The following is a 60,948-nucleotide window of genomic DNA, read 5'->3' as shown; positions in this document are numbered from 1 at the left end:
CAGCTTCGGAATCGTCGGGGTCAGAGTCTGCCCTGCCTGAGACCATACTCCCCCAACCCGTCTCTGACCCAGTTATGACCTCTGCACCGCGGCCAATGAGGAAGAGGAAGAAGAAGGGGTCTTCCGGTCCTGCGTCTCTGTCTCCTCCTGACCCGGCGAGGCTGCCCGAGCCAGCAGCGGTGAGCGCTGGCGTGCCCGAGCTAGCAGCGGTGAGCCCTGGCGTGCCCGAGCCAGCAGCGGTGACCCTTGACCCCGAACCGGCGACTAAGAGAACTGTTTCCAAGTCCAGTCGTGAGGGCGGAGGAGAGAGCCGCGGCCGACTCTGCAGCAGAAGCATTCCTACAGTCTGTCTCATCTCGTAAGGAGATGCCTGTTATAATCGCTGCCAATACTGTCTAATTATTTGTCTCGTCTTGTTCAGATCCTTCAAGTCCCTACCAGTCCTGTCTTGTCCCCAGACCCTGTCCGCAGAGATCCCGAGCCAGCCGCAGTTAGCGCAGTTCCTGACCAGTTTCTGTCTCCACTGATGTTGCCCCGTGTCCCGTTGATGTTGCCCCTTGTCTGGCTGATGTTGTCGAGTGTCCAGCTGTTGTCTCCCCGTGTCCAGCTGTTGTCTCCTCATGTCCAGCTGTTGTCTCCCAGTGTCCAGCTGTTGTCTCCCCGTGTCCTGTGACTTCTCCTGTCATGTCCTCTGTCAGTTGTCCTGAGACCACTCCCCACCCCTCACCACCCAGACCTGCCCGGACCCCTTGCCGTCAGCCTTCGTCCCGTCCTTCTAAGACTCCTAACCCACCCACCCACCCTGGTCTGTCCCCCATGAACTTTGTTGTCCCGCCTCCTGTTTGTTTTTTTTGATTTGTCACCCTAACCCTGCCGTTGTGTATTCATGTTTGCCTTTGTTGTTATTTGTCATGTCTTGTTGGGTTTTTTCTGGAAGCCGCTCCTTGAGGGAGGGGTTCTGTCATGATTCTGCCTTCATGTCCTGACTTTTTTCTAGTCTTGAGGCAGGATCATGACAGAACCGTGTTTTGTGTACAACCACATGGCCTTGTCTTTGGGCCATTCGCTTGTGTTGTCTCGTTCCCTTGCCCCGCCCCCCCCTTGTCATCCTAGTCTTGTCGTGATTGCCTTATCTGTGCCACCTGTTGTGTCTTAATTAGTTCCCCTATTTAGATCCCCTAGTGTGCTCTGTCTTTCGTCGGTTCATTGTTCCACATATACGATTGTTTACCATATTGTAAGTGTCTCTATATGTTTCTGTATCCTAGAAGACGTTGTGAGTCCTGTGTTTGTGTATCTGAAGTTAGTGTTTTTGTGTTAAGAGTTTTTGTTTATCGTGTTGAGCAAGTCTTGTTGAATCGTTTAGTCTCAGCCCTAGTTGTTGTTTTCCCCCTCGTGGGTTTTGTTTTCCCCTTTTGTATTTAATAAATCCTGTGTTTGGTACTTCCTGTCTGCATCTGAGTTCATCCCAACCCCTCCACACAACAAAAGGGTGGGAAAATGTACTCCCATTAGCCGCAAATATTGCCACAAATTTTCTGGAGGGAGTGAAAACTGGTTTAGTCTGTCTCTTAATGCAGATGATAGTGGATCCCCACAAAGACTGTAAAAATTTAAACTGTAAGCTTAGATTTTTTTTTTTTTTTTACTTGTCTGTAAAATCTCTATACTTTTGTCATTTTAAAGGCCTTCATGCAGAAATTGTCTTTAAAACCCTTCCTGCCATCTGCACCATACCCCACAAATGGAAAAATGGTGTGCACATCATACACGGAAATGAAGCGGTCCTTCATTGACATTCAACCTGTAAGTAAAAGCAACACTTTAAAATTACAGTGCCCTGTTTAGTCAAGTCACCTTTATTTATTTTGTATAAGACACGCATTGTAGAATACAAACAGTTCCAAGAAGAGATTTTTAACAAAATGATGACAGAATTTTAATGTATGGGTGAATTATCACTTTAACCAATTTAAATTCGCTATAGCTTTTAACTCATTTAAATTCACTCATTTGTAAAGTGAGGATCAGTGAAATATCATCACAATGCATGTTAACTTAACTTTTTTTTTTATTCTTTTAAGGCTGGCACTAATTAGTGCTGTACTTGAATCACGAGCGTCCGGAGAGCAACTGGGGGTTCAGTGCCTTGCTCAAGGGCACTTCAGTCATGAGTATTGAGGGTGGGAGAGAGCACTCTTCATTCACTCCCTCCACCTACAACTCCTGCCAGCACCGAGACTCAAACCTGCGACTTTTGGGTTACAGGTCCAACTCTAACCATTAGGCCACAGCTGTGAACTATATTAGCACATTTCTGTGTTTTGATATGAATATGAATCGACACATTTGTACATCTTGAAAATGTCAGTTGTATTTTTATACGTTCTTGTACATTTAAATAAAATATTTTAAAATATTTGTAAATGTGTTTCTTGCATATCAATATAAAATCTTTAAGTTACAAAGTTTCAAAATATGGTTGTGTTAAATAATTTTTTATAAAAATACTGATGTTAATTAATATAAATTAACTCAACGGTTTGGTAACTTTTAACCCAATGGGTTGGGTTGAAATAACCCACAGATGAGAAGGTGCTATACCAACCGTAGCTGGATTACAAGTTGGGTTATTTTTAACCCAACATTTTTTAGTGTGAGGATTATTTGGGGGGTATTGGTACTTTATTTCATGCAAAATGTAAACTGATTACTTGTACTTTTACTTGATTACCTTTCTGAAGAAAAATACTGTACTTTTTACTCCATTAAATTTTATATTAACTTAAGAAGTATTAATTTTTATTTTTTTATTATATCTCGAATCTGAAGAAGCATTTTGAGGCATTTTGTAGCTGTTTTTTTCCCTCAATAAATAAAATAAATCTCTCTCTCTCTCTCTCTCTCTCTCTATATATATATATATATATATATATATATTGTTCATTTTGATATATTTTTAAGCTGTTTTGGTATAGAGATGACAGCTTTTTTAAATGAAATGTTACAAATTTCCAAAAAGTGTTTAAATGAGCCCTGTATGTTATATTTATTATAAATGATGTTTAGTGATGTATGCTCTTATCAGAGTGGACTTTTTACACCCCAGGATATTTGCGATGGTCATTATTTTTCAGTGTGATTTTTGGTGAATTGTATAAAAAATAAAATAAAATAAAAAACCCTGTGGTAGGTTTGATCCTCAAACACCACTGTATCAATTATGGTATGAATGTATGCAACCAACAACAATCAAATAAAAAACACAAAAACATACCATCCTATGTAAATTCGTAGATAATGTCAAGTGAGATTTCAGTGATATTTTAACCACTGAAGTAGGAACTGCCCCCGGTTTTAATTTCAGAAATCTGGTCACCTTACTCTATCTACCTAGAAAGATAGGCCTAGATAATTATAAGAGTTGCATTTATATGAAATTTAAATATTTAAATTCATAAAATACATTTAACAGATACATTTTGTTTCATATGGTGGGCAACATGTATTTCTTTTCTACTTAAATTGTGAATTGTTTAACAATTGTTTAATCTGGGTCTTTTAGTTAAGCTAGAGTTTACTCTTGTCATTGAATGATAGGCTCCTGGGATTCATTATGATCCCAGTTTAAAATATTAAAATCAGGGGTCCGATTCACGAAAATCATCTTAAGAAATATGTAAGAAAAATAAGTTAAGAAATTTCCTAAGATAAATTCTAAAGAATAATAAGTTCTAAAGAAATGCGATTCTTGTAAAAAAAAAATCTGATGAAGAAAATGACATGCATTATCGAATCAGTGCTGGTTCTTGCTGAAGACTCGTTGATAAACTCGTAATAATCACAATAAACGCGCATGTTTTTGAATAAAGAGCCTGTCACGAGATGAAGTGTGCGCGCGCTGCATGTGTGCTTAATACCGCCAAAGATTATTCATTTATTTGTTGGCTTAAATTAAAAATGAACTCCCTGTCTGACTTGTTTTGTAAAAAAATAAAAATTCGTGGAAATGCAAGAAAATTGCATACTTTTTTCCCCTTACGTTAAAAGGAGAACATGGCAGTTAAGAATATTTTTTTCTTAAGAATGCTTCGTGAATCCGGCGCGAGCGGCGTGAAAAAAAAAGGGCGCGCGGGTTATCGTGACGTCACAGAAAGAATTCGATTTCGTCGTGACGTCACAGAAAGAATTCGATTTCGTAGAACTTATAAGTCCAAGAAATCATTTTGTGGGTTTAGTAGCAGTGGTGAGTGAAACTGAGCAGTTATTTTCAGCGATTGTTATCGATTTTGACAACAATGTTTCAGCGACCTTGTCGAGTTCATCCGTTGACGGAGAGTCAGGTGTGTGATCTCAACACCCCCCCAAACCCCAGCAGCAGCACAGAGGAACAACATCCTCATGAGAGCACTGCTGATGCTGCTGAGGGAAACGACCAGGAGAGGAAAGTGATGGAGAAAGGGAAGAAGAAAAAGAAGTGGTGGAGGTTGTCTTCTTTGTTTGGAGCTGTGAAGAAACATCTGAAGCGCAGCTCGAACCCAGTTCAGGGTGAAGAAGAGCTGCAGCAAGAGCAAGAGCAGAGTGAGGGAGTGAAGAACCAGAACCAGTGTAAAAACAGATGCAGTGATGGTAAATCAATGATCAACTCATAAGAATATGTTACACAGTTTACTGAAGCTCTGTACTTTACATCAAATGCCATCATTTATCCCTGGATATCCATTTTTAGTACATTAATCTAGAGGATAGATTATAATAGCTTTCTTATTTAGTCTTCAATACCCTTTTCCTATCTTTTTAATGTTTCCTCAATATAGATAAGTCAAATCAGGGGAATCTTAAATAAAAAAATCACATAAGCACAATAATAAATAAAGAAATTTGAAGACTGATCAAGGGCAAGATCCAGGATATGTTTAAAAATAATTCTATGAGATTATATATGAATTAAAATTGAATAATACAAATATTTGAACTTTTAGGTTAACTGCAGTTGTTTCATCTTTTAACAGACTACACTGTCAGACACAACCTCGTGAGTGATCAGCTGTGTGAAGGTGGATTTGACGCTGAGGCGACACGTTTGAAGGATGACCCTGAAGTAAGTAAAAGATGAATGAAAACTTGCCTAGCTAACAAATACATTTAGTCCTGTCTTATCTTCATCATTTGGTTATATAATTATATTTAAATTAAGTCAAACTACAAACTACATTTGGAAAAGAACTTTCACCTTACCGTTGTAAAAACTGTCTCTCTTTTAGCTTGGATCTCCACAACGTCTTCCAGATGAGAAGGATCTCAACATCCTGGCAAATAGAGGCCCAGATAGCCACGGATGTGATCTCAGCACCCCCCCAAACCCCAGCAGCAGCACAGAGGAACAACATCCTCATGAGAGCACTGCTGATGCTGCTGAGGGAAACGACCAGGAGAGGAAGGTGATGGAGAAAGAGAAGAAGAAAAAGAAGTGGTGGAGGGTGGCCTCTTTCTACGGAGCTGTGAAGAAACATCTGAAGCGCAGCTCGAACCCAGTTCAGGGTGAAGAAGAGCTGAAGCAAGAGCAAGAGCAGCAGAGAGAGAAAGTGAAGAACCAGAAAGAACAGAAAGCCAGATGCAGTGATGGTAAATGACATGAGCATGACCAGTCATCATTCATACCTACACATCCATTACTAGGACATTCAGATCTTTCATCCAGGAAATATTAAAAAAAAATAGTTTTTGTAATTTTATATGCACATAGTTTAGGGATGACAAATAATAACATGAACATATTCATTGTAGTCTCTACTGATGTAAATGTTATCATCTGTAATTTAAGATTTTTATATAAAATCAAATGGAATAATAACTATAACAAATGTTTAAAAGTGCAGTTGTTTTATCTTGTAACAGACTTCATTTCCAGCCACTACCAGCTGGGTGATCTGCTGGGTGAAGGTGGATTTGGTTCTGTGTATGAGGCGAGACGTTTGGAGGATGACCTTAAAGTAAGTGAAAACTTGATGAAAACGCATCTAGCGAAGTGATTTTGCCCCGTCTCATCTTTATACTCCTGTGATGTCATGCTATTGTTTGCAAGGCCTCTCAGTGTATCTTTTTGTCCTGGTTGAACTTAAATTCAATTCAACTTTACAAAACTTGTCTGTATATATTTAATGGTGGCCTCTTCACAAGTTAATTGTTGTTTGTTTTCTTGATCAGGTGGCGGTAAAATATGTTAATAAGACCGAAACCTACAGGCCAAGTTTATACATTGTAAGTAAGATGCACTCTCTCTGTTCTCCTCTCACTAACTAGTAGGAAAACTGGACTAAGTGCTTATTTGGAAAACAACTTCTATCTTACCAACGTCTTTCTTTTAGCCTGGATATCAGCAACACGTTCCACTGGAGATCGCCCTCACAATCCTGGCTAATAAAGGCCCCAGAGTGCCAGAGATCATCCAGCTGCTGGACTGGAAGGACTACAATGACCATTTCGTCATGATCCTTGAATGTCCCTCTCCTTGTGAGACTTTGGAAGACTTTGTGGGGCGTCAGGGTGGACGTCTCAACGAGAGCTTAGCACGGCGAGTCATGATGCAGGTGACTAAAGCTGCGAACGTGTGCTGCCAGCGCCAAGTGTTCCACCGTGACATCAAACTGAGCAACCTTCTCATCAACAACCAGACACTTGAAGTCAAACTAATTGACTTTGGGTGTGGGGACATTCTGAGGACAACTGTCTACATGTCATACTCTGGTATGTACTGTATCTAAAAGCTACAACTCTAGTGACGATTATATTATGAGTTGACCAGGCGTGAGTCACCAAAACAACAAGAAGCACCTGATATATATACAGTAGAATTACGTCACTGTTACAGTCATGGATCTCGTCACTGTTGTGAACCGAACTTGCGCATCTAACAAAATCTTTTTCTTCCAGGCACAGCAACATACGTCCCTCCTGAGTTTCACATAAAGGGAAAGTACCACGGCAAGCCTGCGACGGTTTGGTCACTGGGGGTTCTGTTATTTAAAATAGTGGCCGGATATTATCCAAGTTTCTTAGATCTGCACATGCTCAAACTGCATCTCTGGTCCAGAACTGGTCTGTCAAATGGTAAGAGTTCAGTTATCATTTTAAACATACAAAACAGGGACAAGTAGCTTTCTGAAAGATGGGGTTAGAAAATGCATTAAGTTTTCTTGATTTCTGATGCCTGAACTCAGATCGTACAGCTAATATGATCAGTAAATTAAAGCATGTGTTAATTTTAAAGTAATATTCAGGTGTCCCTCTCATCTTTCTGCACAGAATGCTGCAGATTGCTCCGCGCTCTCCTGCAAATAAAGCCAAAGAACCGAATTCAGCTGGAGGAAATCCTTTCCCACAAGTGGTTTACGGTACTAAACCTAAGATCACCTTAAAATAATTTGACGTTTAACATTTTTCTTTTCAATTTTCAAATCAAGTTTTCTCGCTTTGCTTTTATTGTTAGATTTAATAAGTTGTATGTTTTACCTTATAAAATGTCATTCGTAGTGTATTTTCTCATGTAATAATACTGTATTTGTTTCTGTTTTGTTTCAGGCCACCACATAAGACCACCTGAGAAGTTGTTGTATCTTCAGCTCTCCAATGGTTCCTGCAATAGTTGCAGCAGTATCAGAGGCCCAGTCTACAACGTCTGTCCCCCGCAGTCCAAAACATCCCAGAGCTGTTTTAAACTAGAATATATATTAAGTTAAAGTGTTATTGTCATGTTAACGCTTTAGGAGTAGTGGGATGTTGATCAGTACTGGCTTGGGATGGGTGTCATCACGTGTCTCAACCAATGAGAGCATTTGTGGTGGGCCTAAGACTGCAGCAGCTCACATGAAGTGCTCACGACTTCATAAGTGGGAAACCCAAAGTTTCTGTTAACACGTAAAGGCAGCAGAGAAGTGCTCTCGCTCAGCACAGTGGAGTGCATCGATTTGTTTTGAGTCTTTTGGGAAGCGGTAAAACACGGCCCTCTCACAATACACAGAAATCTGCTGAAATCATCCGTGAAGCAGTTTTCTGTGTAGCATCTCTGCACATCATCTGAATAGAAGTTTAATATATTGTGTATATTTAATTTTCTTATTTTTGGCACAGCCTATAAAGAGTATGCCAGACCTACAATTCACTGCTTTTTGTATGTTATATAACTTTTATGTGAAAAATAAAATCTTGAATCTTGAATATATTGTTTTACAGATCTATCACATTTGTTGCTCAGAAATGTTCACACAATCACGCTGCATGTGTTAGAAATTCTGTGGTCCTCTCACACTACATGTGCACCACACCCGAACTGAACTGAAGCGTGCTCTGGCCCACCTCTTCCACCCGAGCCGGGGCCAGCTAAACGAACCGCGGCACGGAGTGATCACACTAGATACACCCTTATTCTCCTGCATCCCACCATACCTGTCAAGTATCCCGTTTTGGCCGGGAAAGTCACGTATTTTACCCTTCTTTCCCGCCGTCCTCCCGTATTAGTATTTTCCCGTAAATCTCCCGTATTTTATTTTTTTTAATTTTAACCTTTGTTAATAATAAAATAATAATAAACAATGTAGTAGCCTGTCGCGAGGGGTGTGTGAGGTCAGATGACATTGAGTTATAACGCGGGAAAAACAACAACAAAAGACAAAACAGAGACTGATGATGGATGCTACGATAGAGAGTGAAGGCACAACATCCCAAAAAACCAAAACCCTTGTGTAAATACCGTGATAAATGGGACAGCGAATTTACTTTTTTAAAGAATACAAAGTTTGCCACGAATTTGTACAACAACTCACTAAAAGAGTAAAAGAAAAGTTATGTGAAATGAAAAGAAAAACTGTAAAAGAAAAGCAATATGAAATGAAAACAATGTGTGGAATGAAAATAAAATGTAAATACAAAGACAAGCAATGTTAAATTAACAGAAAATATGCAAATAAGCCTTTAAATAAATGCTCTTCATATATACCCTTTTGTGTTTTCGTTTGGGCTATAACACCTGTCTTAAAATGTAAGGGATACTGGAGCTTTGTTGGGGTGGTGGTACTGCTCGCGGTGGGCGCCGGAAAATTTCCCTTATTTGCAAACCCAAAACTTGACAGGTATGTCCCACACACACAAGTCTCTACTCGCCCATCTACTCGCACTCGATAGTGCAGGTCTCCACTCGGAAGGCATCTGTTATAATCGTATGATGGAGGCTCTGAACTCTGAGCATAACTTTATTTTCTATAACAAACTATAAAATATTTTTAAATAAAGTAAAAAAAATAAAAAAATAAAGTAAAACCACAGACTGCCTTATCTGTGCCACCTGTTGTGTCTTAATTAGTTCCCCTATTTAGATCCCCTAGTGTGCTCTGTCTTTCGTCGGTTCATTGTTCCACATATATGATTGTTTACCATATCGTAAGTGTCTCTATATGTTTCTGTATCCTAGAAGACGTTGTTAGTTCTGTGTTTGTGTATCTGAAGTTAGTGTTTTTGTGTTAAGATTCTTTGTTTATCGTGTTGAGCAAGTCTTGTTGAATCGTTTAGTCTCAGCCCTAGTTGTTGTTTTCCCCCTCGTGGGTTTTGTTTTCCCCTTTTGTATTTAATAAATCCTGTGTTTGGTACTTCCTGTCTGCATCTGAGTTCATCCCAACCCCTCCACACAACAAAAGGGTGGGAAAATGTACTCCCATTAGCCGCAAATATTGCCACAAATTTTCTGGAGGGAGTGAAAACTGGTTTAGTCTGTCTCTTAATGCAGATGATAGTGGATCCCCACAAAGACTGTAAAAATTTAAACTGTAAGCTTAGATTTTTTTTTTTTTACTTGTCTGTAAAATCTCTATACTTTTGTCATTTTAAAGGCCTTCATGCAGAAATTGTCTTTAAAACCCTTCCTGCCATCTGCACCATACCCCACAAATGGAAAAATGGTGTGCACATCATACACGGAAATGAAGCGGTCCTTCATTGACATTCAACCTGTAAGTAAAAGCAACACTTTAAAATTACAGTGCCCTGTTTAGTCAAGTCACCTTTATTTATTTTGTATAAGACACACATTGTAGAATACAAACAGTTCCAAGAAGAGATTTTTAATAAAATGATGACAGAATTTTAATGTATGGGTGAATTATCACTTTAACCAATTTAAATTCACTATAGCTTTTATCTCATTTAAATTCACTCATTTGTAAAGTGAGGATCAGTGAAATATCATCACAATGCATGTTAACTTAACTTTTTTTTTTATTCTTTTAAGGCTGGCACTAATTAGAGCTGTACTTGAATCACGAGTGTCCGGAGAGCAACTGGGGGTTCAGTGCCTTGCTCAAGGGCACTTCAGCCATGAGTATTGAGGGTGGGAGAGAGCACTGTTCATTCACTCCCTCCACCTACAACTCCTGCCAGCACTGAGACTCAAACCTGCGACTTTTGGGTTACAGGTCCAACTCTAACCATTAGGCCACAGCTGTGAACTATATTAGCACATTTCTGTGTTTTGATATGAATATGAATCGACACATTTGTACATCTTGAAAATGTCAGTTGTATTTTTATACGTTCTTGTACATTTAAATAAAATATTTTAAAATATTTGTAAATGTGTTGCTTGCATATCAATATAAAATCTTTAAGTTACAAAGTTTCAAAATATGGTTGTTAAATAATTTTTTGTAAAAATACTGATGTTAATTAATATAAATTAACTCAACGGTTGGGTAACTTTTAACCCAATGGGTTGGGTTGAAATAACCCACAGATGAGAAGGTGCTATACCAACCGTAGCTGGATTACAGGTTGGGTTATTTTTAACCCAACATTTTTTAGTGTGAGGATTATTTTGGGGTTATTGGTACTTTATTTCATGCAAAATGTAAACTGATTACTTTTACTTTTACTTGATTACCTTTCTGAAGAAAAATACTGTACTTTTTACTCCATTAAATTTTATATTAACTTAAGAAGTATTCATTTTTATTTTTTTTATTATATCTCGAATCTGAAGAAGCATTTTGAGGTAACAAAGTAGCTGTTTTTTCCCTCAATAAATAAAATAAATCTCTCTCTCTCTCTCTCTCTCTATATATATATATATATATATATTGTTCATTTTGATATATTTTTAAGCTGTTTTGGTATAGAGATGACAGCTTTTTTAAATGAAATGTTACAAATTTCCAAAAAGTGTTTAAATGAGCCCTGTACACTCTAAAAACGGCTGGGTTATTTTTTAACCCAAAATGCTGGGTTGAGTCTGTTGGGTCATTTTGTTGGGTTATTTAATTTATTTTTAAACACTTTTGGGTAGTTTCAATTTACCAGGTGTTGGGTTAAACCTGCTGGGTTGCGTCGCTGGGTTGTTTCAGGCCAGCGCTGGGTTATTTAACGCGCCTTGAAGATGTTTAAATCGCTCCCCAACTGTCACTTTGGAAGAACAACGGGGCAAAGCCACGGCTTTCTACTGTTTTAAGGTAAGTTTATTTAATGTTTTCAATAATAATTATTTTAAATTGGCAGAATTATAACTTTTTTTTTGCAGCAACAATACTGTTAAACGTCTACAGGCCAACATTATTTACGTTAAATGATGAACTGTTTACCTCAAACGGCCAACCTACGTTACGCGACTCGCATAATCGTGTTAAGGTATCTGAGACGACAGATTAATAAAGTTTTATTAAGTTTCAGACAGTGACTGATGGCTGAAATATGCGAATACCTGTGAAAATAGAGGAAAAGGTAGTTTCTGACACTGAAAAGCGAATTTGATATTTAAGTGAGTCAAATGAGTTCAAAAAGTGAATACGACTTTCTGCTCTAATGTAAACGCCTGCAGTTGTCCATATCGACATTTAAATCATACAAATTACGTACAATATAGTCGGACCGCAGGTCTAAAAGAACCGACGACCCAGTTCAAGTAAACCGGTTCAGTAATTCTCGAACAAAGTGATTCCCGGAAAAGAATCGACGTCTCAGGGCATTTCAAAGTGCGCGCACGCACAGCGAGTGACGCTGGCCGCGTTAGTGAAGTGATTTGATGCTTTTGTGGTTTATAAAGTCTTTTTACATACAAATTATAATTCAAAATGTGTTTTTTTCCTGTCAGAAAAGCGCATGGATACATTTGTGAGAGAAAAACTCGTCGAGTGCAGTCTTATTGAGGCGTCTAACGGTAAGTTTGTGTTTATTATACATTTTACATAATTGTTTGTCTGTGATAATCAACTAACGTTAACCCTCACGTAACTTAAACGCACATATATTTTTATTTCGTGCTATAGTTAAAGCTGCACCAGAATGTACCTAATTTATGAGCGTAAACATCATATATTAATTTTCCAGATCGTGTTTTTGACTTGTCCTCATCACTTTGGTACATCTATAAGTTTTTATATATGGACTGTTTTACCTACGTGACTTGTCATAGAAATGTCTGTGTGCGCATGCAGTGTGATCTCCCTTATCTGTGCCAGTGACTGTGTGTGTTTGATATAGCCAGCATATTAACATAAAACTGTGATTTATAATGACTGGAACATCCCATTGATTAGACAGTTTGAAAGCACACCTTTCAGCCAATCACTATATCATATTCTGCTTCTGTAGACCAACTCATAGGTGAATTTAACTCATAATCATGATGGGTCAATTTCATGGTTAACTTCACACAGTTAATTGAACTGAATCACTGTTATTAAAACAATTTGTATTTTTTCTTTTTTTAAACTTTATTTTAAAGGTTGGAACAAACATGGAATTCCTTAACTGAGCAGAGTCCACAAAACCCCATCCAATTGTCATGGCGATTTAAAAATGCCAGCAGATCTCTCAGGCATTGATCATAATCAATGGACAGGTAAGGATATTCTGCACTATTTTCAAAAGGAATTGCAAATTGTATATTTAATTGTATTTTTCCACATGTGGACATATACATTGTGAAATAGTCCAAACTCAATTGAAAAGCATTTGTATTTCAGATGCCTTACACAGAAAGCTGTCAATATGTGTCAAGGGTGGGACTATACTATGGGGCGTGTTTGTATTGGGAGATATTTTGTAGTTTTTACCCCAAATCTCTCACTGTTTGCACTCTGATGCACGTCAGCAAACAACATTGCAGTTCTACTCTTATTTACCTAGCTGCAGCTTACCCTATATTTTATACCTCAGGTGAAAAGCATTTGGTTAATGGTGAATATTGACCAATAGTACCATGTGGCTCTAACGGTTAGCAGGGGATAGTAGCTGCATTTGGGGTAAAATGACAGAATTATTTATTGTGTGAGGTGCCAAGAATATAGGAAGATCTGGGTTTCACTGTCTGTTCTTTATCACACATCTCTCGGAGCGGCAGCTGCCTTTAGTAGTGCCTTAACCTCCATTGTTCAAAGCATTTTGCACAGTTGTCTTTGAGTGACGTCACCTCCCAATACAAACACTCTCCATAGTATGGTCCCACCTCAATTTTCACCTCTTTTCAATGTGAGGCATTGGAAATTCAGATGCTAAAGATTCCATTTGAGTTTTGGCAGGTAACATGTGCGACACAGTGAAAAAACAGACATGGTAATTCATAAAACCTCATGTACTTGTTCTTATGTTGCATCTATGCTAACATTAGTCTGTTTCTCTCTTATTCCAAGGTCACCGTAGCCACCCGTATCCAGTACGTATCCAGACCAGATGGAGATCATCATCTAGAAAGGACCTCTACATCCCTGAAAGACAGCGGAGACCAGGACAACTAGAGCCCAGATACAGATCCCCTGTAAAGACCTTGTCTCAGAGGAGCACCAGGACAAGACCACAGGAAACAGATGATTCTTCTGCACAATCTGACTTTGCTGCAGCCTGGAATTGAACTACTGGTTTCTTCTGGTCAGAGGAGAACTGACCCCCAACTGAGCCTGGTTTCTCCCAAGGTTTTTTCTCCATTCTGTCACCGATGGAGTTTTGGTTCCTTGTTTTTCTTTAGTTGGGGACAATTAATATCAAGCGATATCATTCACTTGATTGCACAGAGGGACGATACATCACTGAATCAATGACGAATTGACTTTAACTGAAAACTGAGTGTTTACTTTTGTCCCTTTGCATTATTACACACTATTTTCCTATTTAATACTGTAAAGCTGCTATGATGCAGTATTTGATCAATATGACAGGCTTATTACTCATAATACATGGAAAATACAGCTACAAACTGACTTTGTTTTTCCATTTGAAATTTGGCAGTCACTGTGCATTCATGAAAACTGAAACCGTAATTTTTGTTCAGTGTTTTTGAAACAGTGTTTTTGTTCAAGATTTGCAATTGTGTTTGGATTGTCACAATTTGTCACATGTGGAAAACGCAATTGAAAATATGATTAGCAATTCCTTTTGAAAATTGTCCTTCCATAGACAGGCTCTATAGCAGACTACACTGCTCTCAGGTGTAGATCTTTGCTTCAGAGCTTAAGTGTTTGACAATAGTTCACCCAAAAATGAAAATTGTCACTAATTATTCACCCTGGTCTGAAAGCTCTCGAATATCAACGAAAATATCTTAACTTGTGTTCTGAAGATGAACGAAGGGCTTATGGGTTTGTAACGACATAACATAACATGACAGAATTTTCATTTTTGAGTGAACTATATGTTGAACTACCCTAAGTAGTGCACATCTACCTACGTAGTAGTCTTTATATACTTGATATAAATTTAAGGACATCTTTAAATGATTTTACATTTAAATTTAAAGAATGTTAATTGTCAATGTCATTTCACTGTGTATTTAAATAGCTAAAAATCTCAAAATGTAATAGTTAAACAGCTAGACACAGGTCATTCAGAAATAATTTTCTTATTTATTGCAACTGTATTTCTGTGATTTTTATTTATTTATTTTGCATTTGCTGGAAACAAAAAAAGGGAAAATTCCATGTTGTTTGTCATTGGTACAAATTTTTGAATGTCAGATGGCATTAAACATATTTTTTAACAGTCTAAATAACCTGTATTCTTCATTATTTATTAATCCATGATTGCTTTGTTAAGCAAAAGTGAAATTATGAGAATAACCCAGCAAGAATAACCCAGAATCATAAAAATGCAAACCCACAAATGGTAAAAATGACTCTATCTTGGGTTTTCTCAATAACCCAGCATGCTGGGTTAAAATGTGTAAACCAGCATGCTGGGTTACTTTAACCCAGCATGTGTTCTGTCCAATATTTACCCAGTGCTGGGTTGCCAATTGGGTTATTTTTAACCCAGCCATTTTTAGAGTGTATGTTATATTTATTATAAATGATGTTTAGTGATGTATGTTCTTATCAGAGTGGACTTTTTACACCCCAGGATATTTGCGATGGTCATTATTTTTCAGTGTGATTTTTGGTGAATTGTATAAAAAATAAAATAAAAAACCCTGTGGTAGGTTTTTTGGTAGGTCTAGAAAGATAGGCCTAGATAATTATAAGAGTTGCATTTATATGAAATTTAAATATTTAAATTCATAAAATACATTTAACAGATACATTTTGCTTCATATGGTGGGCAACATGTATTTCTTTTCTACTTAAATTGTGAATTGTTTAACAATTGTTTAATCTGGGTCTTTTAGTTAAGCTAGAGTTTACTCTTGTCATTGAATGATAGGCTCCTGGGATTCATTATGATCCCAGTTTAAAATATTAAAATCAGGGGTCTGATTCACGAAAATCATCTTAAGAAATATGTAAGAAAAATAAGTTAAGAAATTTCCTAAGATAAATTCCAATAAGTTCTAAAGAAATGCGATTCTTGTAAAAAAAAATCTGATGAAGAAAATGACATGCATTATCGAATCAGTGCTGGTTCTTGCTGAAGACTCGTTGATAAACTCGTAATAAACACAATAAACGCGCATGTTTTTGAATAAAGAGCCTGTCACGAGATGAAGTGTGCGCGCGCTGCATGTGTGCTTAATACCGCCAAAGATTATTCATTTATTTGTTGGCTTAAATTAAAAATGAACTCCCTGTCTGACTTGTTTTGTAAAAAAAAAAAAAAATTCGTGGAAATGCAAGAAAATTGCATACTTTTTTCCCCTTACGTTAGAAGGAGAACATGGCAGTTAAGAATATTTTTTTCTTAAGAATGCTTCGTGAATCCGGCGCGAGCGGCGTGAAAAAAAAAAGGGCGCGCGGGTTATCGTGACGTCACAGAAAGAATTCGATTTCGTCGTGACGTCACAGAAAGAATTCGATTTCGTAGAACTTATAAGTCCAAGAAATCATTTTGTGGGTTTAGTAGCAGTGGTGAGTGAAACTGAGCAGTTATTTTCAGCGATTGTTATCGATTTTGACAACAATGTTTCAGCGACCTTGTCGAGTTCATCCGTTGACGGAGAGTCAGGTGTGTGATCTCAACACCCCCCCAAACCCCAGCAGCAGCACAGAGGAACAACATCCTCATGAGAGCACTGCTGATGCTGCTGAGGGAAACGACCAGGAGAGGAAAGTGATGGAGAAAGGGAAGACGAAAAAGAAGTGGTGGAGGTTGTCTTCTTTGTTTGGAGCTGTGAAGAAACATCTGAAGCGCAGCTCGAACCCAGTTCAGGGTGAAGTAGAGCTGCAGCAAGAGCAAGAGCAGAGTGAGGGAGTGAAGAACCAGAACCAGTGTAAAGACAGATGCAGTGATGGTAAATCAATGATCAACTCATAAGAATATGATGCACAGTTTACTGAAGCTCTGTACTTTACATCAAATGCCATCAGTTATCCCTGGATATCCATTTTTAGTAAATTAATCTAGAGGATAGATTATAATAGCTTTCTTATTTAGTCTTCAATACCCTTTTCCTATCTTTTTAATGTTTCCTCAATATAGATAAGTCAAATCAGGGGAATCTTAAATAAAAAAATCACATAAGCACAATAATAAATAAAGAAATTTGAAGACTGATCAAGGGCAAGATCCAGGATATGTTTAAAAATAATTCTATGAGATTATATATGAATTAAAATTGAATAATACAAATATTTGACTTTTAGGTTAACTGCATTTGTTTCATCTTTTAACAGACTACACTGTCAGACACAACCTCGTGAGTGATCAGCTGTGTGAAGGTGGATTTGACGCTGAGGCGACACGTTTGAAGGATGACCCTGAAGTAAGTAAAAGATGAATGAAAACTTGCCTAGCTAGCAAATACATTTAGTCCTGTCTTATCTTCATCATTTGGTTATATAATTATATTGTTAGGAAGGCCTCTCAGTGTATCTTTTTGTCCTGGTTGGATTTAAATTAAGTCAAACTACAAACTACATTTGGAAAAGAACTTTCACCTTACCGTTGTAAAAACTGTCTCTCTTTTAGCTTGGATCTCCACAACGTCTTCCAGAGGAGAAGGACCTCAACATCCTGGCAAATAGAGGCCCAGATAGCCACGGGTGTGATCTCAGTACCCCCCCAAACCCCAGCAGCAGCACAGAGGAACAACATCCTCATGAGAGCACTGCTGATGCTGCTGAGGGAAACGACCAGGAGAGGAAGGTGATGGAGAAAGAGAAGAAGAAAAAGAAGTGGTGGAGGGTGGCCTCTTTCTATGGAGCTGTGAAGAAACATCTGAAGCGCAGCTCGAACCCAGTTCAGGGTGAAGAAGAGCTGAAGCAAGAGCAAGAGCAGCAGAGAGAGAAAGTGAAGAACCAGAAAGAACAGAAAGCCAGATGCAGTGATGGTAAATGACATGAGCATGACCAGTCATCATTCACACCTACACATCCATTACTGGGACATTCATTAATTAATCAATTGAATCATTCTAGTTTTAAATGATAGATTATAATAGCTTTTAAGTATCTTGTTTGGTCTCTAATTGGTCTAATTTTTAAGGTTTCCTCAATGAAGAATTTATAAAATGTGATAAATCTCAAATTTTAAATAAATAAAATCCACATCAACACATATAAATCAACTTGAAAATGGATTAAGGTCATGATCAGATCTCAGGAAATAAAAAAAAAAAGAATAGTTTTTGTAATTTTATATGCACATAGTTTAGGGATGACAAATAATAACATGAACATATTTAATATAGTCTCTACTGATGTAAATGCTATCATGTGTAATTTAAGATTTTTTATATAAAATCAAATGGAATAATAACTATAACAAATGTTTAAAAGTGCAGTTGTTTTATCTTGTAACAGACTTCATTTCCAGCCACTACCAGCTGGGTGATCTGCTGGGTGAAGGTGGATTTGGTTCTGTGTATGAGGCGAGACGTTTGGAGGATGACCTTAAAGTAAGTGAAAACTTGATGAAAACGTATCTAGCGAAGTGATTTTGCTCCGTCTCATCTTTATACTCCTGTGATGTCATGCTATTGTTTGCAAGGCCTCTCAGTGTATCTTTTTGTCCTGGTTGAACTTAAATTCAATTCAACTTTACAAAACTTGTCTGTATATATTTAATGGTGGCCTCTTCACAAGTTAATTGTTGTTTGTTTTCTTGATCAGGTGGCGGTCAAATATGTTAATAAGACCGAAACCTACAGGCAAAGTTTATACATTGTAAGTAAGATGCACTCTCTCTGTTCTCCTCTCACTAACTAGTAGGAAAACTGGACTAAGTGCTTATTTGGAAAACAACTTCTATCTTACCAACGTCTTTCTTTTAGCCTGGATATCAGCAACTCGTTCCACTGGAGATCGCCCTCACAATCCTGGCTAATAAAGGCCCCAGAGTGCCAGAGATCATCCAGCTGCTGGACTGGAAGGACTACAATGACCATTTCGTCATGATCCTTGAATGTCCCTCTCCTTGCGAGACTTTGGAAGACTTTGTGGGGCGTCAGGGTGGTCGTCTCAACGAGAGCTTAGCACGGCGAGTCATGATGCAGGTGACTAAAGCTGCGAACGTGTGCTGCCAGCGCCAAGTGTTCCACCGTGACATCAAACTGAGCAACCTTCTCATCAACAACCAGACACTTGAAGTCAAACTAATTGACTTTGGGTGTGGGGACATTCTGAGGACAACTGTCTACATGTCATACTCTGGTATGTACTGTATCTAAAAGCTACAACTCTAGTGACGATTATATTATGAGTTGACCAGGCGTGAGTCACCAAAACAACAAGAAGCACCTGATATATATACAGTAGAATTACGTCACTGTTACAGTCATGGATCTCGTCACTGTTGTGAACCGAACTTGCGCATCTAACAAAATCTTTTTCTTCAAGGCACAGCAACATACGTCCCTCCTGAGTTTCACATAAAGGGAAAGTACCACGGCAAGCCTGCGACGGTTTGGTCACTGGGGGTTCTGTTATTTAAAATAGTGGCCGGATATTATCCAAGTTTCTTAGATCTGCACATGCTCAAACTGCATCTCTGGTCCAGAACTGGTCTGTCAAATGGTAAGAGTTCAGTTATCATTTTAAACATACAAAACAGGGACAAGTAGCTTTCTGAAAGATGGGGTTAGAAAATGCATTAAGTTTTCTTGATTTCTGATGCCTGAACTCAGATCGTACAGCTAATATGATCAGTAAATTAAAGCATGTGTTAATTTTAAAGTAATATTCAGGTGTCCCTCTCATCTTTCTGCACAGAATGCTGCAGATTGCTCCGCGCTCTCCTGCAAATAAAGCCAAAGAACCGAATTCAGCTGGAGGAAATCCTTTCCCACAAGTGGTTTACGGTACTAAACCTAAGATCACCTTAAAATAATTTGACGTTTAACATTTTTCTTTTCAATTTTCAATTTTCAAATCAAGTTTTCTCGCTTTGCTTTTATTGTTAGATTTAATAAGTTGTATGTTTTACCTTATAAAATGTCATTCGTAGTGTAGTTACTCATGTAATAATACTGTATTTGTTTCTGTTTTGTTTCAGGCCACCACATAAGACCACCTGAGAAGTTGTTGTATCTTCAGCTCTCCAATGGTTCCTGCAATAGTTGCAGCAGTATCAGAGGCCCAGTCTACAACGTCTGTCCCCCGCAGTCCAAAACATCCCAGAAAAGCTGTTTTAAACTAGAATATATATTAAGTTAAAGTTTTATTGTCATGTTAATGCTTTAGGAGTAGTGGGATGTTGATCAGTACTGGCTTGGGATGGGTGTCATCACGTGTCTCAACCAATGAGAGCATTTGTGGTGGGCCTAAGACTGCAGCAGCTCATGAAGTGCTCACGACTTCATAAGTGGGAAACCCAAAGTTTCTGTTAACACGTAAAGGCAGCAGAGAAGTGCTCTCGCTCAGCACAGTGGAGTGCATCGATTTGTTTTGAGTCTTTTGGGAAGCGGTAAAACACAGCCCTCTCACAATACACAGAAATCTGCTGAAATCATCCGTGAAGCAGTTTTCTGTGTAGCATCTCTGCACATCATCTGAATAGAAGTTTAATATATTGTGTATATTTAATTTTCTTATTTTTGGCACAGCCTATAAAGAGTATGCCAGACCTACAATTCACTGCTTTTTGTATGTTATATAACTTTTATGTGAAAAATAAAATCTTGAATCTTGAATATATTGTTTTACAGATCTATCACATTTGCTGCTCAGAAATGTTCACACAATCACGCTGCATGTGTTAGAAATTCTGTACACTACATGTGCACCACACCCGAACCGAACTGAACCGTGCTCTGGCCCACCTCTTCCAACCGAGCCGGGGCCAGCTAAACGAACCACGGCACGGAGTGATCACACTAGATACACCCTTATTCTCCTGCATCCCGCACACACAAGTCTCTACTCGCCCATCAAGTGTCCCACACCGCACTCGATAGTGCAGGTCTCCACTCGGAAGGCATCTGTTATAATCGTATGATGGAGGCTCTGAACTCTGAGCATAACTTTATTTTCTATAACAAACTATAAAATATTTTTAAATAAAGTAAAAAAAAAAACAATAAAGTAAAACCACAGACTCCAACACTGTAAAGTACCATCTGAATATGTTAAAAGCTATAGACATCAGGAGAAATTAATAACTTGATTGATATAATACACTATAGGCTATAGCAGATACATAAAGACAGCACACACACAGAGAGAGAAAAAGAAATCTTGATTTACATATATGTCAAGTATCCCGTTTTGGCCAGGAAAGTCACATATTTTACCCTTCTTTCCCGTCGTCCTCCCGTATTAGTATTTTCCCGTAAATCTCCCGCATTTTAATTTTAATTTTTTTTTATTTTAACCTGCGTTATTAATAAAATATTAATAAAAAAAAACATTCCCAATCTGAGCTCTGTCACTAGTCTAGCGATAACTGCCACCTGTAGTAGCCTGTCGCGAGGAGTGTGTGAGGTCAGATGACATGAGTTATAACGCGGGAAAAATAACAACAACAAAAGAAAAAACCGAGACGGATGATGGATGCTACGATAGAGAGTGAAGGCACACCTGCCAAAGAACCAAACCCCATTTGTAAATACCAGGATAAATGGGACAGCGAATTTACTTTTTTAAAGAATGCAAAGTCTGCAACAAATTTGTACAACAACTCACTAAAAGAGTAAAAGAAAAGTTATGTGAAATAAAAAGAAAAACTGTAAAAGAAAAGCAATATGAAATGAAAAGAATGTGTGGAATGAAAATAAAATGTAAATGTAAAGACAAGCAATGTTAAATTAACAGAAAATATGCAAATAAGCCTTTAAATAAATGCTCTTCATATATACCCTTTTGTGTTTTCGTTTGGGCTATAACACCTGTCTTAAAATGTAAGGGATACTGGAGCTTTGTTGGGATGATTTGAAAATTTCCCTTATTTTCAAAACCAAAATTTGACAGGTATGATATATATATATATATATATATATATATATATATATATATATATATATATATATATATATATATATATATATATATATATAGTTAAAATTGTTGCAATGTGCTTTAAAAGAAAAAAAGTTGCTAAATCTAGCAACAAAATTGCTAGTAAGTTGGCAAAACTGTCGACGCTTTTATTTTATAGAGGGGTGCTCTGACCCACGTGAACTCAGACTTTTATTTTGACAGGCTGTGTATCGTCCTTGAATTTCCGGGTCCAGTTAGAGCAGGACTGTGCGGGATGGAAATGCGGTGTTTGTGTATTTTGCTGGTCTGTGTGCTGTCACTGAATCACGCCACAGCCGACAATGGCAGCGTTAAAAAGATGAAAATGCAATACACAGGGATGCCACTGCTGAAATTTCAGTTTTGGTGAGTAAACGGAATATCTTTGTGTTTCCTGTCAGTGCGCGTGCCGATCAGCGTCATGCGTCGATAAAGCAACTCAATTAATCTAAATTGAGTGTGCGTTCAGTCAGTGCATTAAAACTGGTTTATGCGCATTTCCTATTCGTTTTTTCTATCTAGATGTGCTAGATTTATATATAACATGTGACTGAATAGCTATCTTATCATAGTATATATTATTTAGCATTTTTAAAGGGAAAAAACACTATAGTATAGTAATATACTAATAGTATACAAGTGAATATATATATATATATATATATTGTCTTAAATGTCTTATTGTACATACTTGCTATAGTGATTTGCAGTTTGTTGTGTAATTAGCTTTTTTTGTTCCACTGGTTTATCACTTGTCAGTCTTCTTTGTCAGCTAGCTCTTGTCTATGTGCAGTGTGTCCTGAGGGTACAGGCGGGTGTTTGAGGAGTACACTCGGGTTCTCACCCAGAGGTACCCAGACATCCGCATCGAGGGAGAAAACTTCCTGCCACACCCCATATATAGGTGGGTTTCTCATTTCATCAAGAACTTCTGTACTGCAGACCCTACAGATTTATGGACAGGTCTTATTAAAATATAAGTGATTTTAACTCATAAACTGAAACTGGAATGAAGGTCTTTATTTATTTATTTTTAGACACATAGCTTCCTTCTTTTCTGTCTTCAAACTTGCCATGATTGGTTTAATTATCCTGGGAAAAGACCCTTTTACATTTTTCCACATGGAGACTCCAGGAATCTGGATTTGGGCGAAAGAGAATAAGGTCTTCCACCCTCACATGACATTTCTTATATGGGGATGCTGGCTCAGCCAATCTTCAGAAATTAAAATACACACTTCAAATGTTTTAGTTGCCTACTACATGTGTTTGTGACTTTAGTTTGTTGTGTTTTTGTCAAGATATATGCCTGCATGATGGTGTTCTTCCTCAGCAACATGATTGAAAACCAGTGTATGTCCACCGGCGCCTTTGAAATCACACTTAACGGTAAGACTGATTATTAATTATAGATCAAAATATTCCATCACAAAGATTTGACACAGCTGTTGGGACTTGATGAGGTTAAATGCTAGTGATTTGTCCTTTGTGTGTGTGCTTATGTGCTCACAGATGTTCCCGTGTGGTCCAAGCTGCAGGCGGGACACCTGCCCTCCATGCAGCAGCTGGTGCAGATTCTGGAGAATGAGATGAAGCTGAGTGCACACATGGACTCTCTGACTCACAGACGGGCGTAGAGGTGTGGTATGTGGGTTGTCTAATGGTGTTTTGGAAAAGATCTTGAATGTGTCCACAGGGATTCTGCGGGTGTTATTTCACCCTTCCCTAACTGAAGACCTTAAACGGTCTTTAAAGAAGTAGTTCCAGAATGAAAATTCCAAACCTCTATGTATTGTTTACTTCAGTTTATTCCCTAAATTTTCTTAACTTTGTCTCAAAAAGTATTTAATTTACCCTGGCCTAAAAGCATTGTTGTTTTTGGAATATTTTGAAAACTCAGCGCTTTATCTCTACCCTCTTTTTAACTTCCTCTCCAGGTGTGTGATGCGAGGCATTGGTGTGTGAGAGGGCATTAATGAAGGTTTGCACTGAACGCAGTGTGTCTGCTGGTGCAGACTGGATGTCCAGCCTTCTCTCACTGCTCCAAGGGTCTCTCTGTATCCACAGCCCTGCGGTCCTCGGCTAATAATTATGGAGGAAATGGAAGGTTTCATCTGCAGATATTCCGTTGTCATCGACCAATAAACACACATGCTGTTAAATGGGTTTAAAATTGGTGTTGAACAGTGTTTATCTGTTTTGGGGGGCATGCAGTAGACTGCTGTATTAATTAAATCAGTTTTCAGATTTGTATTTTCAAACTCTTTGTATTATATGCAGAACTACAGTTCTGTTGTTGATTTCTCTCTCTCGATTTCTTTACACTTTCGTCTTTCTTCATATGATCTTGAGCCAATTTATTAATTCCACCGTTAATGCTAATTTTCAAAGTATGTTTTAGTCAACGGTATTCGTTAAGAAATATAAACAGTTCTGTAAATGTATTCAGTAACTAAATATGTACATATCATCAAGGATGTACTTTGATACATTTTGATTTCTGATCATTTTTAATATTCGTTTATACTCCGTTATGAATAAATTCTGTCAATGGATGTGTAAATAAATGGTGTCTTTTGTCATAGAAAAACAGGCGCTCGGTAATATTGACCTTCATTCAGCTTTCAGAATGTTTTTTTTTTCTCCTCCGGAGACCTTTGTTCATTAAGCCATAGGATTTTAAAACTATTAAAAGTATTCAAATGGGAATACTAAAATGAGTAAATAAAACTGATTTCCAGGTGTGTGATTGGTTCTTTGGTCCTAAACAGCGGTGAAAAAAGTAACATTCCACAGGGAAAAGCGTCTTTCAAAGGAGATTACGTGTAACTTATTAAAATATATATTAGTTATATATCATATTACCAATGTTTTGGCACGTGAAGTGTTTTTAATAAACCCTGCAAGTAAAGTTCACCGAACATGTAACTTTCAGAGCAACACTAGATGGCGCCCGCTGTTCAAATGGAGATAGGTCACGTGGTCTGCTACTCTGCTTCGCCAGGGAAGTGGTGTACAGAGAGCACGCGTGCTGCGAATCGAAATGTGATTTTCGTTCTAGGTATTTTTTTGTGTGATTAATTTTTAACGTGGAAGTTTTCCAGCAGATGAAATTCTGAATTAACTGTAATGTGGAGGTAGCGCGAGGTGAACGTGACCACGAGTTGTTTATTAAGCAGTCTGTCATTAGTGCATGCATGTTACTTAAATCTGCTTCATGTATAGTCGGTTCGAATGATCACTATGTATTTACTGTTATTTTGTTTAGTACGTTACCAATTCAAAAAGTCTAGAGCAAATGCATTATAGAGCCGATTCGTCATAGTCGATAGTCACCCAGGTGTGTTTTGGAGGAGTGATGGATGGGTATCCAGCAGGAATGAATGCGTCTCAGCAGTCATCAAGCATGGAAGTGAAAGAGGATATGAATACCCAAACTGAAAGTGAGCATCAGCCATCAAAAGATGCTTTGATTGACATAAGCTTTTGCGGGGCCACTCCTCTGGTGTGGAAGGTGTCGGACATGAAGAGGTGCAGATCTGCGGGTGTGATCGGGGCTCTGGTGGGCTCTCTCGCCCGTCAGCCTCGGCAGAACGTGCGGCTGGGACGACCGCTGGAGCTGCTGCAGGAGGAGGCGCTGCTGCTGGAGGACACGAGCACTGCTGCTGCTTCACTGCAGACTCAGGTGACACTTCACCTGTACTGACACCGAATGCATTCACACATCCATCTAGCCATCTTATAAGTGTCTTATACTTTATGAATGATATATGTGTATTATGATTATTTTCATCAGGATTGTGGAGATGAGGAGACGCATGCGGAGGCTGTGAGACGGTATGAGGCCGGTCTGGAGAGCAGTTATAAGGAGCAGTGTGCTCTGGCCCTGGAGGACAAGAAGACAGTGCTGAGGAGAATCATGAATGAGAAGGAGAACGGTGAGAGAGTGTCTGGTACAATCAAATATAGAAGACACTAGGGCCAGTTTATTTTACATTTATCGTATTTAAATATTCAGATGCTTATTTTCTTTTGGCATAAGTGACTATTGTCCCAGTTACAGCTGATGTTAAGGGGCTTGAATAAATGTAAAAAAAATTAATAAAACTGAACCCAATTTCTTTATTTCTCAACTGCTCAAACCTTACTGCCAAAGTGAAATCTTAAGATTAGATGCAATAATAATAATAAAACATGTTTACAAGTTTAATTTAAGGCATTAGAACTTTTAACTGTAAAACTAAACAAAGTAGTTGATTTTTTTTAAAGCCTAGTGTGTTAAATAATACAACAAAATGCATATTCAGGGCTCAGTGATAGAGATTTTTATACTGGCCCCCATTACAGAAATAAATAAATAAACATGATTGTTGTTTTTGATCCATGTAACCTTGTATGTTAAATAAATAAGGTTGTTATGGGAGCAAAATATTAGATGCCAGTTAAATTTCTAAATTTCTCACATCTCTAGTTCGATTCATTTGGTCTGAACCAAGGGCAAACAATTATACATTGTAGTATTTTTCAGCTTTCTTGGTTCCTTTTCACACCACACTGATTGCTGTGGTCCGAACCAGTTGAAACGAACCAAAATGCAGTCACATGACAACATCTACATCACTCATTGGCCATGACGTATTTCCTAAACTGCTTTTTGATTGGTCAGAATTTACGTGCGGGAAAATTCCAACATAAGAGGAAAATCCAGCAAACAACACGGAGACAACACAACAACACGACTGCGCGGGCTGGTTTTTGTCTCTGGCCATAATCTATTACAAAATAGATTAACTTCAAGCAGAGGCGTGCATGAATTCTTCTTAACTATGACATGCTCATGGTCATCAGACCAAATTTCTATGAGGCTTTGAGTGTGAAGTTATCACGTTGGTTTAACAGTAGTATTCAAGCAAAAATTACTGCAGAAATAGAATATTCAAATTTAAAATAACTGTATAAGTTAAATATAAATAAACCTTTGTTAAAGCTATGAAAGCTTATTGAGTGAAGGGCAGTGAGTGATTTTTTTGTTTGATAATTAATGGCACAGACAGCAGCAGGTATAAAAGGCTGTCACTTTTAACTTATGCACTGATTTAATTTTCTCTCACTGTGTTTACGAGGCTACTTGCGAAGATGGGTATTTTGACTTAATTTTCTGTGTATTTGTCTGTTCAAATGCAATAAGCGCCCTGGTACTGTATGTAATGTGTGTCAATGATATTTGGCTCTCCCTGATTCCACAGGCACTGATGATTGCGGCAGTGCAATTAGAGACCGTCTTAATGCACTGGACCAGGCCTTCCGCTTCCCGTTGCCGGCTATGGCGGTTCAGCTCTGTACTGCCCGCGCCGGCTTCAGCCACTGTCCGGAGGAACGCAGTTTCCATTCCACTGATTGGCCAATGCCTAGAGATGAACGCTTGAACACTAGATTCTGTGTCTACAGAGATCTGAGAAATAAAGGCTTCTACCTGACCTCTGCAGGGAAGTTTGGAGGAGATTTCCTGGTGTATCCAGGTAAGTTTATGACAACCTGGAATATCAAAAAGTCTATTTATTTTATTCCATTGATTACAGATATATAAAAGTTTTTTTTTTTTTAAGTGCAGCTTAACAGCCAAGATCTTTATTGTCATTTTGCAGGTGATCCTCTGCGGTTCCATGCTCATTTCATTGCATTATGCATCTCTATGGATGAAGAGTTACCTCTCTGTGATATTCTGGCTATAGCTCGTCTGGGCTCCAATGTGAAGAAAACAGTATTGCTCTGCTCTCCAAAGAAGTGCGGCGAGACCGGAAATGATGAGAGTGTGGAGGGTGATGTGGTGTATTCATCACTGCAGTGGAGTTCTATGGTGTAACCACACAAAGATTGTTTGATATTAGAGAGATGATGCTTCTCAGAAACTTGGTGTGCCTTCTGATGTGTAAAGTGTGTGTGATAAATTCTGAATGACTGAATTTAGTTTGATTGTCAACATATAGGGAGAATATCCCAAGATCATTTAATAAAAATCTAATTTAGCTTTGTGTTTTGTCTTTATCTTTTTGTGCTTTTTATGTTAATTTGAAGTATTGGTTTTCAGTGTCACTTAGTTTAAACCTCACAGCCATTTAAGATTACTGATAAAGTGAGATGGCAAATATATTCTATGAAACTATTATATATATATATATATATTATGGAAATTTTTAGTTTTGTTAATTTGGCACTGATTGCATAAATCTTATTCAAGTATCTTTTTAAACATACAATGAATAAGTTAGTATATATAGTCCATAGGGACATTGATTTATTTTATGTAACTTGTGCACGTAACTGGTTTATGTTGAATAACAACATTTGAGGGGAAACTGTGTAGCAGAGACAGGCAGTTTTTGTAACCAGGCATCTACGATGAGATGTGCATGTGTTATGATGTGATGTGCACTAAGCAACATGATTTGCTCAAAGGTCCTAGTCTGTCCTTCAATGTATCTTTTTACATTCTATAAAAAGTGGGCTGTAAGTCTGTGTGTTATCTCTTTGCACACAGACTCGGAAGCTGTGTGTAAACCAGATCATTCTCTGCAGAGAATTAAAGCAATACAAAGACAAAACTCTCAATACAAAGAAAAATTTTCAGTCTCTACAAATTGTTATTGAATTAGAATTTCCACAACAAACTATATATATATATATTTATATATATATATATATATATATATATATATATATATATATATATATATATATATATATATATATATATATATATAGTGCTTTCTACAATACTGATTGTGCCAAAGCAGCTTTACAATTTCAAACAGGAAAATAATTGGTCAATAATGCAAGAGGACAATATATAGATAAGTATTCATACAATACACAGCGTTTTAAACGTTTTGATTAAAGAACAAATAATTTGGAGTTTTGTGTTTAACTGCCAGCTTTTCGTGTTAGAAGGGAGTTAAACGGGCCACAATAGGTAAAAATTCAATCGTTAGCTTTTTTTAAAAAATAAAGGATATTAAAAATAACTTACAATTAATTTACATATTTAAAATGTGTAACTAATATTTTGTCCATTATGTTTATCAAATATAAAATCAACTCGAGTGGAGAGTATTTGTAAGTGAAAAACGCTGCCATCTGGTGCTGTGATAAGGGCATTATAGGCACGTAACAGCTTCTTTTAATATGGTACATCCATATTGTGGTTATTAGATAACAGAGTGTAGAGAACGTTTTATAATTAAAAGAAACTGACTAATAAATTAAATGGGGTAATGTAAAAACTGCAAAGAGGCAGAGCCAGTGGCGCGTTGTGAAGTCTCGCGAGACAAAGACGAAGACAGGGTGAGATCTGAGTCGCACACGGAGGAAGGCAAGAAAAAGAGGGAGATCTTGACAAACTAATAAAACCCATTAAAGATGTCGGGACGGTCCGTGCGAGCGGAGACACGCAGCCGTGCAAAAGATGATATCAAAAAAGTGATGGCGGCAATTGAAAGGGTCCGTCGATGGTAAGTTGCTTGTTTAAAGAGGGAGACAAGTTTTTTTTCTTCTACGTTACAAAAATAAACTTCAGAGTGGCGGGGAGGGTGACGTCATTCAGTATCATGACAGACAAGCAAGGCAACCAATGGGCTTCACTGTATCCAGCGTGTAGGCGTGTCTTAGACGTGTCAATGGGGATTGTACAATCTGTTAGTGCTCAGTAATGGAGTGAAGTGATTTTGTCATAATAGGCATTTTTGTATATTAACCTGGAACTTGTTTGTCCTCTAAGGGAAAAAAAGTGGGTTACAGTGGGCGACACGTCATTAAGGATATTCAAATGGGTCCCGGTTACAGAAACTAAACAGGTGTGTATATCAGGTCATCTCAAGCAGCTGTCCACTTCTCAGATATATAAACACAGTGTTCATTTTCAAAACGTTTTTCTTTCTTTCTTGCAGATATACAAGCCTAAAGTGTCAGGTACTGCGATGAGGGAACTGAAGGGCTTTCCTACAGATGTAGTGTTGGAAAACGCCCGCTCCGTGCTACTGGATTTTCAGGGTAAAACAGGTTTTAACAGGCTATGTTTATGTCAGACACAATGGAGCTTGATATTTCCTCTCTAAACAATTCAGAACATCCTCTATTTAATATAATGCAACACTGGGGTATGCTCTAGTGACTTAAATGACCTTGCACCTTGACCGTGTGCTTTGCATGCCTATTTTTACATAGGATGTAATGTAACATTACAGTATACTAAAGTACTTAAACATAATTCACATATTTATTCAAATATGTTTCATTCATACATTCATTTTCCTAAACAGATGACAACAGCAACCAGAGTTTCCTATCAGATGCCTATCTGTCTAATACCAAAGTGGACAGCAGCAGCAACTCCAGTCCACAGCACGTGAGTGAGGCAGTGAGCCCTTCACACGCTCCCTTCTTCCGTACAGAGGACTCCCAGCCACCCACCCTGGGACAGGAGACAATGGATACCGAGAGAGGTGAGACAGACCAGTCAAAAGATGATTTGCCTAACTGACAAGGTAGAAAAATAATATTTGCTCTTCAGAACAAATGCAAATGAGTATTACAATGCAAATAATATGTAATGTGTTAATGGGTTAAAATATTAAGCAACAAGAACTGTTTTCATCATTGAAGAAAAAGCATATTAGAATGATTTCTGAAGGATCATGTGACGCTGAAGAATGTATTACACAAAATTCACAATTTCACAATTTTAGTTATTTTACTGTATTTTGATCAAATAATTAAATGCAGTCTTGGTAAACGGAAGAGACTTCTTTTAAAAACAGTGACGAACCTTATTTATTCCAAAGTTTAGTGCAGTGTATATATTACTATATTTTCCTTTTCTTTTCTTTTTTTTACATCCTTTATCCTAAATAGTGATCATTCTCATTGCTGTAATATGTATTTGTTTTCCTGTATTACAAGACAATACAATAATGTATTTTGTTTGGGTTAGCATAAAATAAAAAAAATATTATTATTATTTATTTATTTATTCATTTATTTATTAACCTTTTTTTCCCTCACATTACAAAAATAAAAATTCAAAAATGAGATTTTTGGGTATAATTGTGCTCAACTCTCATAAAATAATGCCATAAAACAACCAGTGTAAATAGTCCTGAAACAGGCTTCAGTTCAAAGCAACATTTAATTTAGTATTTTTTCCTTTTTATTTTTGGGGTGATATAAGATTTATTGTATGCATGTTCTTGACATGTTTTGTTAGATTCACCCAAGTATGTAGGATAACAGTAATGATTGTTAAATCCTTCCTTTCACATTCATACATGTATCTGTACATGTTAATTTTCATGATCAAATCCCATATTTAGAGGCATCAACAACCAGCAGTGAGGTGACGGATGAGCCTCCAACTCTAATTAAAGAAGATGTGTTGTCTCTCTCTACTCAGGTAACATCTACTATAGGCTTCAAATAAATGTTCACCTAATGCATTGTGGGAATTCAAATACATATTGTAAATATCATGTAAACCTGATTTGTGCTTTTCAAAGCATGCCACGTATGACATTATTGTTTTTCACAGGAGGAAGAGGATGTGATTGGAGCCCCACCGCTTAAAAGAGTTTGCACTGAGCAAAGCTCAACTCTCAGTTAGCACCATTATGCTGAACATTGCAGGTCAAACGTATAGAAGAGTTTCTGAAAGCGACTAAACTGTACATTTAAGAGACTTTTTGCAACCTGCCAAATGCCTGAATTTCACTTGTACAGTAAATGATCAAGAAAAGAAAAACTTTGTTTTCTTTTTTATACATTTAAAAAGATGTTCTTCGATGTTTTCAGGTGTTTTCTTATGAATATAAATCAGTTTGTATCGCATCGCATGTACAGTATGAGTTGAATTTTAAACAATTAACTTGTTTTGTGTTTGTGGCATTTCTAAAGATTATACAAATAACTTGTATTGCCTTTTTTGTTTTACTTTATTGTAAAAATACTTCAGTGCATGCATTTTGAATAACATCCGTGTTATCTGTTTCTTGATTTGTTTTATTATTGTTCAATGTACTGCATCAAATTATCAAACTTTTTATTGAAAAAGGTATGCTTATCTTTTATAAATGGTAAGGTCACTCACAGATTTGTATTTGAAATATGAAGGCTTCTACTCTCTGTAGTCTTTTAAGTATTTTTCAAAAAATGAGAAAGAAAAATAAAAGAAATATTTGTGTATGGTCCATGTAGTCTTGCCTGATAAAAATGTACCTGGATTTTTTCACTAGACAGATGGAAATAAAACCACTTTGGATTTATGCTGCTTTTTCCACTGATTGCATCATTTGCAAAGTTGTATGACAGAGATAAAACACTGTTTTACATATGAAATTATTTTAATGGCGCTTCCCAAAATCATGATTCTCTGGAAATTATATAATTTGAATACAATGTTTAAAAGAGTTTATATAAATTTAAAAATGTAGCACTATTTTAATGCTTGAGACAGAGCTGTATTATTTCATTCTGTATGAGGCCTGGAAAAACGTCTTTATAAAATATGCTTTAACGTACATTGTTTTCACTGCCAAATCTGGTATTAACCATTTACTGTATAAAAACATTAATACTGTATTAACATATTAAATCAAGGCTGTCTCTTTAATTGGATGAAAAGTGTCGTGTGCACGTTCTATTGTCTCCTTTTAAATTATATAAACGCTGCCCCTTTCAGCAACCTATAGACATTGGGCCATACAAATTTTTAATGTAAAATAAAATGTCCGTTATTAATACTAAAGTACATGAAGCAAACTGCATTTCACTCTCATTTTCAAATTATCTATGAATTTACAATAAACTGACCTCTAACCACGCTTCTAAACACTGAGTTTGTGATTGGAGGGGTGTTGCTTTGACAAAAGGTGGAGTAGGCACAATTGACAGTTCCATCGGCCAATCAAATATCTCAATCTGTGTCGTAGTTTTCTTAGTAACCAATCGTTGGAGACGGTGGGTGGGGCTTATCCTTGCGTCGCTGCTTGCTACCGGGGTAACGGAGTTTTGAGGTTTGTACGGAATGTTGCCGGTGTAGCAGGAACTCCCGCCATTTTTCAATCAGCTATAAACACTCTTGTTTGTTTATGTAATCGGCAAGTCCCTCAAAACAGTATCTACGCGGTCTATATTCGCTGCGGATAGGGGATTGGTACGTCGCTTTGGTCTGCAGAATCGACTACAGCACGGACCTGAGCGGCATAAGAAAAGCCCGCCATACCAGCTCTGACGGGCCGCCTTTCGCGCCTCCATCGCCGAGACTCAGGAGCTTCCGTTCTCTCCTCACGCTCTCTTCAGGCATCCCACCATGACCCCACCGGCTCCCCCAAACCAGCGGATTTCACACCGGGAGATATAACTGCTCAACAAAATCGTACTTTTGTTTTCACGCGCTTCGTCAAAGTAACTCAAGTAAAGCAGCGCGCGCTAGCCTAGCCCGATGCTACGCCGCTGAGACGCGCGGTTTCACGGCATATTCAGTTTGAGCTGAGATTGAGCGGACGGATTAGTTCAGTAGTTCACTTTGCAGACACGTCCAGGACCACAGCGAGCCCGCGATGGCACCGTTACTAGGCCGGAAGCCGTACCCGTTGGTTAAGCCGCTGTCGGAGCCGCCGGGCCCAGCAGAGGAGGTGTTCATCATCGAGCACACCAAAGAGGCCTTCAGGAACAAAGAGTATCCTTTCTCACTGTCTCCTCCACCACTTGCAAGCACTAGACATACAAACACGTGCCCGCGGGTCTCTCGATCCGTTGCTGCTGAGCGTTTGCGAGCGCAGTGTGTCTATTTATGCGTTTATTATTGTTTTCATGTTGCGCGCCGCATCTCATTGTAACGCTAAGCGGCTAAAGGTGACCATGACGTTTAGATCAGCTGGGGTTTAACTCTTAGGACAATGCTAAATGTTATTTTTGTCTGATTTTGAGTACTGAAGCATGGCGAAATACGTGTTGTTGTCCTTTGTGCATTTAAGAGCGAGCTAGCATCAGGACGCACAGTGTGTGTGTGACGTCTGGCTAACGTTAAACAGTTTCTCATCCGATCTGCCATGACTCAGTCTTGTGTAACACACACACACACGCGCGCGCGCATTTACAGTTCAGGGACGTATGTGTTAATGTGAGCTTTTAGATTGATGCTCCCGAACAGCCAACCATCTGTTGAGCGTAATAATTGTCTGTATGTAAGGAGTGTGTGTTTATGATGGTAAGAAGTTTTTGCTGCTGCTGGAGGGGAATGTGCGAGTTCACGTGTAGCAGCTGCACGAGATGATTTTTCGCGCGCCCCGTAAATTTAGTCATTTGTACAGGATGTGTAGAGAAGAACTTTATGGCATACGTAACCAAGTATATTCGTTCTTTGGTGTATGCTATTTAATTAATATATATTTTTTGTAATTATAACGAGTACCTGCTCCAGTCATTATATTTTAATTTCTATGTAAGCTTTTTTTTTGTTTTTGTTTTTTTATCCCACACAAAATCTCTGATCTGACAGATATAACCGCACTTGGTTTCTAGAGAAACTACACACCTGTGTTTAAACGGTATATAAGGGAAAGTGACCTAGGTGCTTGTGTCACGGAATCAGAAAGCTGGCCAATCAGAGACGTCGATTACCTGTCAATCACTCTGCGCTCTGGGGGATTATGACCTCTGGTTGGCCGCTTGGTCTGTGGAGGGCGTCTCTGAAAGGATGAAGGTTTTATTTAGACAGCTAAACGACTGAGTTTGCAGGTGCAGGTTGTGTTATATTGAAAACTGTCTGACTCGTTTGTCAAGATTTAATCACGTGCTTAAACTTTATGCCTGCTTTCAGTAGGTCCATCTCCGCACATAAAACTAGATTTAAAATTTTAAGTTAAATTTAAGTTTGTTATAGATCTGCCAAAGGGGGGTTTGATTCAAGCTTGGCTCGGGTTTTGAGTCCAAGTTTAGCATCATCAGAGGTGTCATGTCATAGTGCTTTATACATAATAGAATGATTAATCAGATATTTAACTCCCATTAAATTTTGCTTGTTTGATTAACGGAAGTGTTATCCTTCTGATAAGCATCACTTGTATCAATTGTAAAATCTACTGACAGCCATGTCATAGTTAAAAAACAAAACATTTTGTTTTGGTCAGAGTCATTTTGTCTAAATCTGTTTTGCTTTTATTAATACTGACATTAAAGCCTATACCAGTTGACCCATAATTACGGTTTGTTACACATTTATGCAACATGTGAACAATGCACAATTAACTTGAACACAGTAATTTATCTTGGCTCTGAAATTATTTCAATCTTCCAGAGTGCTTGTAATAACAATTTTACTGAGGCTGTTGTTTTTTTGGTTAGAATTACTGTTTGTAATTGCGAGTTTAATTGTATAATTTATTCATCAGGATCTGCTGCTGCTGGCCCTTTAATTATTGAGCTGCTGTGCTACACGCATGCATTAGTTATGAATGAGGCTCTCTCAGAGTATGGACAGCAGAGCTAACATCACTTGGTCAGCTCTGCTTTGGAAATACTACTCGAGATTTCTAAAGATCTGAAAGTTGATGTACAGTATTTTTTTTGTTGTTGTTGTCCTTAACACTGTTGTTCAGAGAGTATGAAGCTCGACTGCGCAGGTATGCAGAGCGGATATGGACATGCAAAAGCACCGGCAGCAACCAGCTCACACATAAAGAGGCTTGGGAAGAAGAACAGGAGGTCACAGAGCTGTAAGTAACGAAAACGCACAAGTGAGTGAATGAACGAACTTGGAGCATCAAAGAAATCATTTAATTGTCAGTTGTTCTCAAAGTCTTTTTCTGAATATGTAGTAGTTCTCAATAAGTAGTAAGCTAGTGTCAGTGCCTTACTTAGCATTTTTGGGTATCTAAAGCACAGAAATGCGGAGTAGGTGAGCAACTGCTGGGTTTAAGATATATCTTTTGTCTTATATTAAAAGAAACTGGGCCTTTTATTGTCAGAGTTCATGGTAGAGATTTTATAATTTGCTAAAAGACATTTTTCATAGTTTACAAAAAAAAAAACGAATAGACATTTTAGTTAAAATTAAAGTCAAAAGCACAATGTATTTAGTAAAAATTTCCTGAGTTAAAAAAAAAAAAAAAAAAAATATATATATATATATATATATATATATATATATATAATATATATAATATATAATAAAAAAATATAATAAAAATAAAACTTGTTCTGAATATTAATTAAAACACTGTTGCTGTGATACTAAAATAATGCTGGTTTGTGGTCATAAAACACCTGGAAATATCAGAATTTTACAATTGGAAAAGGATTCCTGAGAAATATATCAGGAATTTCAGGACGATTAGGATGATGATTTTCATCCAGTATTTTCTTTTATAGCTGTGCCCAGCCCTAAAATATTTTTTGGCTTAAAATTGTTCTTGCAATTTGAATAAAACTAGTAATCAGAAGCTATTTAAAGGCACAGAAGTTCACTAGGTGTGGGAACCCTTTATTCTCCAGCTTGTCTGCTGTGTGTAGCAGAGAGCTTGTACACTGAACTATTGTCAGGCTGTGAATGTCATGTGACCAAACCTCTGCTCTTTCATTGGTGCCTTTTTGCCGATCTAATAAGTGTGTGTATTATTGAGTGAGTCTTTAGCAATCAGGGTAGATAAATGCTCTGGTTTTCTACTTCATGAAACAATAACATCAAGTGAATATCTGTGACCTGCTCAACTTGTAAGCGGACAGATTTCTGTGTGGGTGACCGAGAGAAAAGAGTTTAGTCTCATTAGCTGCTTATGTAAGCAGACGCTTGTACACTCAGAGAACAGTTTGCTGTACTGTCCATATAGAGCAGCGTGCTGCTGTAAGGGTCAGTGTGTTTTTGAAGCTATTTTTACAGTTCATTTTTCTTTCCTGTGTTTTTCATCTCCCTCTGCTGGTCATGAAGTGTATGAAGTTGTTTTGTTTTCATAAGAGCTAACATGAGTCCTCCCCTAATAAATGAAGGGCATATAGACAGGAGACATTATCAAATAAAGCATTTTGCAGTATTTTTTGTGTATTTAGTTTTTTCCTAATTCAAATAAAGCTGTGTTTTTGTGACACTGTCCATACCTTTTAGCTGTGAAGTCATCTCTATAGACAGGGTTGCATGCACAACCAAAATAAAAAATGCGTTATATAAATATGTTCCGACAGAGCATTTGTGTACTGACATGGTGGACAGCTGTTAATATACAATTACCATTTTAGATCACAAACTCTACTATATAAGTTTTATTTTCAACTTGAAAGTGTAAATCTAGGCTATGCCATGATGTTTTCAAAGCACAATGCAAAACTGTGACATTCATCCACTGACGCACTTTAATCAGCAGCAGTGCTAAATCTGGAAGCATGTATACTTACTTGCCGGCAACCTGCCAGAATAAAAGCCTGATGATTTTAAGTTTGAATATGATGAAAACACTTTTATTAATTTTTTTAGACACTTTTATCCAAAGCGACTTAAAATTGGGGAATACATGAAGCGATTCTTCTTAAAGAGGCAAACAAATAAAGTAGTACTAAATGTTAGCATTTTATTTTTAAGTTTACTGTAAAATAAATGTATTTGTATTAAATACAAGGACTGCCTTTTATTTTTAATAATATTATCACACACTATTATTTCGTTTATTTACTATTTGTAATGATATTGAAACTCCATATACATCGGGAAGAAGGAGGCGGGAACAGGCGCACAATCAAAACATTTTAATATTCAAAAGTAAATACAAAACAGCGCACCAGCCCCTCGCGGACGACTGGTGCGCACAAAATAAAAAGCAAACATAAAATAATGTCCCGGCCCTGGTCCTCTCTCGTCCTTTACTATAGTCTTTCAGTTTTATATCTTTCCATCTCCTACGTGGGACTCGATACCGGCGGTGGGGCACAGGTGCAGCTCATCTCCAATCACTACACCTGGCCTCGCTCCTCGTTCCCACGCCTCTCGGCCCCGCCCCACTTGCCACACTATTATTTAAAAAAAAATAAAGTGCAATAAAATTTTAACTATTATTTATTCATTTTTTAATAGTTATATTTAATGGGTCATGCTTTATGCATTGTGAGGACCAAACCAGATCTCCAGGTTCTCTTATGAGAATCAGGCTGAAAAAATTATGTGCACCCCTGTCTTTAGCACTGCCTACTCTTTTGCTTATAAAGTAAAAAAAAAAATTAACAATTTTATAAAATAAAAACAAAATACACACAATAGCGTTATTGAATACAATAGGACAACGATGCAATTATTATTGCTTTAGGCTTTCCGGGTGAAGAAAAAAAAAAGTGGGCCAGTGATGATTCTTTTCTTGAGCATATTTCACGTTGGCCGTCAGGCAGTACTACTTGTCCAGCTACTTGTGTACTTGCTGAAAATCATACATTTGATAGGCTGTCACATACAATACGGGCTCTTTCATCAATTTGTGGAAGTGTATTATCAGGTCAAAAGTCACAGTAAGTTTGTTTTAAACTTATGTAGCCATTGATTGTTTGATTTTTGGCAGGCTTCAGGAGGAGTATCCCGTGTGGTTTGAGAAGCCTGTTCTGGAGATCGTGCACCATAACACAGTTTCTCTGGATAAACTAGTGGATCTGGCCTGGTTGGAGATTCTCACCAAGTATGCTGTGGACGAGGAGTGCGACTTCTTGGTATGAACTTGGATTTCATATTTGGAATAATAATCAGAAAATGTAAGGTGGTAATTTTTTCAATTAGAATTAGTTTAATTTGAGAAAAAGTGGGGTACCATTGTCCTAGAAAACCTGCAAATGTCAAGGAATTTCAAAAGTTATTCTGTAACTGTGATTTTTCTTCTTCTGTCTACTTATGATCAGTTCAAAGTATTTGCTTAGATCAAATGTACAATGGTAAAATCAAATCTGTGTAAAATTAACTCATGGAAAAGGCAAGTTTATTTCCCATCTTTCTCCAGTTCTTCTGTTCTCTGTTTATGGATGTGAAATAGTAATTCTGTCTCGCTCTCTCTGTAAGGTTGGCAAGGATAAGACGTTGCGTGTGAAAGTGGTAAAGATTCATCCGCTGGAGAATCCTCCAGAAGAAAATGTGGAGAAAAAGCTGGAAGGAGCTTGTGATTCTCCGTCCAGTGATAAAGAGAACGCTAGTCAGGAGAACCAGAAGAAGGAGCCGCAGTCCAAAGAGGAGGACAGCAGGAGAGAGAGTCTCTGTGAGTTTCAGCTGCTCTTCATGATCTTTCAGTATATTAGAAGAATATTCAAATGATTAATAATTGTTGTCTTTTATGCTTCAATTTTTGTCATTTTGATTACTGATAAATACATTGAACCAGTATTGCATATAAAAACTAGTTTCTTGGTGAAATAAGAATTTAATAACAATAAGTATATTTTTTTGTTTTACAAGTTTTTCTTTATTTTGTCTGTAGCTGATAGGGCCCGCCGCTCACCCAGGAAACTCCCAACCAGTATGAAAGAAGAGAAGAAGAAATGGGTCATGCCCAAATTTTTGCCCCACAAATATGATGTCAAACTTCTGAATGAGGACAAAGTGATAAGTGACGTCCCTGTAGACAGCCTGTTCAGAACTGAGCGGCCCCCCAACAAAGAAATAATGCGCTACTTCATCAGACACTACGCTCTGAGGTTAGGCTCAGGAGAGAGCGCCCCCTGGGTGGTGGAGGACGAGCTGGTGAAAAAGTACAACCTGCCAAGCAAATTCAGCGACTTTTTACTGGACCCTCAGAAGGTGGGATATATAAATAAGATGCTTCAGTAAAAAGTGTTTTGTGTAGATAATTGATTTGTTATATTAGAGTTCCTCTGTTTAGTTTTTTGCAGAACATCCTTCAGCTAAGAGGAAAAGCATGAGCTCACCGGAAGGTAAACCCAATAAGAAGCTGAAGACTGCAGAGACGGGAAAAGACAGCGAGGGAGTAAAAGTAAAAGGGGAAAAGAAGAAAAAGAAAAAAGATTCCCAGAACATACCTCTCAGCCCAAGCCTCTGGAGTCATATGCAGGTATGTATAATAATAACCAAAGCATAAAAGCACTCTTCACATGAATTACTGTTGAGTCTATTAGTACACTAATAATACTAAAAATGGGTGGTAGGTGTTCATGGATTGCTAAACTAATACAGTAATACATCACACAGAGTTATAATGAAGAAAAAAAACCTAATTAATTATTAACCTAAACGGGGAAAAGTCTCTCCTAGAAAAATGAATACTGATTAAACTGAAAGATTGTATATGATTTTTATCAGTACTATTGTTCCTTGTATGTTTTTGTACAATGAGTGTTTAATAAAATGTTATATTATTGTAAATGATGATGTATTGAAATTATATCGTTAATGTTACCATGAATGTAGCCATTGTTGCTGATATGGCGTTAAAGCATAAATAAATAAACCTAAACAAGGTATCATAATGTTGTTGTTGTTGTTTACTGTTTGGAGCAGAATGCATGACTATGATGTTTTAAAATGCTGTCTATTATGTTAATGATGAATTAACTAAACTCACTTTAGTACGAATACATATATTTTTGAGCTGTTGACCTGGGTTCTTGATTGCTCAAGACAAATGTCTACTAAGGGAGACAATAAAGGATAAACTAACTTTTGTAGTAGAAATAATTTTGGGAATTGAATGAAACTTCTTTTTGTCATATTTCCGTCTGTGAGGTGACTTGTGATTGAATGAAGAAAACATTATTTAATGGTAATTTTGGAAGTTGTTAATGTGTTCATTATTATTATTCATTAAATATTTGTTGGATTTATTTCTGTATTTTCTATTATTCAGGTGAAGAAAGTTAATGGATCTCCTTTAAAAATGAAAAACTCAGGTACATCTAAGAAATGTGATGGAGAAAACATCCTCAGCACTCCAAAATCAAATAAAAAGCAAGGAGACAAAAAATCCACTGACCCCAAAAAGAGCCGAAAGAGTGGCGTCACCAAGACTCCCAATGGCCAGAAGCTCTCCAGAAAGGAAGACAAAAGCGCTGGAAGCGCCAAGAAACCCAAAATGAAGCAGATGACCCTTTTGGATCTCGCCAAAAGCCCACCTGCAGCAGCTAGCCCAAAAAAGCAAAGCCGACGTTCAAGTACTGGCTCTGCTAAGCTGGGCAAACCGTTGCCGCCCATGGCCTTACATCTCCTTCGGTTTTACAAGGAGAATAAAGGCAAAGAAGACAAGAAGGCCACTCTGTCCTCTCTGATGTCTAAGGCAGCAAAAGCGCTGTCCGCAGAAGATCGTGGCAGGCTTCCTGAGGAGCTGAAAGATCTAGTTCAAAAACGCTGGGAACTACTTGAGCAGAAACGCCAGTGGGCCCTTATGACCGAGGAGGAGAAACAGGATGTTCTGCGGAAGAAGCGCCAGGAAGTCAAGGAGAAACTGCGTGAGAAAGCCAAAGAGCGGAGAGAGAAAGAAATGCAGATGAGGCGGGAGATGTCCCGTCGTTACGAAGACCAGGAGCTCGAAGGCAAGAGCTTGCCGACGTTCCGTTTGTTCGACATGCCCGAGGGGCTTCCCAACACCCTCTTTGGTGACATAGCCATGGTAGTCGAGTTTCTTCACTGCTACTCTGGCCTCCTGATGCCTGATGACCAGTATCCCATCACCTCCGTCGCTCTGATGGAGGCTTTAGCTGGAGATAAGGCGGGTTTCCTGTACTTGAACCGTGTGCTGGTGGTGCTGCTGCAAACACTTCTGCAAGATGAACTGGCCGAAGGTTACAGTGAACTGGACATGCCCTTATCGGAAATCCCTCTGACCATGCACTCCGTATCCGAGCTGGTGCGCTTGTGTTTGAGGCCAACGGATGCCCATGAAGAAGAGAGCGGCCGCGGCTCAGACGACTGGCAGCCCGGTGCTGGCTACGATGACGTGGTGAGCAGTGAGTTCTTGGAAAAGCTTGAGACGTCGGAGGTGTTTGAACTGACCTCTCAGGAGAAGGTCAGCCTGCTGGTGGCGCTGTGTCATCGTATCCTCATGACCTATTCGGTGGAGGACCACGTGGAGGCCGTGCAGCAGCGGTCAGCCGAGCTGTGGAAGGAGCGGCTTGCCGCGCTTAAAGAAGTCAATGAACGTAAGAAGGCAGAGAAGCAGAAACGCAAAGAGCAGATGGAGGCAAAAACCGATGCTAGTGGAGACGTACTAATGAGGGCAGAGAGGAGGAAAGATTCAAATGTGAAAAAAGAGACCCCCAAGGTCCCCGCCAAAGTGGAACCAGAGCCGGAGGACATGATCAGCACCGTGAAAAGCAGACGTCTGATGTCCATTCAGGCCAAGAAAGAAAAGGAAGAGCAGGAACGGCTAAACAAAGGTGAGAGGCGTGTAAAATTGGAATGCCAGAAAATAGGTACCAACTGAAGGTAAAGTTGCATACTGTCCCATATTAGCCAAGACGTCACTTGTTGACACTTCAAAATGTTGAAAATGCAAGTAAAAGACCTTAGAGCTTCTTAATGGAACTGCAGGAGTTTCATGTCACGATGGAAAACATTAAATAGAACAAATTTTCTTTTAAAAAGTGTGTAATATGTGCATCTCCTGCAGAGCGTATGGAGAGGGAAGCGGAGGAGGAGCGAATCAGAAGGCAGAAAGCTGCAGCAGAGAAAGCCTTCCAGGATGCCGTCAGTAAAGCGAAGCTGGTGATGAAGAGAACTCCACTGGGTACTGACCGCAATCATAACCGCTACTGGCTGTTCTCTGATGTGGTTCCCGGCCTGTATATCGAGAAGGGCTGGGTTCATGAGAGTATAGACTACACATTCACTCTTCCTCCTGAAGAGGAGCCGCCGTCGACAGAGGAAGACAAAGAGGAGGAGACCGAAGGTTAGTCTTTCTGTGCATTTTCTAAAATACAGAAGTTTGAACCAAGGAAGAAAAAAAAAAAAAAAACTATTTAACCAGTGGAAAATACTTTGTGTGTGTAAATGGTTCTTCTGTTTGGGGTTGCATAAAAATGCATTAAATATGTTTTTAAAAACATGAATATATAGTATACATGATATTTGCAGCAAATAAATGTTTGAAAAAGTGTCTGTTTCTGACTTTCTTAGATGGAGAGAAAGAGGATGAGGGCAGCATAGTCAGCACTTCTAATGAAAATGGTCAGCAGGGGGCACCAGTGCCTGAGACCTGTATTGAGACCACCGTGCCCAAACAAGGCCAAAACCTCTGGTAAGTGTTCTTGCAAATTCCCAGTTGTGTCGTTGATATCTGGGAAATCAGCCTTTTAGTAATTTGTGGCTCTGATAGCTTTTGTATGAGACTACGCACTGTTTGGAAGGAAAAAATTCCAAAAAGGAAAAAATGGGCTAAAATGAGTTGTAATGAAGATTTACAGTCCCATGGATCAGCACATGGAATCACATCTGTCTGGAGATCAGTATTGGGCAGAAACACAAATGTTTGTTCTTTAATTGTTTTCCCAGGTTTGTGTGTGATTCACAAAAAGACCTCGATGAGCTAATAGAAAGTCTTCACCCTCAGGGAGTAAGAGAGAGTGAACTCAAACTCAGGCTTCAGGTTAAGTGAGTATATACATGCGCGCACACACACACACACACACACACACACACACACACACACACACACACAGGTGCATCTCCTTACTCCTGTAAACTGTTATTTTCACACCTTACTTGCCCTCAATCCCGGTAAAAATGGATTAATATTGAAGATCTTGTCTTTTGTTTTAGTTATCAGGACATCTTGCATTCCATCCATCTGACGAAAAAAGGTAACCCAGGCCTGAAGAGCTGTGACGGATACCAGGAGCTGCTTAAATACTTGCGCAGTGACATTATCGAGGTAGCCTCCCGTCTCCAGAAAGGAGGACTTGGAAACATGGAGGACACGTCTGATTTTGAGGAGAGGGTGAGAGACATTAAGACTTTATGTGGTGGGCACTATAACCAATATCTTTTTATGATTGGTATGGTAAGGGCATATGTTACTGGCCAGCCCTGCTGCATGGATATCTCCACCGCTGTGAACCTACCCGACCTTTCACTTGTGCTTTCAGGTGCATGACCTGGAGAAGCTGCAGGACTTTGGGGAGTGTGTGATCACTCTGCAAGAGAGCGTGATCAAGAAGTTTCTGCAGGGCTTCATGGCACCCAAACAGAAGAAGAAAAAGAAGACTGGGGGAGAGGAGAGCACGACGGCAGAGGAAGTGGATGATCAGAAGAGACTGGCTGAAGAGGCCAGGGTGAGTGTGTGTGTGTGTGTGAGATCAGTGGGGGTTTCAATTTACTAACATTGCAGTAGCTAATTTCATGATTCTCGATACCATAGCCAAAAGTAAATAATATAGAAAAAAAAAACTGCTTCAAAAAAATACATGACTGTAAATTATACCTGTAATAAAAACAATGGTATGTCTTCTTCATGTCCTAGTGAATTAAACTTCGCCCAACGGTATTGTATGTGTGTATTCACATTCACACTAGATTAAACATCTTGTGCATATTGATGTTCCAGGTAGCAACAGCGGTGGAGAAGTGGAAAACTGCCGTCCGTGAAGCTCAGACTTTCTCTCGCATGCATGTTCTGCTCGGCATGCTGGATGCCTGCATCAAGTGGGATATGTCTGCAGAGAACGCTCGCTGTAAAGTGTGCCGCAGGAAAGGTGAGACACCTGAAGAACAACCTCAAATGCTGTGAAGAATTATTTGATGTGTGCATTTTTAAGTGTTATTAAATTGTTTTTTTTGTTTTTTTTGAAGTCACATGTTTGCACAGTTTATATCGGTCTATAAAACAAGTGTATTCTGACTTTTGAATGGTCACGTTCAGTGTTTCACTTAAATTACCTAGACTTTAGCAGCCTTAAATAGTTTTGTAATTGAAAATATACACTTCTCAGTCTCTCAGTAGATGCATTCCACTTGAAAATGTACAAAAATTCATTCCAAGGTCCACCCACCATAGTCTCTTGAAAACAAGTGTGAACCAATACTGTATGAGAACATAAAGACCATCAGACCCCAACTGCAGAGAGTAGTTACTTTACACCTTTAGAGTAAGAAATATAAAGTGAAATGCACAAGGGACTGAATGACCATCAAAGAGAGAATGTCTGAGATTTAAATGGCTCCTGTTGCTGTAATGTGAGCGGCAGGCAAGAGGAAGTACTGCGTGGTAACAGGAAGATTTAACATGTGATTGATCTGGTTTATGATTGTCTTTCTCTGTAGGAGAGGATGATAAGTTGATTCTGTGTGATGAGTGTAATAAAGCCTTCCATCTGTTCTGTCTGCGGCCGGCACTATACCGTATACCGGCGGGTGAGTGGCTGTGCCCTGCCTGTCAGCCGACCGTCGCCCGACGCAGCTCTAGGGGCAGGTAAGAACTTGCAGACAATGGGCCTCTTTTATTGAACTTTTCTAGTTTGTGCATAATTAGGACTTATGTATGCTTATTTACAATTAGCATAATCCCTGTCCATGTACTACTTTGTGTTAATTATGTGTACAGGAATGTTGTGGGATCTTAGGACTCCATTCTTAGGTCTGGCTGCAGTATAGTGTATAAATACAATGGAGACCAATTAACCATATGCCTCAAGATTACTCAATGAAAGCTTTAGGCTTGCAGATACTACTGGTGCTCATAACAGGTTAATTGCCCCTTAATTGTGGACCCCAAGCTAATTAAGTTTAACCTCTGTAAGATTACCTAATTTTGAGAAGATAAACTTCTTAAATCGTATTACATGTAGATGCAGTGTCATCAAGTTTGCACACAAGAAAACAAAACATTTGGATGTTTAATGCACCATTTACACATTGTTCGGAGCAGGTGCTCATGATGTTTTTTCCAGCATTACTGCTATAAAATAAGGTCTAGTTGTTTTTAGTTGTAATTTAATTGATTTTTTTGTAGTTTTATATGCTCAGAATTAATTTCCACATTTCTGTTTGCAGAAATTATAATGAGGACACTGAGGAAGAGGATGATTCAGAGGAAGAAGATGAAGAAGAGTCTGAAGAGGACGAATCAGAAGAAGAATACAGGGACACGGGCCACAGCTGTAAGTGCCACTCTTTGAAAACTGTTTTCATTGGGGGGGGGGAGGGGTTATACACAATATTTCGGGAGAAGCGATCTTGTTTATCAAATGTATTGTATCATCATGATATGCTAAGGGGCTTGAAACTTTGTACAATAAGGTTTTGGCATTAACTCTAGTTTTGTCTGTTTATTTGGTTCTCACAGTGAGACCTAGGAAGAAGGTGAAGTCGTCTTTGAAGCCCAAAATGCAGAGTAAACCACCACAGAAGAAGCATTCGCCTTCTAGTGCCAAATCAACTCTCAGACCTTCTTCCAAGCCAGATCCAAAAACTTCACTCAGATCTGCGTCCAGAACAGATCTTAGACCTGCTCCCAAAACTGATCCTAAACCTGCATCCAAACAGTCACCTAAATCACGACCTAGACCAAGCAACCCTGCAGACATCGATGAGCTGGTGAGTAAAAGGGTCAGGGAACCCCAAACTGCTTTTTCTGAGATTTTAGCAGAGGTGTTTGAGATGCACATCATTGAAGACAATGTTAGCATCCGTTAATTTTAATTGTTGGAGAAAACTGGTTAATTTTGAGCTTCATTGCGCTATTTTCATCTTCTGGGTTTAAAATCTATATCGTGTTGTCATCACAGTTTGTGACGTGCCAAAGGACTATATAAATTCGTTGACACTTCAATGTGACTTCGATGAGTTCTTATCCTATGAGAACACACTTCACTTAATTATTCACAATAGCAAATGTGACCGATGCCTCAGATTGTGAGCTTGTGTACTTCGTAACGCAATTCTTTCACTTAGTGAGCGTAACCGGTTTTTATAGTTCCTTATATTTTTATAAATGCCACAATAAGCCTTTAAAGTGTCAACAAGCACGTTCATATGTTTTTGATGCAGAATGCAAATGGCTGTGCAGGGAATAGTTTTTATTAGTCACCATTAATAGGTTATAATGAATAAATAATATTAAGTGTTGTTAATTGTATGCAGGTCCGCCAGAGCTCCAAGCCTCTATCGAAGAAACAAGCTGTTGAGCTGGAGAAATGTGAGGAGATCCTTCAGAAGCTGATCAAATACAGACACAGCTGGCCCTTCAGGTACACTCTCACAAGACATCATGATCGTTTCGGTCACTTATAGTTTACAAATATATTTGTTGATCACAGTTAGTCTCATGACATTTAAAAGATTTAAAAAGGTATTTAGATTTTAACTGTTTACCTTATTAATTTAGTGTTTCAGTCTGTTTGAATTTGGTGATACTGAGAAGTATGAAACCTGTCAGGGAGTTCTTCGATGTAGTGATGAGCCTAATTGCTATTTTCTATTGTGTATCATTAAGCGATGCATATAAATGAATGAAGCAGTTTAACTGAGGAGATTATTCAAAGTAGTGAAGACAACACATTCTCTTCTTCTCATCCAGGGAACCCGTGTCTGCTGAAGAGGCCGAGGATTATGGGGACATCATCAGCTGTCCGATGGACTTCACCACCATGCAGGACAAGTTCAAATCCTCCCAGTACCAGAGCGCCAGCGATTTCCTTGAGGACGTGAAGCTCATCTTCTCAAACGCAGAGGAATACAACCAGCCCAACAGCAACGTCCTGACCTGCATGACACGCACCGAGCAGGCGTTTATTGAGCTAGTGCAGAAGATCCTCCCTGGGAACGTCTACGTGCGACGCAGAACACTCAAACGCCAGGCCGCTCACTCTGAAGAGGATGACGAGGAAGAGGAGGAGGGCAGGAAGAAGATACAAAATGGGAAGCAAAGGAGAACCAGACAGGAGGAAGACTCTGGACGGAGGAAGACCAGACAGCGGAAACAAGCTGACAGCGAAAGTGAGGAAGACGAGGAGGAAGACGTGACTGTGAGAAGGAAGAGCAAGCGGACAAATCGCAAAGATTACCGGGAGCAGGACAGCGACAATGAGAGGGACAGCAGGAGAACTAGATTGAGACGGACTGCACGAGGTGTGACTGATGACAAGGAGGCCAGCAGTGACGAGGACTCGGGCGTCCAGCGACATTCCAAGAGGCTCAAGCGATCATGAAGACCAGGGTGCTTTTTTGTGTTGTTTGTATTCTTTTTCGTATCCCCTCCTTATTAATTAGAAGGCGAAACGGGCCGCCCCAAACCCGCTGCATATCGGGCAGAACCTTTGCTCATCCCGATGTAGATGTTTGTTTATTTGACTTTTTGGAAATTTTTATGTTAATATTGGAGAAAAAAAAAACTGATTTATATTTGTAAGTTGATTAATAACGGTGACATTTAGGTTTTTCCAACCTGAAGATTTGCATTGAAAGAGATGTCATCTACTTGAGCTCTTAAGACTTTTTTTCATTTGATATTTGGCCTAAAAAAAAACACTTGTATCCCAAAAAAGGTTGTAATTGGGTTGCAGACGCCCCCAAGCCATGTCTCATTTTGATGATTTGAGGGGTTCCACTGTAAAAGTTCTAAATTGATTCAGAGTGAAAACGATCCTTTTGCATAGACCTTCATGCAGCCTTTTATTAACCAGTGACCATCCAGAACAGTGAAACTGGCCTTATGTGTTTTCTGTGTCTCGTAAAAGCCGTTTCATTGGCACTAAACCCCCAAGGTGGTATGGCATTGAACTAAAAGTCTTTATTTTTGAATGTGCCACCAGATTTTTCTTTTCTTTAGTTGTTTATTATTTTGGCTGTTTTACAATAAAAGCTGTCATCCTTGAGTTTGGTTAAACAACTTCTGTTTTTGAAAATTAGGAGACCACTGGTCCTGTTTATTGGCATCTAATGATTCCCGTAAAACCTCATGCTGCTCTTATTCCCTTGAAACCAGTAGGTGGCACTCTACTACAGTGGTCTTCGAAAGAAAAGCTCCCCTTGGTGTAAAACTGACATTTGAATGTTTACATCCCCACTAAAGACCTTGGCAATGATCAGTTGAACCTAAAATCAAGGTGGTCAAGTCAGATGTGAATCCGGTTTTTGCAAACACTCGAAATTCTAGGATCTAATGGGCACACATTGCTTTAATGCATCCACATGTGAGTGTATAATCAGTTTGTCAAAAATACCTTAACGGTCTTTCTTTTTTATAGTAATATGTAAATAATAAGCTTTGACTATATTTTGGTTTTTGATCATAGCCACGGAAGCCTCAGTTTAAGATGTTTGTCCACAGCATGTGCTGCTCAGGGCTTTATTAACGCATTTTTAAAGGAGGTTTCTGCTTGACCCCCCCCCCCCCCCCCCCCCCTATGATAGTGAGGCCACTATCATAACCTGCTTGTCCTGATTCATGATGTTCTGTGGGCCTGACATCATTTATATGTATACCTTTTTTGTTTAGTATCATTTCCATAAACGTTCTGCTGCATCTTACTATCACGTGACCCGTTTTATTTCATCGGTTAAACATGGGTTGAAACAGAACTTTAAAGATTTGCAGGCTTGGAAAGTGAGTTGTCTCACAGGTGTAAATGCTTTCTTTAAGTTAGGAGGTAAATGTGGTGGTCAAAGCGGTTTTCATCTGTATTTCTAGCTCCATGGCCTGGTAGGGAAACTAAACTTTTAGGATATCCTTACCCTTTTTTTTTTTTTTTTTTTTGCACTCACAGATTTTCTAAGACTTATCTCTTTTTTTTTATTTTTATGAAAGACCCCTTCAGTGTCACTGCCAGTTGTGAAATCATGTTATATAAAAGAAAGGGTCAGGGAGGGAGGGCCAGGAAGATTTGGGGACTTTTTTTTTTTTTTGTAATTTCTTCACTTTTTAATAAAACATTGTACAATGTCCAAGATTTGTCTCTAATCCCCTCCTGTTTTTCTCACCTCAACCATAAAAATCTTAATAGATCGTCATAGTTTGGCTTAGTTTCAAATCCTAAACACCTAAAACCCTCTTTGGAAGGCAGTGATTTTGCTAAGATACATAATTCTTGCTGAGGTTTATAGTATACTGTTTGTTTTGTCAAATCCAAACCCAGAATTCACACTTTTCAGTGGATTAAAAAGAAAAAAAATTATACAAATGGTGGATTAGTCAAGAGAAATGTTGATTTTTAAAGTTGTGATGAAACTGAAATATCGACAGATTTTTTATTTTTTCGTATCGTGATGTACATTCGACTGCATTAAAAAAAATCTATTACAATCAAAAATTGAGGCAAATAAATAATTAAGCAGACCGAGTGATTGGAAAAATCTGTTATTTTACCATAAGATTGAGTTGTAATTTGATTAAAATTATTCAAAATGATATGGTAAAAAAAAAAGCAGGGTATGATCATTTGCAATAATCCCAATGACGTGCATTTAGAAAATAAGGTGAATTTTCGTGTTATTATTCAACATTAATTGCTCAGACGTTTTCTTTATAAAATAAAAATGTATACAGTATTAGTATACTAAGTACAATCTTAGTGTACTAAGAGTATGGTGTAATTAGCTTAGCAACATGTTAATGTCAAACTATTGAAATCAGTCATAAGTGTGATTGTAATTATGTAGTGTTTCCTTAAAAGAGCTCAGTTATATTTTAGAGCAGGGTCTTAGATATACTCGATGGGTTGTGGTGAAAGCACAGCAGTCATAATTTGGAGAGGTTTTCTTTTATTTCATGAAAGACGTTTATCTCAACCTTTCCCGCTCTGGCCCCTGGTGCTCCTGTCCACGCATAATGGGGCCCTGATCATGAAAGAGTGAGAGAGTAAAGAGAGAGGTCCGCCATTCATTCATTAATTACACACTCTGGTGTTTTTGTTGGAAGTGTCGGGTGGCAGAAGGTAATTGCCCTTCCTCACATTGCTGTTCAGCCAGCCTGGCTCCAGACCTTCCACTCAGGACAGAGGCTGGGCTAAAACCTAAAATAGAAATTAATATTTGAAGTGCTTGGATTGAAAGGACCCTGGAGTAGAAGAGAGGATGGAGGCGGATGCAGACCTGTTGATTGGGTAAACTGAATGTGTAAATGACCGTGACACACAACAGTGAATTAGGTGGCCATAGTGTTGAAGCATACTCTTCTGTTCCTGATGTGATGATATTGGTCCTGCTTTATTCCGTACAGAGAGACCTATTTATACCAATTTTTATACTTTGGTATCTCAGCATGTCTTTTGTAATATTATATGGGGCAGATCAAGGTAAAAATGCCACCAGTAATGACCATGAAGGACCTGCTTTTTCATGAAACTGTTTCATGTGTTGTATGCTTCATAAGGTCGCTGGAAAATGTCACATCTTCTTTGAAATGGAGAGATTATCACTCTCTTGTCTTTCCTGCACTGGTCATCCTCTTTTGAAGATCAAACACTTTGTGGTGCTCCTCTTTGAAGCTGAAAGAAATTGGCTTGAGAAACTAGTCTAAGAGGGACTTGTCTAAATGTTGTGTACACACAGAACTGTCATTGAAAATAAGGTACGACGCTTCCCACGGGCACATCAGAATTTATAAAAAATATTACTGGGATTTATAAAATGAACTTTGCACTGACCTAGGGATTTTTAACATGTATATGAATTTATGAACCTTTTACTGTTTCTCATAGGAAGGGGCCTACTAAGTTTTATACGAGACCCATGGTGAGAACTGTACATTCAGATTTATACATAACTACAGCACATTAATCTAGAGAAGGTAACAACACGGGAAATAACCTCACACTGTCATAGACCTAGGGTTTTATTCTCCACAATAAATTCAGTTATTAATCCGAAATCCCAGTTCTCTAGGGTGCCATCAGCAGGGCTCTGTGAGAAATTTTGGGCATTTTATGTTGACAAAGTGAGTGCCATTCGCTTATCTTTTACTTCACAGCTCTCAGACCTTTCTTTGAACTCACCTGATAGTCCAGTTTTATTTTGCCATTTTCAACATGTCACTTTAATAGAACTTTCCGATTTTGTTAACAAAATGAAGTCTACTAACTCCTCACTGGATGTTGTTCCTTCCGTGACCATAAAAGCAGCTTTTCCAGTAAGTGTCCAAGTGTTGATTAACTCATCTTTGGACACTGGTGTATTTCTGAACTGCTTTAAGCATGCGGTTGTTCAGCCTTTGATTAAGAAACAAGGTTTGGATGAAATTTGCTTTGAGACAGGCCGAAAATGGTTAAAGTTATCATTTTTGTCAAAGCTTGTGGAAAAAAGGTGTGCAGTAACAACTGATCGCATTCTTAAATACAGGTAAATTATTAGAACCTTTTCAATCTGGTTTCACTACTTATCACAGTACAGATTCTGCTTTGCTTAAAGTGTTCAATGCTATTTTGGTGGAAGTTGATGCTGGTAAAAATGCAGTATTGATTCTACTGGATCTTACACCAGCCTTTGATACTGTGGATCATAATGTTCTTATTTGCCATTTAGAACATCTGATCGCTATCAGGGGCACAGCCTTACGATGGTTCAGCTCATATCTCAAAGATAGGTCTTTTTCTGTAGAGCTAGGCAAGTTTTCCTCACCATCTGCCCCAATTATTAGTGGAGTACCGCAGGGCTCTATTCTGGGACTGGTTCTTTTTAACTTATACATGAACCCTTTGGGGGATATCATTAGGAAGCACAATGTTTCTTTTCACTTATATGCTGATGATACACAGTTGTACCTCCCGCTAAAAGCTGGTGATTCCATTCAACCATTGCTGTAATGTATCTCTGATATAAAAAATTGGTTATCAAATAAATTTCTCCAACTCTTTTATTGTTTTTGATACCACCAAAATAAGAAAGGATATTATTAAGGAGCTGGGCAATCACTTCCCCTCCATTTCCTCACAGGTTAGAAACCTGGGCGTTATCATAGACTCAGAATTATGTTTGTCCAAACAAATTAGTTCTGTCGTGAGGAACAGTTTTGAACAATTAAAATCTCCAAACTCAAACAGTTTTTGTCTTTTCAGGATTTGGAGGTTATTCATGCTTTTATTACTTCTCGTTTAGATTACTGTAATTCACTGTACTCAGGTCTTCTTCAGTTATCGCTTTCACGCCTCCAGTTGGTACCAAATTCAGCTGCAAGGCTGCTGACTGGGCCAAAGAAATATGACCATGTCACTCCAATTTTAGCTTCTCGTCACTGGCTTCGGATCCATTTTAGAGTTCAGTTTAAGATTCTGTTGTTTGTTTTTAAAGCTCTTAACAATCAAGCTCCATCTTATTTTAAAGATCTTATCATCCCTTTGCCATCTACCATACTTTTAAGATCTGCTGACAGGGCTCTTTTCTCTGTCCCTCGTTCCCGTTTGAAAACCAAGGGTGACAGAGCCTTTTCAGTCACTGCCCCCGGTCTGTGGTACCAATTGCCTCTAGACTGCCACCTTGCACCTTCCATTACCATTTTTAAATCGAGGTTGAAAACTTATCTTTTCTTCTTAGCATTTAAATTTTCACTTCATCGCTGTTTTATTGTATTGTCTTGTTTGCTTCTTTTCTGTGTTTCCTCTTACTTTTAATTTTATTTTACATTGTTCAGCACTTTGGATAGCTTTGCTATGTTTAATATGCTCTATAAATAAAATTATTTACTAACCTTCCATGAATTGTATGTGCTGGAAGCAGGAAGAATGGGCAAGTGTAAAGATCTGAGTGACTTTGACAGGCCAAATAATGATGGGGCATCTCCAAAGATCAGAGCATCTCCAAAACTTAAGTCTTGTGGGGTGTTCGCAGTGGTTCTTACGTACCAACAGTGGTGCAGAGAAGGACAGCCTGTAAATGGGCACCCAAAGCTCATTGGGGTGTGACGTATGATAACTCATTGTTGGCCTAAATGATGACCATGACAGAAAGGTGTCGGAACACAATGTGTCACAGATCAGTCAGACTGCCCAAGATTTGACCCCTGTGCACCACCAAAAGCACCCATTCTGGGCACATGATCATCATGTGGATTTTACTTTAACACACGGATTCTCAATTCTGGCCCTTGAGGTCCACTTTCCTGCAGAGTTTAGCTCCAAACCTAATCAAACACACCTGAACAAACAAACCAAGGTCTTCCGGATTACTAGAAAGTTAATTGCAGGCAAGTTTGATAAAGGTTGGAGCTAAAAGTGGACCTCGAGTGCTAGAGTAGAGAACTCCTGCTTTAACATGTACCACCTAACAGAGATAGTTGTAGACCACATACACCCCTTCATGGCAGTGGTGTTCCCTGATGGAAGAAGGATAATGTACTTTGCCACATTGTAAAAGTTGTTCAGGAATGGTTTGAAAAACATGATTGCCTTTGCCTCCAAATTCTTCACATCTCAATCTGATTAAGCATCTATGACAGGGATCTCTAATACTGCTCCTGGAGAGCCACTGTCCTGCAGACTGCAGTCACAACACACCTGGGTTGGAGATAAAATCTTCTGGATTATATCCCTCCAGGAGCAAGGAATGAGATCTCTGATCTAGGAGATATGCTGGACCAACAGATCCAATCCATGGAGTCACCATCTTGCAGCTCTGTAGTTCTTAAAGCAGGGGTGTCCAAACCTGTTCCTGAAGGCCACTGTCCTGCAGAGTTTAGCTCCAACCCTAATAAAACACACCTGCACCAGATCATCAAGGGTTACTAGGATTACTAGAAACTTGGAGCTAATGCTGCGTTCCAATTACATAGAAAGGTAATGACATAGTAATGATCCTATAGAGAAGATGGATGTGTTACCAGTCAATTAAAAACACATAAAAAGTGGTATTTTGCACAGATAACGCTATAGTATCATGTCCACAAACAGAGGTTGGATAGTACTGCGAGGACCACTGAATTTATTGAGACAAAAACAAACATATGTGCCAATAAACATTATATCACTTCTGTTTATCACTAATCTGTTGCACACCCCTGTCTGGATCTGCTGCTAATATCTTGGTGCCAAATACCACACGACACAATACCAGAGGTCTTGTGGAGTCCATGCCTTGACTCATTAAAACTGTTTTGGCAGCTCTGTATAATATTAGACAGATGGTTTTTAATGTTCTGGCTGATCAGTGTGTATATATAAATGTACATGAATTACACATAAATTACATTGTCAGAATATTTGCATATATTTTTATATATGGATTTTTGTTGATCTACAGCTCGCTGCTTTTTCAGCATTTTGTGCATGACATCCTTTTTTAAAACTCTTGAGACCCTGCATCCATTCCTGTTTTTACTGAATGCAACAGGTGGGCTCTGGAGGTAAAAATCACATTCATTTTCTCCAAAGAGAAATTTATTTTGAAAAAATATGATTCTACAAAAATACCCAGAAATCAGAAAGTGAAAAAAGCTAATTGTGCCTCCTAGGTGCCAGTACCGCCACTCCCAACAAGTCTGCGCAAGTCTGCGTAGGGCACCAACTCCCAGAGGGGTCACCATCCCAGTTGCTCAAAAAATTTAAAAAAATAAAAGTAAAAAAATAATATGTTTCGAGAGTCTCAAATGTAGGGACCGTATCTAAAGTTACATGCGATATAGAGCATCACAGTCCCGCCCACAGCCGGTGCCGGAAGTAAAAATTCAATACAATTTCTGCATTGACAGTTGGGGTATAAGCCATAAAAACGTAACCATACATTGTAGACTCAAAACCTTCTATGGCTGTTCTAACCCGTAGTAGTAGCTCATATAAACGCCCAAAGGTTCATGGGGCACTAACCTTGTTTTGAGATAAATGCCTTTTATTCGTGATGTCTTGGATAAGTACTTCATTACCCACAATCCTGAACAATCCCACAATCCCACAGTGATGCATCTGATTGGTGGAACTCGTTGAACCGTCTGGTTAAACTCCTCGAAGGTCTGTGAAGACTGAAGATCATTAATAAAAAAATAAAAATAACATAAAAATCTTTGTTGCGTTTTTGCATGGTAGACTTATCAGTGCAATCATGATCTCCTTGGCTGCCATGATGGCTTTTTTAAAGGAGGAAAACAAAAGTGTTCAAAGGGGTGAAAACCACTTCAGATAGGGTCATGAAACAATAGTTGAGTGTAGCGTGTCCGAGGGTCAGCTTGTGGGTTTTGTAAGGGCCAGCATGAGTGACAAGACCTACAAAGTTTAGCAGGGAACGTTGGTAACGTTAGTTAGCATTATCGTCCACTTTAGCCAGGCTATTGTAGCCTTCATATGGTATGAGTCATATCAAGCATTTTATAATGCCTCTGTCAAAACAATATTTAGCCTAGGCATACCTCTTCGTGCATTTACTGAACATTTGTGTGGCAACGACGTGTTGACGACTGAGCGGTGATTGCAGTCAGGTACAAAGCACTGCACCATTGCTGACGTTATCATTAACCACTTTCACACACACACACAATATATAAAATACACGATGATAAATATACAAATCAATACACAATTCCTATATAAAACACTATTTATTTACATGATTAATACTGAAAGAACTGCTATTACTGCACATTCACTATATAAAATAAAATTCAGTGGAGGAAAAAGTTTGCGCGGCCGTCATCAGATTTGGAAGTCGCGGTTGTGGCTTCAGTCGAATTCAGTGAGGCGCGATGCTTTATGGGATGAGTAGTTCCTTCGCTCTAAATGAAAATATGTACACAGTCTTTTTTTTGGATTTTCTCTTAATTTTTTCACTCTATATGCCATATCAATATGCTTATAAGTTCAGCCATATCTGGTTATCCTCACACATGCTCTAAAACTCTTTAGATACAGATTTTTCTGAAAGTCAATGGGAGAAATGAATGGGAAATTTACTTCCGGCACCAAAGCTCTCTTGGGCTGTGGGCGGGACTGTGATGCTCTATTGGTATACACTTTTCTAACGTCAGTAGCATTTGAGGAGAGTGACTTACAGTCATAAAAACAACTGTTATTGTTCATCTAGGTGTCAGCTATAATGCACAATTGAATTTAATGTTTGATAATATTTAAAATAAACTGTAAATTATATGTAAATTATGCTACTTTTTCACTTGGGCTCAAACGCAAATTTGAAGCTCAATAGCATTTGAGGAGAAAGACTTGCAGTCATAAAACCATTGAAATGTGTTCATTTAGGTGTCAGCTACAATGCACACCTTATACATTTTTTATATATGCTATATTAAAATAAATGATAAATAATTTAGGTAAAAACGAGGTCCGTTTATCACTTTCAGGCACTGTGAAAGTTTTTTTTTTTTTTTTTTTCAGGTTCCCTTACGAAAATTACGAAAACACATGGTTTTAACAATAACACCACAATTCATCATTCTTGTAGCCATGGTAACTGCAAATTAACCATGGTTTTGTTACTTCAAATAATAATTTACAAAGAAGTATTAATATACTGTAATATTTTGTTGTTGCTGTTGTTGCTATAAAAACAGACCTCAGTCATCAATAGCCTTTAAAATGACTTAAACTGCATTATATTAAAAAAAAAAAAAAAACTATACCAAAAAAAAAACCTTGAGGCAATAATTATTGGTTAATAATAACACTGTTAAACTGTATGCATATACAAAATAAACAATTTATGTACATGTTATTACAAATGCCTGCAAAGGGAGCCAAATGACATGTAACTGTACACTTACAGGACAATCAAAACCTTGTTTAGGCTACTGACCAAACATTTAATTCAAATATTCACTTAATCTTTCATTTTTGGCCATCTTTTTGCTATAGATGACACAGCCTTTATAATTTCTTCAACAAAAAACATGCATATCACAACCCTTACAAAAATAAACCACGGTTTTATCATAGTAAAACTGCTTAATTTTTTTTTTTTTTTTTTTTTTTTGCATGATTTCTGAATGCTTGAGACTATAAAATAAATTAGAGTCATAATAAGTTATAGCCATAGGTAAATGTCGAGAGCTACAATTGTAATTTGTAAATAATACAATTTATTCATTTACTTTTTTATTTGATTAAAGTTCTATTTTCACCCCTATATTAGGGGTTTTTGGGTGATTCCCTTCATAGCTGATTGGTTTGTTTAATGGTTTATAACTCTGTAGACATTTTAAATCACACAGTTAAAAAAGTTTACTGTTCAATGCAGTTGGCTAGCATTCTGAACATAGCCATATTTATGTTTATATAATGGAAGTTTTATAAACCAAGGAACTTGTCTTACTTGAACATCTTTGAATTATTGTTCTTACGGCAGATTTTAATAGAGATTGGATTTAACGTTGTGTGTGTATGCGGCACAATTGAGAGGTAATTAAAGATGAAGACATCAAAGTGTGTGACAATAGAAAGGAATCCCTACCCACACACACAAACACACACACACACACACACACATAGCTGCTCAAACGAGCCATTGAAGAAACAGGCAGGAACAGCTGTCTAGTAGGATCTGCAGGAAAAGGGAGGATTTTTCAAGTGAAGTTATAAGACTGTAACTGAGACCTTTTAATTCAGTAGTGGGTGTGTGGTGGGGGGCAGTCTGTGATTTTTGTGTTCTTGTAAAGGTATTTGTTTACATAGGATATTTTTTTTCGGTGAATAGTGTGTTTGTACTTTTGAGTGTGAAGAGGTGAGTGTGTGTGTTAATAAGGTGCAGTAAGGGACCCGCAGGCCTATAAAGGAGTCTTTGAATGACAGAGGGAGCTATGATTCATTACAGATGTGGAGGTAATCTAACCCAGACAGTTCTGGTGGCTGCCATTGCCCAGCGACAGGAGACCCAGTCTGGGCACCGCGACAGGACGGCGTGGGTGCGGATGCACGAGCTCAGAAAGGTCAACTTTAATATGGCACCTACAGATGGAAATCTGGAATTTTTGATCTTGCTACTTTTCTTAATAAAGTATTTCTACAGGAGGAATGGTGTAATATTGATTTTAGATTAAGAAACTCTATTCACTGTTAACTTGTTGCTTATTAGCATGCATATTACTAGCATTTTGGCTGTTTATTAGTACTTATAATGCATTCATTAATTCTTTATTCTGCATTACTATATTGTCGATCCCTCAACCCTACCCAATAAGTAAACATAATGACTACAAAAAACTACTTTACTTGCTTTCATTAAGCAGCAAATTAGGAGTTTATTGAGGGAGTTTACTCAAGGGAAGTTAATAGTGAATGTGTTCCTTTATTTAAAGCCTTACTGAAAAGTCAAAGTGTTGAAATATTTTTTTATATGACCATATTTTTAGAAAGGCATATACATATGCATGTGACTGAAGGATGCGTGTGATTTTTTTTAAAAACTAAATCAGAAAACTTAATCCAAATGAGGAAATCTTTAGAAACAAAAACTAAAAGTAGCATTGCATTACCTTTTCAGTGTGTTTTCTTAAAGAATTAAAGAAGTCACATGTTTTCAAATGTCATTTATTCCTGTGATGCAAAGCAAACTTTTCACCATCATTAATCCAGTCTTCAGTCCCACACGATCCTTCAAAATTCATTGATCTTTTAGTGTGTGCTGCGGGAGAGAAAGACGTAACGAGGAAGATGATGAAAGAAGATGAGTCTTTAATAATCCACATAGGGGTAATCCATAGGGAGAAAGCAGAAACACGCGTACACATCGACGAGACTGGACAACCAAATACTAAACTGAATGCAATTTACAAGGCAAACGTTAATCACAAGACACACCTGAATATAACGACACAACATGGAGGGGAAACACAACACAATGAGTCCATGGGCATGACATTTAGTGAATAGTAAGTTCAAAAGGACAGCATTAAATTAAAACATCTTTTAAAATGCCTTTACCTTGAGATGCCTTTAGATCTATTAAAATCTATTAAATGCATCCTTGCAGAAAAGAAGTGTAAATTTATTTAAAAACAAATCCCACTGATCCCAACCATTTGCATGGCAGTATACTGTATATTAAAGTATCATGGTATTACATCTAATAACATCATTGTACCTTCGCGCCCCCACATTATCTTGATTTGTATCACCTAAAGAAAACTGCATTTCTGCCACAATCCACAACTACAATATGAATCCACTATGAGCTTTAAACGTTTCACTGTATGAAACAGACCCTGTGTTAAGAGTATATCTAGGCACACACTGCCCGTTTTTCTTTGTGTGAAAGAGTCAATTGAAAACCTCTGCAGGCCCCATTCCATCTGCGCACATTAACCTTTACCATTTCAACCACACCGGTACCCACCACTTAATCATACAGAAGCCCACTCACATTAGCAAGCATGGGAAAGACTGTTACATCCCCAAGAGCACTAAAATGTGAGAGAGGTGATGATGGATGGCCTACCAAATTGGATCTGTAACTTTTATACAACTTTAGCAACCGTAAACGGTGAATGCGGTTCATATACTATGACATGTACGTATCACCATGCAACTTAATAATGTGTGCGTAATGAATTGCATTTCTATAAAATGCTATTAATGCAAAATATGACTGATACCACATCATCAGTCAGTCCTACAGGTACTGTATTTCTCTGTTAATTTATTTGTGGACAGACATGGAGAAAAGGGAGGAGGGCTTGAGACAAAAGAGTTTCTGTGCGAAAGCATGAAGTTGTTCCACTCGGCTGGGGAAGAAAAAACAAACAGAAGCGAGAAGGAGAGAAGAGGAGGAGAGATGTGATTTCGCACCCTCAGCGGCTCCAGTGTGGCCTTCTGAAGCGTTTTACTCCCTTTCTGTTCTACCCACATGGACAGATGCACTTTTTGAAGCCTCATCTGTCCTCCATCCTGAAGACAAACACAGACAGGCTCTGCCCTTGCCGAGGGGCATCACTTACACTTTTAATTAAAAACTAACACCTCAAATAAATTGGTGGCTGGAACCCTTAACCCCGTCCTGCTCACACACCACTTGGAAAACACACGATCCTTCATGCTCTGTGTACACAGCAAAAGTGGCCAGATGTTATTGTGAGAATAAACATTCAAGCGTCATTTCTTACATATTAGTTGTGTTGGCAAAGTTGGGGATCACTTTCTAATTATCCAAATGCTGTCTGGGTTTGTTGATTTGAATGACCCACTAACCCTGGGTATAAACCTTGATTGTGCTGAACTGTGTAGC

At 38.3% G+C, this 60,948-nt stretch overlaps 7 protein-coding genes across 8 annotated transcripts; all 7 read left to right on the top strand.

The window, feature by feature from the left end:
• The first annotated feature begins 4,131 nt into the window (after positions 1–4,131).
• On the top strand, positions 4,132–6,049 carry LOC113061275 (uncharacterized). Its single transcript, XM_026230310.1, has 4 exons — positions 4,132–4,629; positions 5,013–5,101; positions 5,265–5,625; positions 5,899–6,049. The coding sequence occupies exons 1-4, from the start codon at positions 4,299–4,301 to the stop codon at positions 6,030–6,032; spliced, it is 915 nt and encodes a 304-aa protein (XP_026086095.1). The 5' UTR covers positions 4,132–4,298; the 3' UTR covers positions 6,033–6,049.
• Positions 6,050–6,223: 174 nt separating this feature from the next.
• On the top strand, positions 6,224–7,700 carry LOC113061276 (serine/threonine-protein kinase pim-3-like). The gene is made up of 4 exons (XM_026230311.1): positions 6,224–6,747; positions 6,934–7,110; positions 7,306–7,394; positions 7,582–7,700. The coding sequence occupies exons 1-4, from the start codon at positions 6,489–6,491 to the stop codon at positions 7,591–7,593; spliced, it is 537 nt and encodes a 178-aa protein (XP_026086096.1). The 5' UTR covers positions 6,224–6,488; the 3' UTR covers positions 7,594–7,700.
• Positions 7,701–16,202: 8,502 nt separating this feature from the next.
• Positions 16,203–20,012, top strand: LOC113061274 (serine/threonine-protein kinase pim-2-like). The gene is made up of 9 exons (XM_026230309.1): positions 16,203–16,693; positions 17,076–17,164; positions 17,371–17,731; positions 18,204–18,298; positions 18,513–18,566; positions 18,674–19,052; positions 19,239–19,415; positions 19,611–19,699; positions 19,894–20,012. Exons 1-9 carry the CDS (start codon positions 16,363–16,365, stop codon positions 19,903–19,905), a joined length of 1,587 nt encoding a protein of 528 aa, XP_026086094.1. The 5' UTR covers positions 16,203–16,362; the 3' UTR covers positions 19,906–20,012.
• Positions 20,013–22,041: 2,029 nt separating this feature from the next.
• On the top strand, positions 22,042–24,444 carry LOC113061704 (thioredoxin reductase-like selenoprotein T1b). Of its 2 annotated transcripts, none has more exons than XM_074559873.1 (6): positions 22,042–22,220; positions 22,648–22,758; positions 22,892–23,018; positions 23,156–23,243; positions 23,367–23,493; positions 23,792–24,444. In XM_074559873.1, exons 1-5 carry the CDS (start codon positions 22,090–22,092, stop codon positions 23,489–23,491), a joined length of 582 nt encoding a protein of 193 aa, XP_074415974.1. In that variant the 5' UTR covers positions 22,042–22,089; the 3' UTR covers positions 23,492–23,493; positions 23,792–24,444. The 2 variants fall into 2 exon arrangements, with proteins under 2 accessions (XP_074415974.1, XP_074415975.1); XM_074559874.1 differs by having other exon boundaries at positions 22,076–22,220; positions 23,367–23,498; positions 23,792–24,417.
• A 383-nt stretch (positions 24,445–24,827) lies between these two features.
• tsen34 (TSEN34 tRNA splicing endonuclease subunit) lies at positions 24,828–27,886 on the top strand. The gene is made up of 4 exons (XM_026231056.1): positions 24,828–25,539; positions 25,651–25,792; positions 27,101–27,373; positions 27,500–27,886. Exons 1-4 carry the CDS (start codon positions 25,213–25,215, stop codon positions 27,715–27,717), a joined length of 960 nt encoding a protein of 319 aa, XP_026086841.1. The 5' UTR covers positions 24,828–25,212; the 3' UTR covers positions 27,718–27,886.
• A 1,286-nt stretch (positions 27,887–29,172) lies between these two features.
• On the top strand, positions 29,173–32,164 carry LOC113061702 (B-cell CLL/lymphoma 7 protein family member B-B-like). The gene is made up of 6 exons (XM_026231055.1): positions 29,173–29,362; positions 29,629–29,704; positions 29,798–29,900; positions 30,170–30,352; positions 31,220–31,299; positions 31,435–32,164. The coding sequence occupies exons 1-6, from the start codon at positions 29,271–29,273 to the stop codon at positions 31,504–31,506; spliced, it is 606 nt and encodes a 201-aa protein (XP_026086840.1). The 5' UTR covers positions 29,173–29,270; the 3' UTR covers positions 31,507–32,164.
• A 714-nt stretch (positions 32,165–32,878) lies between these two features.
• On the top strand, positions 32,879–49,332 carry LOC113061701 (tyrosine-protein kinase BAZ1B-like). Its single transcript, XM_026231054.1, has 18 exons — positions 32,879–33,579; positions 35,501–35,617; positions 38,438–38,582; positions 38,926–39,118; positions 39,338–39,657; positions 39,740–39,928; positions 40,721–42,245; positions 42,479–42,757; positions 42,985–43,105; positions 43,360–43,458; positions 43,627–43,804; positions 43,953–44,138; positions 44,411–44,558; positions 45,127–45,274; positions 45,856–45,962; positions 46,148–46,398; positions 46,945–47,051; positions 47,381–49,332. The coding sequence occupies exons 1-18, from the start codon at positions 33,461–33,463 to the stop codon at positions 48,009–48,011; spliced, it is 4,863 nt and encodes a 1,620-aa protein (XP_026086839.1). The 5' UTR covers positions 32,879–33,460; the 3' UTR covers positions 48,012–49,332.
• The last annotated feature ends 11,616 nt before the right edge of the window (positions 49,333–60,948 follow it).

This window comes from Carassius auratus, chromosome 43, assembly GCF_003368295.1.
Source record: "Carassius auratus strain Wakin chromosome 43, ASM336829v1, whole genome shotgun sequence".
Classification (NCBI taxonomy): Eukaryota; Metazoa; Chordata; class Actinopteri; order Cypriniformes; family Cyprinidae; genus Carassius; species Carassius auratus.
Note: the sequence above shows the minus strand (reverse complement) of the source record. Positions and strands in the feature narration are given on the sequence as shown.

Excerpts from the sequence above, each read along its gene's own strand:
- LOC113061275 (XM_026230310.1), top strand. The coding sequence starts at position 4,299 with ATGTTTCAGCGACCTTGTCGAGTTCATCCGTTGACGGAGAGTCAGGTG. Across the intron at positions 4,630-5,012 it reads TAAAAACAGATGCAGTGATG|ACTACACTGTCAGACACAAC; the intron begins GTAAATCAATGA and ends ATCTTTTAACAG. Across the intron at positions 5,626-5,898 it reads GAAAGCCAGATGCAGTGATG|ACTTCATTTCCAGCCACTAC; the intron begins GTAAATGACATG and ends ATCTTGTAACAG.
- tsen34 (XM_026231056.1), top strand. The coding sequence starts at position 25,213 with ATGGATGGGTATCCAGCAGGAATGAATGCGTCTCAGCAGTCATCAAGC. Across the intron at positions 25,793-27,100 it reads CATGAATGAGAAGGAGAACG|GCACTGATGATTGCGGCAGT; the intron begins GTGAGAGAGTGT and ends CTGATTCCACAG. Across the intron at positions 27,374-27,499 it reads AGATTTCCTGGTGTATCCAG|GTGATCCTCTGCGGTTCCAT; the intron begins GTAAGTTTATGA and ends GTCATTTTGCAG.
- LOC113061276 (XM_026230311.1), top strand. The coding sequence starts at position 6,489 with ATGATCCTTGAATGTCCCTCTCCTTGTGAGACTTTGGAAGACTTTGTG. Across the intron at positions 6,748-6,933 it reads TGTCTACATGTCATACTCTG|GCACAGCAACATACGTCCCT; the intron begins GTATGTACTGTA and ends TTTTTCTTCCAG. Across the intron at positions 7,111-7,305 it reads CAGAACTGGTCTGTCAAATG|AATGCTGCAGATTGCTCCGC; the intron begins GTAAGAGTTCAG and ends CTTTCTGCACAG.
- LOC113061274 (XM_026230309.1), top strand. The coding sequence starts at position 16,363 with ATGTTTCAGCGACCTTGTCGAGTTCATCCGTTGACGGAGAGTCAGGTG. Across the intron at positions 16,694-17,075 it reads TAAAGACAGATGCAGTGATG|ACTACACTGTCAGACACAAC; the intron begins GTAAATCAATGA and ends ATCTTTTAACAG. Across the intron at positions 17,165-17,370 it reads GTTTGAAGGATGACCCTGAA|CTTGGATCTCCACAACGTCT; the intron begins GTAAGTAAAAGA and ends TCTCTCTTTTAG.
- LOC113061701 (XM_026231054.1), top strand. The coding sequence starts at position 33,461 with ATGGCACCGTTACTAGGCCGGAAGCCGTACCCGTTGGTTAAGCCGCTG. Across the intron at positions 33,580-35,500 it reads GAGGCCTTCAGGAACAAAGA|AGAGTATGAAGCTCGACTGC; the intron begins GTATCCTTTCTC and ends ACTGTTGTTCAG. Across the intron at positions 42,758-42,984 it reads CAAAGAGGAGGAGACCGAAG|ATGGAGAGAAAGAGGATGAG; the intron begins GTTAGTCTTTCT and ends TGACTTTCTTAG.
- LOC113061702 (XM_026231055.1), top strand. The coding sequence starts at position 29,271 with ATGTCGGGACGGTCCGTGCGAGCGGAGACACGCAGCCGTGCAAAAGAT. Across the intron at positions 29,363-29,628 it reads ATTGAAAGGGTCCGTCGATG|GGAAAAAAAGTGGGTTACAG; the intron begins GTAAGTTGCTTG and ends TTGTCCTCTAAG. Across the intron at positions 29,901-30,169 it reads CGTGCTACTGGATTTTCAGG|ATGACAACAGCAACCAGAGT; the intron begins GTAAAACAGGTT and ends TTTCCTAAACAG.